The sequence below is a fragment of the Pelmatolapia mariae genome, linkage group LG14 (assembly GCF_036321145.2).
Source record: "Pelmatolapia mariae isolate MD_Pm_ZW linkage group LG14, Pm_UMD_F_2, whole genome shotgun sequence".
Classification (NCBI taxonomy): domain Eukaryota; kingdom Metazoa; phylum Chordata; class Actinopteri; order Cichliformes; family Cichlidae; genus Pelmatolapia; species Pelmatolapia mariae.
The window spans coordinates 11717660-11789748 of record NC_086239.1 but is presented as its reverse complement, the minus strand read 5'-3'; the positions used below and the strand labels follow the sequence as shown (position 1 = coordinate 11789748).

General features: G+C 40.4%; 1 protein-coding gene and 1 pseudogene across 3 annotated transcripts; both read right to left on the bottom strand.

Moving 5' to 3' along the window:
• LOC134641630 (von Willebrand factor A domain-containing protein 5A-like) overlaps positions 1-6715 on the bottom strand; it is an 11591-nt pseudogene extending 4876 nt beyond the window's left edge.
• A 36474-nt stretch (positions 6716-43189) lies between these two features.
• LOC134641796 (von Willebrand factor A domain-containing protein 5A-like) lies at positions 43190-69877 on the bottom strand. Of its 3 annotated transcripts, none has more exons than XM_063494374.1 (24): positions 69768-69877; positions 69208-69302; positions 68997-69044; positions 68632-68834; positions 68320-68542; positions 67827-67993; positions 67629-67743; positions 63832-63980; positions 63670-63758; positions 62564-62708; positions 61957-62036; positions 61768-61882; positions 61491-61649; positions 61302-61405; positions 59309-59550; positions 59100-59129; positions 54380-54427; positions 52965-52997; positions 52305-52334; positions 51511-51531; positions 49239-49265; positions 44516-44670; positions 44005-44128; positions 43190-43916 (listed from the first exon to the last, which is right to left on the bottom strand). In XM_063494374.1, exons 2-24 carry the CDS (start codon positions 69236-69238, stop codon positions 43837-43839), a joined length of 2418 nt encoding a protein of 805 aa, XP_063350444.1. In that variant the 5' UTR covers positions 69239-69302; positions 69768-69877; the 3' UTR covers positions 43190-43836. The 3 variants fall into 3 exon arrangements, with proteins under 3 accessions (XP_063350444.1, XP_063350443.1, XP_063350445.1); XM_063494373.1 differs by having other exon boundaries at positions 69208-69394; positions 69768-69863; XM_063494375.1 differs by lacking the exon at positions 69208-69302 and having other exon boundaries at positions 43191-43916; positions 69768-69875.
• Positions 69878-72089: the final 2212 nt, after the last annotated feature.

Below are 72089 nucleotides of genomic sequence, written 5' to 3'. Positions count from 1 at the left end.
GCCACCTGGTGGTCCGGTCAACAACTGTCAAAAGGTGCGTAAAACCTTGTGACGGCGGCAGAGGACCCACCAGATCGACATGCACATGATCGAAACGTTTGCCGGGTATAAAGAACTGCTCCAGAGGCGCCTTGATGTGTTTAAGGGGGGGTATGTGTGGCGGACCACCAGATGGCTCCACTCACACCCAAGTTGAAGGGAAGAGCTGGGTGGAGATTTTGGCGCTTACTGTATCTTAAGTTCTGAGAGACAGTGTGTGAATAAACAGTTGGAGTGAGACACAGGGACCTCTCGTGTCGTTATTTCTTACCTCCACAGTATAGCAAACACATCTATATCTGTTTTACTCTAAGTGCCTTTTGTTTAGATGAACTGCTGGACTTCCAGACCAGCAGGTTTAGGGAAGTCGTTTATAGGGTCACACACTGACACCCCCCCCCCCCCCCCCCCCCCCCACACGCACAGACAAGGTGCTCTTTGTGTGTGTGTATTCGTCATATGTTAATGAAACTGTATATTCATGTAACCTTAATAAAAGAGCAGTGTTATGGGGGAGCAGACAAGGGCAACTGGGGTCAAGCGAAGGAACGGCGTTTGTCCAGTTGGTCTTCCTCGTATACGAGAATCATAAAGAGCTCTGCTTGGTCTTCAATGCTTTTTGCTGTGTAGTTCAATTGTCTTGAACGTTCCAGCGAATAGGTTTAAGCTACAAACCTATCACTGGAAAAGTGTTGTGATTGGTGGACAGTGACAGACACTTTCTTTGGTAAATCCCATGTGACTGAAATGTCGACCACAGCTGGCTGCAGAGCAAATCGCAGCGACTGCATCACCTGAATATTAATGAAAAACTCTCCAAATATACACAAACAGCTGGAACAGACATTTTACTCACTGCAGGTCTGATCTCAAATATGTATCTGCTGCTGCTGTAATGTTTAACTTGACCTGTAATTGTATTCAATGTCTTACTTTTGGTTGCATCCTGTCAGTCCCTGTGATGAACTGAGCGTGACCTTCTCCTTCCTTGGCCATCCCATTGATGAGAGCAGAGCTGGCCCCTTCCCCAATCCCAAAAGAGAAACACCTGCAATACAACAGTTTTCACAGAGGACATGTTGGACATTCTAGAAACTGTGTAGATATAGTTGTGTTTTTCTGGTTTGTGAGAATACAACAGCTGTTTTTAAAATACACAGGTTTGGTACACAGCACAAGTCATCATCATTTACTTGTTTTTCCTGCGAGAACCTGAGTTCTTCTTCACCAGATCGATCACTTCTTTGGTGTTCCCCACCTCTGCTGGCTGTAAATATGTTTGAGGGGCTCCAGGATCTCTGTTCCTCCAAGATCAACCTCCATCTGCTCAGCTTTCTTCAGAGCCTCCTCCATGGTCTTCTCACCATACTCTACACTCTTACTGCCATGACAAACACACAAATTAGATCAAACATAACCTGGAGTTTTGCAGAATCATCCAAAGGCAACATGTTGTCTAACAGCGGAAAGATATCTTATCACAGCTGGACTGTCCATCGGGCATACCGAGCATTTGTTTTTTTTTTTTGTTTGTTTTTGTAACGGTATAAACAATTAAAGGTGGTGGATTGGCCAATTGGCCATGATCGACTCTGGGCTGGACCAATTACAGCCGAGGAAGTTGGATGCACCCTCCCTCTTGCTTGGGCAACAGCTCTGAAAGCAATCTCATCACAGACAAACAGAAACAAAATGGTATGAGGGGCCGTACAAGCCAAAATTCATTCTTTCACTCTCACATACATATATTCTTCTTTCACATACATATACTTTCACTCTCACATAGTTTTATATTTAGATATTTTTATTCTCATATTTACACATATTTAACACACACATTGCAATATTGTGCTCTCTTATACATGTATTTTAATGTACATATTTACAAATTTTCACTCTAACACACATGCATTTTCATTTATGCATTCCTACATTTTGCTCTCATTTACATGCATTCAATATGCATTTAATCTCACAAATAATATATGTATGTAAGAAGAGAATGCATGCATGTCTGAAGAAAATATATGTATGCAAGAGAATAATGTGTGTGAATGAAAGAGTATAGTGGAAACAGAAGGAGTTTAATGGAAACGGAAGGCTGGGTGTCTGTACTGCTGTGATTGGCTGAGAAGCACGCGCGGGTCATTTTCAAGTGTCTGACAGCATGGAGGGGGGAGAAGAAACTCGAGTTCTTCAGCAAGCTATCGGGGTGTTAAGAAATATTTTATCATCTCCTGAAACGGTCACATCGTTGTCCTCGTCACTTGATCGAGATGAGACGGGCTCAACTGCACCCAGTGTTACCCACAGCACGGTGGAAAGTGAGATGAGGGAACTTTTTAGACCAGCACACACCCGGGTAGCTTCAACGAGCCAAGTAGCAGATCACAGACTTGGATGCAAAAATATTTGATTGGCTGTTCTGGTCTCCAATCAGCTCAAAATGACGAAATCCAATATACCAGAATCCATTTCGTCCAAAACTCAAACGAGGCAGTGGTGGAGGAACACAGAGTGGCGGAGTTTGAAATATTACTCTTTCTGGGTCACAAAATAAACTTTTAAGTTATTTTTCATGCGAGAATGGTGCTGTGTAAACTTCAAATACCTGCTCGATTCATCAAGACATCACATATTTCCATAAGTGCTCTAATGTTTTCGGAGATGCCTGTTACCCACCAGCTGACCGCATGGCTGTACTGGCCATTGGGCATACCGGGCATTTGCCTGGTGGGCCGATGGTGATTTTTCATTTTTATGTTTGTTTGTTTTTGTAACAGTATAAACAATGAAAGGTGGTGGATTAGCCAACTGGTCATGATCAACTCTGGGCTGGACCAATTACAATACATCCGTATTGAGGGGAAAAGGAACGCGATTAGTCCCGGACTTCAGCTAGAATGAAAAAAAAAAGACAAAGCTGGAGTTATTCTGTCTTTACGTTGCACAGCTGCCTCTTCTCCCCTCATTCTCTCTCCCTCCCTCTCCTGTTGCTACTTCAATCATGTAACCGATCAATGATCAGCTGATCGTCTCTCTTGTTTGTTTATCTCCCACTTTGCGCCAGAAACAGGAAACCAGCGGATGTTGCGCTAAACAACAACAGCACGTTCAAGCTTGATCAGCTGTTGTTAGAATTTATTTAAAATTAATTTCTAGTATCAGTTGATGTTTGCTGGAGCCACAGCTGTAAAAGCTGCTGCTCATGGTATCGGTTTGGAAACATGAAGGTGATACAAATCATGCATATATACCAACAAGACAGTGTACATCACTGTCACAACAGCGTTTGTTTTAGTTCAAAGGCTTTATGGTTTTTCCTATAATACCTGGTGGTGTAGTTGGTGATTTTTTGTCAGTTGAGCTTTATATATTATGTTTAACCCGAGTGACCACCCGGTCAGCTGGTGGGTAACAGGCATCTCCGAAAACGTTAGAGCACTTATGGAAATATGTGATGTCTTGATGAATCAAGCAGATATTTAAAGTTTCACTTTCCACCGTGCTGTGGGTAACACTGGGTGCAGTTGGGCTCAACTGTCTCATCTCGATCAAGTGACGAGGACAACGATGTGACCGTTTCAGGAGATGATAAAATATTTCTTAACACCCCGATAGCTTGCTGAAGAACTCGAGTTTCTTCTCCCCCCTCCATGCTGTCAGACACTTGAAAATGACCCGCGCGTGCTTCTCAGCCAATCACAGCAGTACAGACACCCAGCCTTCCGTTTCCATTAAACTCCTTCCATTTCCACTATACTCTTTCATTCACACACATTATTCTCTTGCATACATATGTTTTCTTCAGACATGCATGCATTCTCTTCTTACATACATATATTATTTGTGAGATTAAATGCATATTGAATGCATGTAAATGAGAGCAAAATGTAGGAATGCATAAATGAAAATGCATGTGTGTTAGAGTGAAAATTTGTAAATATGTACATTAAAATACATGTATAAGAGAGCACAATATTGCAATGTGTGTGTTAAATATGTGTAAATATGAGAATAAAAATATCTAAATATAAAAACTAAAATAATACTATGTGAGAGTGAAAGTATATGTATGTGAAAGAAGAATATATGTATGTGAGAGTGACAATACGTGTGTCTGACAGAAGAATATATGTATGTGAGAGTGAAAGTATATGTGTGTGAAAGAAGAATGTATGTGTGTGAGAGTGAAAGAATGAATTTTGGCTTGTACGGCCCCTCATAAAATGGTATTGAGGTGAAAAGGAACGCAGTTTGTCCTGTACTTCAGCTAGAATTAAAAAAAGACATAAAGCTGGAGTTATTCTGTCTTTATGCTGCGCAGCTACGTGTTCTTCTCTCATTCTCTCCCCCTCCCTCTCCTGTTGCGACTCCAATCATGAAACTGATCAATGATCAGCTGATCGGCTTTTCTGTTGCAAGTCCCGTCTCTTTGTTTATCACCCACTTTGCACCAGAAATTGGAAATCAGCTGATGTCACACCAAACAACAGCAGCACGTTTAAGCTTGATAAGCTGTTGATAAAATAACACAAAATCCAGCCATATAATATTTTTTTTTTTTTAAAAAAGGTCCACAAATACTGTTGACTTTTATAACTTATGGATGGTATAATGAACCATATCGGTATAATGATGAAAACCTAAAATTCATTTTTAGTGCCTATTCCTTAATTTAAAAAAACAACAACAAAAAAACCCCGAAACCTTATAAGGGGATATAAAATTTAATGTCAGCGAGAGTTAGTGAGTGTTAAGTAATTATAATCCTCTTTATGATCTAACTTTTGGAAAAATAAGGCAAACTCCACATAACATTTTCTTACTTAGTTAAAAACCATTAAATGATATAAAATCATGACGAGAGGGAGAGTCTGTGTTTGCACACTGCATCAACTTTTTCACAAAAAGTTTATAATCTGACAAATACAGTCCTGTCAAAACTAAACACACCAGTCCCACCATTTAAGAGCTAAGTAAGCTTAGTAAGCCCAAATCCTCACCTTTTCTACATGACATTTTTATGAATGTGTTTGTGCTGATATGTTGGGGTTGTTTTTCTCCAAGTGTGATGCTATGCATTATGGTCAAATATCTCCAGTTTTGGGTTTGTTTGTTTGTCAGAAGGGCATCGTTCTAGAAGTCTTGCGATTGGTTCAGGTACAACTTTGAAAACATAAGCTATGCTGCCAATTTCTTTTTGAGACAGGAAGTTTTCTCCTGCAACCCCTACAAAAGAAGCCACACTTGTTCAGTTTTATTCTGATACCTTGAAATCTAACATTTGATATGCTAGCTGAGGCCTGTAGAGTCTGAGATACAGCTTTTGGGCTTTTTGCAATTTCTCTGAGGATGCACTACTTAAGTTTTTCACTGGACTGAAACATTTCTTTTTCACACCTTTTTATATTTGACAATCACAATGTGATGAGAAGTTTCCTCTTTTTCTTGCGGAAAATCAACTTGAAACTTGACCTAATTATCTTTTAGATTTTTCTCACTGTCTGTGTTTTCCTGTATGTGGTAACAGTTGCATATCTGGTTCTGCATTCAGGCCTTACAGCAACTGGCAAAAACAGGAAGATCATTATTTCTGGTCCAAGTATTCTGAAGTTGTCCTACCCTGAGGTTGGTATCGAGGGTTGAGCACAGCAGGCAGACAGAACCTCAGACCATCATCAGCCTGCACAGCCAGCTCAGTGACGTACTCCAACCTGATGGAGGCGCTCTCTCCTGGAGGCAGACTGCCCACACTCAGAGAGAATATATCTGGACTCTCATCACTCTCCTCCAATAGGAAGGCCTGCTGACCGGAGCTCAGAGCATCATCATACTCCTCACGAGCCTGAAGCACAGGTGACACATGTCAGTGACATTCACTGTGTTTATTTTGAATCTCACTTATAATCAGGTTATATTTACTGTCCAGCTCACCTTCTGTTTCTCCTTCAGCTCAGCTACAATCTGTGTCTGTCCAATCTGAGCACTGAAATGACAGACAGCAGCATCTCCAGGCAGAGGGAAGACAAAAACAGCCTCTAATGGTTTGTCCTCCTTGTTCTCATAGTTCAGAGTGGAGACCACTGTAGCCACGTGGTCCCTCACCTCCAGCTCCACCTCAATGCTCTTCAGAGGAACTGACAGAGAAATATTTGTATAATAAATACAGAAACCATATAGCAGGATACTACAGTAACTGAGATATTGAGACAGCCCATCACTTTTTATGTTTTGATGCTTTCTGTTGTCATGCCATAAAGTTAAAATACTTTGATTTAAAAACCAAATATTGTAGGATTAGATGTGTGAAAGTATAATATGGTTTAGTTTATCACAGTAAAATTGTAAATCTAATTTTGTAAAATAATTGTAAAAAATTTAAAGTCAACTCAATTTTTTTCCCCTTTAACCTGATTGTCCCCACTTTTTGGAGAAAAACGGAAGACATAGAAAAGATACAGAGAAAGACGGACACTCTTTCTCGAATTAAGGAAATTCTGAGACCAGTAGAAGCGTTTAAAAAACAGATCCGTGACCAGATTTTCAATGGTCACTCGGAATCCGGGTGCAGTGGACCAAGTGTGGCTGTTGACAGCCTTTAGAGAAACACTTTTAGAGGTGGAGCAGGTGCAGCAGCGACTCGTTACTTCACCTCAGGAATTCAACCCGGCATCTTCATTGAGCTCTGAAGGAAGTTCAATAACACCTCGAGACAGTCGCACTCCTGAGGAGCTCAGCCCTTAGTTAATAGCCCCTCTCCTCCTCCCCCCTTTGCTCCATGTCCTCCATCATCTTCTCCACCTCACAGGAGAAGTCAGATTCAGGTAAATGGTTAAGTAAGACTTATTATGATGAATTGAAAACTTGTATGTTAATTAAATAAACACACTTAGAGACATACATGGTTTGCTCTCCCCTTTAAAGTGTACTTTAGTCTTGTTCATTTTCAGCTGCAAACAACAGAAATGTGAGTGATAAATATTTCATGATCTAATCTGTGCAGACAAAGAAGTCGCCGCTGGTTTCAGCCTGGTGAGAGCCCAACATAATGGTTAGGGCATTGGAGCAAACATGTAAAAAATTTGTGGATACCTTCCTGCCCCAAACCTTTGCAGCTCGTCGGCGGTTTCTTCCTTCCCGAGCTCCAGCTCCAGAAAATAGGAAACCTCGAAGGGTTGTTAGACACCCTCCACAGGTGGACTTTAAAGGGCTTATCGTAGCGTACCTGCTGTCAATTGACGAAAAGTTAGGGGAGGAGCTTCAGCCAGTCTCTGATTTTTCAGAGACGCTCCGTCTGAGCCTCAGCCTGCTGAGTCAGGACGACTGGTAAAATGATTTTCTACTGTTAGCATTAATTATTTTCAATTTAATGTGAGGATATGAGTTTTAAAACTATTTGATGTTCCCACAGGAAGAAAAAGATAGAGGGGCTATGATACATCTTGGCGCTGCATCACCAAGAGGAGTTGGAGTTAAACCTCAGTACAGTTTGCTTGGGGGTGACACAAGAGGTATACCAGCTGTTTTTTTCTCTACATCTGTGTTTATGCCACCCTCTTCTGTCCATGTTTGCAAGCGTGCCCTGTCTCATGCATCTTTGTAACAAGTTTGATTTCTAACTGCTGAAATTTCCTCTGATTCTTTAGATTAAAAACAATCCTGTGCGGCACTGGACACCGTGGTATATTTGTGTGTACACCTCGAAGAGAGGATGGACAGAGAGGCTGAATGGATCTGTGAGAGTTTACTCCAGGTGTTTGCAAGGGCAAATGCCAATGTGTTCATTCAGCAGCATGCCGAGGAAGCTCTGACAGCACTGGTTCACGGTTGCAGCCCGAGTCGCTTTCTAAACAGCCTGGTGACTATGGGTTGAACTAAGTTCACACCTATGAAGAGTATCTGTGACCCCAGCATCACAATCAGATTAGCTGAAAATCAAACACATTGAGTGGATTTGTCTGTGTTTCCTTCCTCAGACATAAGAGCGTTCTCGTGAGAGCTGGTGCCGCACTGGGGCTTCTTATGATCAATGAATTCATGGGAGCGGAGAAAGTTCTGTCTGCAGGTCAGATTTTCACCAAATGCTTCCTGTTGGCTGTCAGTGAGCTGTGTCAGGATGCTTCCTCTGAAGTCAGGTCAGTGTGAACTTTTAACAATTATAGGCTGATATTTCTATTTTGACTTTCTTTTGATAAATTCTCTGCATTTACTTAGAAACTAAAGTGTTGATTTAAAACTGCATCTCTCTGCAGAGCCCATGGAAAGGCCATCCTAAAAGACCTGGTCAAACAGAGGAAATTCAGAAAGATGTGGGAAGAAAGCGTCTCAGATAAATCCCATTGTGAAGTGGAAAGAAGACTCAGAGACGTATTTCAGAAATGGCAGACACAGGTAAGCCACACAGCAAACATGAGCAGCCTTCAAATTTGGAAGAACACTTCTGCTGCTTTTGTTGGTAACCACCATGGTTGATTTCCTTCTACAAATGTCCAGAGTAAGGAGAGACTGAGATGGTGAGAGGAGATGGGACAGAGGCTCTCCATCCCTGATGAAACACCAGGACAGATTCAGCACTGTGTGAGGAAGAGGAGGAGAAAAAGGAGCCAGCAGCAGCTGAGAGATGGAGAGAACAGGGGGAGAATAGACACGTGTTCTCTGTAGTGGAGGGAGTGCTAAAAACATTTAAAACAGTTTCTAGAAATTTGGGTTTTTTGTGTGTGTGTATTTGCAGAAGTATCTCCAACACAAACTATAACAGCTGCATACAGGAAATCACTCACTTATGTTTACCATGCAGGACAGGATCTGACAGGGAAAGAAGGAAAAATCAAAGGAACCAAGGACAACTTTGATTTATCCAGAATATATTTAGTTAACATGTTTTCATCACAGTGGGATTGTGAAGGTTTGAGTATGCAGCTCATTTAAATAAAAGGTTCAAAGACCTGTGCAAAGTTGTACATTTATAAAGTGTGTCAGTATTTTATAAGAATGTCATGATTCTGCATCATCTCTCTCCTGTTAGAGCCTCTTACCCAAACATCAGCCTGTTTAATGCTCTCATATCTTCACATCATAAGTAAATTATATTGCCCAGTTTTCTGTCCAATAAAAGAATATTTACTGCATCAGTGTGACTTCCATTTTATGTGAAACGTACAAGGATCAAATCTTTTTAGTTTATTTTTGGGATATTGCCCCTTAAATATAACTAAAGCTTTCAGCCAGTGTTCATTGTATATTAATAATTGTCTGTTAGATAGTCACAAGTTATAAATGATATGAAATAGAAATATATATACCTTGAATTTTAACTGAAATATAATATTTGAGACAACTGAGTTACATTTCACAACTGAGGATTTTTTTTTCTTCAAATAATGGTGTGTATATGTAGTAAAATGTTAAACTGCTGTGACAAATGTTACTAATGCTAAACTTAGCATAAATGGCTAAGGGGACTCAGCGCAAGGCATTTATTAATAACTAAATTTCATTACCTATATCTTTACCACACATTTGCCACACAGATGTAGATACTGTAGGTGGAGTGAACGCCTAAATTGTACTGATTAGAATATACTGACCAGATTTTCAATGGTCACTCGGAATCCGGGTGCAGTGGACCAAGGGTGGCTGTTGAAAACTTGACAGCCTTTAGAGAAACACCTTTAGAGGTGGAGCAGGTGCAGCAGCGACTCGTTACTTCACCTCAGGAATTCAACCCGGCATCTTCATTGAGCTCTGAAGGAAGTTCAATAACACCTCGAGACAGTCGCACTCCTGAGGAGCTCAGCCCTTAGTTAATAGCCCCTCTCCTCCTCCCCCCTTTGCTCCATGTCCTCCATCATCTTCTCCACCTCACAGGAGAAGTCAGATTCAGGTAAATGGTTAAGTAAGACTTATTATGATGAATTGAAAACTTGTACTTTAGTTTAATAAACACACTTAGAGACATACATGGTTTGCTCTCCCCTTTAAAGTGTACTTTAGTCTTGTTCATTTTCAGCTGCAAACAACAGAAATGTGAGTGATAAATATTTCATGATCTAATCTGTGCAGACAAAGAAGTCGCCGCTGGTGTCAGGCTGGTGACAGCCCAACATAATGGTTAGGGCATTGGAGCAAACATGTAAAAAAATTGTGGATACCTTCCTGCCCCAAACCTTTGCAGCTTGTCGGCAGCTTCTTCCTTCCCGAGCTCCAGCTCCAGAAAATAGGAAACCTCGAAGGGTTGTTAGACACCCTCCACAGGTGGACTTCAAAGGGCTTATCGTAGCGTACCTGCTGTCAATTGACGAAAAGTTAGGGGAGGAGCTTCAGCCAGTCTCGAATCCTTCTGAGCCTCAGCCTGCTGAGTCAGGACGACTGGTAAAATGATTTTCTACTGTTAGCATTAATTATTTTCAATTTAATGTGAGGATATGAGTTTTAAAACTAATTGATGTTCCCACAGGAAGAAAAAGATAGAGGGGCTATGATACATCTTGGCGCGGCATCACCAAGAGGAGTTGGAGTTAAACCTCAGTACAGTTTGCTTGGGGGTGACACAAGAGGTATACCAGCTGTTTCTCTCTACATCTGTGTTTATGCCACCCTCTTCTGTCCATGTTTGCAAGCGTGCCCTGTCTCATGCATCTTTGTAACAGGTTTGATTTCTAACTGCTGAAATTTCCTCTGATTCTTTAGATTAAAAACAATCGCTCTTGTGTGTCCTGTGCGGCACTGGACACTGTGGTATATTTGTGTGTACACCTCGAAGAGAGGATGGACAGAGAGGCTGAATGGATCTGTGAGAGTTTACTCCAGGTGTTTGCAAGGGCAAATGCCAATGTGTTCATTCAGCAGCATGCCGAGGAAGCTCTGACAGCACTGGTTCACGGTTGCAGCCCGAGTCGCTTTCTAAACAGCCTGGTGACTATTGGTTTGAAGTAAGTTCACACCTGTGAAGAGTATCTGTGACCCCAGCATCACAATCAGATTAGCTGAAAATCAAACACATTGAGTGGATTTGTCTGTGTTTCCTTCCTCAGACATAAGAGCGTTCTCGTGAGAGCTGGTGCCGCACTGGGGCTTCTTATGATCAATGAATTCATGGGAGCGGAGAAAGTTCTGTCTGCAGGTCAGATTTTCACCAAATGCTTCCTGTTGGCTGTCAGTGAGCTGTGTCTGGATGCTTCCTCTGAAGTCAGGTCAGTGTGAACTTTTAACAATTATAGGCTGATATTTCTATTTTGACTTTCTTTTGATAAATTCTCTGCATTTACTTAGAAACTAAAGTGTTGATTTAAAACTGCATCTCTCTGCAGAGCCCATGGAAAGGCCATCCTAAAAGACCTGGTCAAACAGAGGAAATTCAGAAAGATGTGGGAAGAAAGCGTCTCAGATAAATCCCATTGTGAAGTGGAAAGAAGACTCAGAGACGTATTTCAGAAATGGCAGACACAGGTAAGCCACACAGCAAACATGAGCAGCCTTCAAATTTGGAAGAACACTTCTGCTGCTTTTGTTGGTAACCACCATGGTTGATTTCCTTCTACAAATGTCCAGAGTAAGGAGAGACTGAGATGGTGAGAGGAGATGGGACAGAGGCTCTCCATCCCTGATGAAACACCAGGACAGATTCAGCACTGTGTGAGGAAGAGGAGGAGAAAAAGGAGCCAGCAGCAGCTGAGAGATGGAGAGAACAGGGGGAGAATAGACACGTGTTCTCTGTAGTGGAGGGAGTGCTAAAAACATTTAAAACAGTTTCTAGAAATTTGGGGTTTTTGTGTGTGTGTATTTGCAGAAGTATCTCCAACACAAACTATAACAGCTGCATACAGGAAATCACTCACTTATGTTTACCATGCAGGACAGGATCTGACAGGGAAAGAAGGAAAAATCAAAGGAACCAAGGACAACTTTGATTTATCCAGAATATATTTAGTTAACATGTTTTCATCACAGTGGGATTGTGAAGGTTTGAGTATGCAGCTCATTTAAATAAAAGGTTCAAAGACCTGTGCAAAGTTGTACATTTATAAAGTGTGTCAGTATTTTATAAGAATGTCATGTTTCTGCATCATCTCTCTCCTGTTAGTGCCTCTTACCCAAACATCAGCCTGTTTAATGCTCTCATATCTTCACATCATAAGTAAATTATATTGCCCAGTTTTCTGTCCAATAAAAGAATATTTACTGCATCAGTGTGACTTCCATTTTATGTGAAACGTACAAGGATCAAATCTTTTTAGTTTATTTTTGGGATATTGCCCCTTAAATATAACTAAAGCTTTCAGCCAGTGTTCATTGTATATTAATAATTGTCTGTTAGATAGTCACAAGTTATAAATGATATGAAATAGAAATATATATACCTTGAATTTTAACTGAAATATAATATTTGAGACAACTGAGTTACATTTCACAACTGAGGATTTTTTTTTCTTCAAATAATGGTGTGTATATGTAGTAAAATGTTAAACTGCTGTGACAAATGTTACTAATGCTAAACTTAGCATAAATGGCTAAGGGGACTCAGCGCAAGGCATTTATTAATAACTAAATTTCATTACCTATATCTTTACCACACATTTGCCACACAGATGTAGATACTGTAGGTGGAGTGAACGCCTAAATTGTACTGATTAGAATATACTGACCAGATTTTCAATGGTCACTCGGAATCCGGGTGCAGTGGACCAAGGGTGGCTGTTGAAAACTTGACAGCCTTTAGAGAAACACCTTTAGAGGTGGAGCAGGTGCAGCAGCGACTCGTTACTTCACCTCAGGAATTCAACCCGGCATCTTCATTGAGCTCTGAAGGAAGTTCAATAACACCTCGAGACAGTCGCACTCCTGAGGAGCTCAGCCCTTAGTTAATAGCCCCTCTCCTCCTCCCCCCTTTGCTCCATGTCCTCCATCATCCTCTCCACCTCACAGGAGAAGTCAGATTCAGGTAAATGGTTAAGTAAGACTTATTATGATGAATTGAAAACTTGTACTTTAGTTTAATAAACACACTTAGAGACATACATGGTTTGCTCTCCCCTTTAAAGTGTACTTTAGTCTTGTTCATTTTCAGCTGCAAACAACAGAAATGTGAGTGATAAATATTTCATGATCTAATCTGTGCAGACAAAGAAGTCGCCGCTGGTGTCAGGCTGGTGACAGCCCAACATAATGGTTAGGGCATTGGAGCAAACATGTAAAAAAATTGTGGATACCTTCCTGCCCCAAACCTTTGCAGCTTGTCGGCAGCTTCTTCCTTCCCGAGCTCCAGCTCCAGAAAATAGGAAACCTCGAAGGGTTGTTAGACACCCTCCACAGGTGGACTTCAAAGGGCTTATCGTAGCGTACCTGCTGTCAATTGACGAAAAGTTAGGGGAGGAGCTTCAGCCAGTCTCGAATCCTTCTGAGCCTCAGCCTGCTGAGTCAGGACGACTGGTAAAATGATTTTCTACTGTTAGCATTAATTATTTTCAATTTAATGTGAGGATATGAGTTTTAAAACTAATTGATGTTCCCACAGGAAGAAAAAGATAGAGGGGCTATGATACATCTTGGCGCGGCATCACCAAGAGGAGTTGGAGTTAAACCTCAGTACAGTTTGCTTGGGGGTGACACAAGAGGTATACCAGCTGTTTCTCTCTACATCTGTGTTTATGCCACCCTCTTCTGTCCATGTTTGCAAGCGTGCCCTGTCTCATGCATCTTTGTAACAAGTTTGATTTCTAACTGCTGAAATTTCCTCTGATTCTTTAGATTAAAAACAATCGCTCTTGTGTGTCCTGTGCGGCACTGGACACTGTGGTATATTTGTGTGTACACCTCGAAGAGAGGATGGACAGAGAGGCTGAATGGATCTGTGAGAGTTTACTCCAGGTGTTTGCAAGGGCAAATGCCAATGTGTTCATTCAGCAGCATGCCGAGGAAGCTCTGACAGCACTGGTTCACGGTTGCAGCCCGAGTCGCTTTCTAAACAGCCTGGTGACTATTGGTTTGAAGTAAGTTCACACCTGTGAAGAGTATCTGTGACCCCAGCATCACAATCAGATTAGCTGAAAATCAAACACATTGAGTGGATTTGTCTGTGTTTCCTTCCTCAGACATAAGAGCGTTCTCGTGAGAGCTGGTGCCGCACTGGGGCTTCTTATGATCAATGAATTCATGGGAGCGGAGAAAGTTCTGTCTGCAGGTCAGATTTTCACCAAATGCTTCCTGTTGGCTGTCAGTGAGCTGTGTCTGGATGCTTCCTCTGAAGTCAGGTCAGTGTGAACTTTTAACAATTATAGGCTGATATTTCTATTTTGACTTTCTTTTGATAAATTCTCTGCATTTACTTAGAAACTAAAGTGTTGATTTAAAACTGCATCTCTCTGCAGAGCCCATGGAAAGGCCATCCTAAAAGACCTGGTCAAACAGAGGAAATTCAGAAAGATGTGGGAAGAAAGCGTCTCAGATAAATCCCATTGTGAAGTGGAAAGAAGACTCAGAGACGTATTTCAGAAATGGCAGACACAGGTAAGCCACACAGCAAACATGAGCAGCCTTCAAATTTGGAAGAACACTTCTGCTGCTTTTGTTGGTAACCACCATGGTTGATTTCCTTCTACAAATGTCCAGAGTAAGGAGAGACTGAGATGGTGAGAGGAGATGGGACAGAGGCTCTCCATCCCTGATGAAACACCAGGACAGATTCAGCACTGTGTGAGGAAGAGGAGGAGAAAAAGGAGCCAGCAGCAGCTGAGAGATGGAGAGAACAGGGGGAGAATAGACACGTGTTCTCTGTAGTGGAGGGAGTGCTAAAAACATTTAAAACAGTTTCTAGAAATTTGGGGTTTTTCTGTGTGTGTATTTGCAGAAGTATCTCCAACACAAACTATAACAGCTGCATACAGGAAATCACTCACTTATGTTTACCATGCAGGACAGGATCTGACAGGGAAAGAAGGAAAAATCAAAGGAACCAAGGACAACTTTGATTTATCCAGAATATATTTAGTTAACATGTTTTCATCACAGTGGGATTGTGAAGGTTTGAGTATGCAGCTCATTTAAATAAAAGGTTCAAAGACCTGTGCAAAGTTGTACATTTATAAAGTGTGTCAGTATTTTATAAGAATGTCATGTTTCTGCATCATCTCTCTCCTGTTAGTGCCTCTTACCCAAACATCAGCCTGTTTAATGCTCTCATATCTTCACATCATAAGTAAATTATATTGCCCAGTTTTCTGTCCAATAAAAGAATATTTACTGCATCAGTGTGACTTCCATTTTATGTGAAACGTACAAGGATCAAATCTTTTTAGTTTATTTTTGGGATATTGCCCCTTAAATATAACTAAAGCTTTCAGCCAGTGTTCATTGTATATTAATAATTGTCTGTTAGATAGTCACAAGTTATAAATGATATGAAATAGAAATATATATACCTTGAATTTTAACTGAAATATAATATTTGAGACAACTGAGTTACATTTCACAACTGAGGATTTTTTTTTCTTCAAATAATGGTGTGTATATGTAGTAAAATGTCAATAATGTAAATCCTATTATATCGGTACCATCAAAATGAACCGACTTATTTCAAGAGCTACACTAGCAAACTAGTTTACTAGCTAAACTTAGCATAATTTGCTAAGGGGACTCAGGACATAGCATTTATTAATAATTACATTTCATTACCTATATCTTTACCACACATTTGCGACACAGGTGTAGATACTGTAGGTGGAGTGAATGCCTAAATTGTACTGATTAGAATATCCTGGACATTCAATGCCAAGATTCAGCATACTGAATTAAATAGTGAAGCTGAAGGATGAACGCTAACCTTTTTCCACTCAATCAAAGTTAACGTGAGGGTTCCCGATATCCTGGTTAAGGACAAGTCACGTGCAATCACATGGCAGGATGCTGTAAAAGGGCCGAACTTCTGTCAGGAGAACAACTGAGATAATCCATCCATAATATAAGGGTTAGTCATTAATGCGTTGCCTGGGCTGTAGTTACATCGTAAGGTTTGGGCCATTCCCCAAAAAAACTGACTGAGTTTTAAAATGCGGTAATAAAAACCGAGGAGCCTGACAGTGATCACTGACTGTTTTTAGGGGCCTGTTGAGATTAAATAGAACAAAATATTAAGCATTAAAACATGTTAAAAACACAACAGCTTTATTAAATGCAGAGTAATTTGGGCCTGGAAGCAGGAGTGATCACGTCATCACTTAAAGACCGGATAGTTAAACCATGAGCTAATTAAAACTAAAATAAAAATTAAAACTGGATACGAATATTTTAGGCAGAAGTAGTTTTAAAAGACTGACTCATTTAAAGTGGAAAAAATATTAATATATAACATTTTTTTATATCACTTTTTGGGGCGGGACCATTTCTGGGCCTTAGGGACACGAGTGTGAGGTTTCTTTTTTTTAAATTGCCCCTGCAAAAAGAACAATGATGGATCAAAATGAATGTTGGTGCCAATCTTTGACCCATCTAAAGGCCTAATCATAATAACAATCAATTTTTTTTTTAAATGTATTTTATGGAAGAAATTTAAGTTTTTCGTTTTTTTCTGTTAAAAAAAAACTGTGCGGTTTAGTAAAGATACTGGGATTTAAAGGGTTAAAACCCACGAAATATAATTAAAACTTGATATGAATATTTTAGGCAGAAGTAGTTTTAAAAGACTGACTCATTTAAAGTGGAAAACATAATAATAATTAACATTTTTATAGCACTTTTTGGAGAGGGACCGTTTTGGAGCTTAGGGACACGAGTGTGAGTTGTTTTTTTTAAATTTGCCCCTGCAAAAAAAAAATAATGATGGATCAAAATGAATGTTGGTGCCAATCTTTGACCAATCTAAAGACCTAATTATAATAACAATCAAATATTTTTTGAAATGTATGTTATGGAAAATATTTAAGTTTTTCGGTTTTTTTCTATTAAAAAACCTGCGCAGTTATGTAAAGATACTGGGATTTAAAGGGTTAAACCCCACGAAATATAATTAAAACTTGATATGAATATTTTAGGCAGAAGTAGTTTTAAAAGACTGACTCATTTAAAGTAGAAAAATATCAATATATAACATTTTTATAGCACTTTTTGGGGACGGACCGTTTTGGGGCCTTAGGGACACGAATGTGAGGTTTTGTTTTGTTTTTTATTTGCCCATGCAAAAAAATAATGATGGATCAAAATGAATGTTGGTGCCAATCTTTGACCAATCTAAAGACCTAATTATAATAACAATCAAATATTTTTTGAAATGTATATTATGGAAAATATTTAAGTTTTTCGGTTTTTTTCTATTAAAAAACCTGCGCGGTTATGTAAAGATACTGGGATTTAAAGGGTTAAACCCCACGAAATATAATTAAAACTTGATATGAATATTTAAGGCAGAAATAGTTTTAAAAGACTGACTCATTTAAACTGAGTGATTTACCTTGCAATTTGTCCCCATAAAGTAGGCGAGACCTCACAATGTGAGTGTGGAAACAGATTTGTGTCCCCACAACAATAAGTAATACACGTCCACACACACACACAATTACTTTACCAACTGACCCCTGAGCTGCTAAGTGTCCCTCAAACCCGTTTCAAGGATCCACCAGTGTTGCCAACTCCTCAGTAAGGAAAATCACTATTGGGTGTCCTAAAAGTCGCTAGAAGTCGCTAAATGACGTCATCGCCTAATTTGCATAATTGGTCATGCTAATATAATTGTAACCTACGTTGTTGGAGAGAGAAATAACATCGTGGAAGAGACATAAAGTGAGTAAAAAACGTCCTAAATGCATTTAGAGTTTATTTAGAACTACAAATTAAATTTCTTTTAGCAATTATTGGTTTTTTTAATGTCACAATTCCAACCCTGCTCCTTTACCCGGGCTTCGACCGGCAAAAGTGACCCGAAATAGGCACTCTGGTGGAGTTACTTTGTGTGTGTGTGTTTATAAGTAGTTTTAAACCTTGAGATCCACAAAACAGCATAAGAGTAAAAGAGTAAAAGAAGAACTGACTGCGTTACAGCACCCGCTGCTTGTTGAGAGTAAAAGCGATACGTGCTTTCACGTTTTTTTTAGCGACTTTTTTTAGAAAAAAAGTCTTTTTTTAGAAAAAAAGTCGCTAGGGGGTCTGAAAACTCGCTAAATATAGCGACAAAGTTGCTAAGTTGGCAACACTGGGATCCACTCCTCCACCTCACTGTCACTCCCTGAAAGCTCACTGTCCTCACTTTCTGAAGGAATGTCCCCAACTGCACATTCCCTTGGGTTCCTTCCATAAAGGCTTTTTATGTCCATGTCATGTAATTATCAGCAGATTGTAAAGTAAAAAACATCGACTACGATCATGTTAATGCACACAAACATCTCTACACACATATGCTAATGCATTATATTGCAGGAAAAAATTAGGCTAACTGCACAGTGTTGCCTTGAGGCAACAGTTGAAAATTAACAGTTTTACTGTATAAATAAATTTTAAAAAGTAGAACAAACAATCAAATATACTTCTTAACATTTTTTATATACATTCATTTCACTATAAACATGTAAAATAGTGACAGTCCTAATGGAGATGTTTCTCATGTAGTGCAGCTTACAGAAAGAAGTCCCCCCTCCCCCAAATGAAAGTCACACCACCTTCAACTCATCATTTTATTGGACAGAGATGTGCCTGGTACCATTTTTTGTTTTTTTTGAAGGGCCAGTGTGTGAGGTATGAAAATGTGGTTTGTTGCCTCAGGGCAACGCTATGGAGTAGTGATGGTAAATTCGATTCTTTTTACTGAATCGAGTTTTAATGAGTCACTCACCAAAGTGAATCGGGTTTCTTGAGTCATTTGAGTCACTGAGTCAGTTGACCAGAGAGTGCAAAACTGTATATTTTCAGTCAAACTTAATTTGTTTCTCTTTGAATGTAAATCCTACTGCTAAGATGAATGATTGTAAAAGAAAACAACTATTTTCTTTAGAGCAAAAAAGAGCAAAAAAATTCTAAAGGGAACATTTATTTATTTTTATTTTATTTTATTGGTATTTTCCTTAAATGTGTCAAATATACATTTTCTCATCTAAATGTTCACTGAGCTGTGAGCCAGGGGGCGGTAAAGTGCCTTAACATTGGTTGCCAACCAAGAAGAAGAAGAAGCTGTGCGCCAGGAGGGAGAGGGTGAGTCAGTGGCCGTTCTCAATTCTCAAGTACGCGAGTACGTACTCGCGTTCTCGGCGAGTACGTACTGGCCGAGAATGCACGGGAGTACGGACTCGCCGAGAACGCGAGCACGGACTCGTGATTTGTACAATTGGAACACCAGCGTACGTGATGATGTCACAGGTCCGGAGTTTTTACTGCCGTCCCCTCTTAATTTAACTGTGAGTAACATGTTATGAAGCTTAACTTTAATCACAGCCAAACCGGTTTACTCAGGAACAAATAAAACACTGAAATAAACCAAACATTAACATTTAGAAGTGATCTAAGTGACTTATATATCATTTTTAACCTCAGTAGTGAAACCTCTATTAATAAAAATAGTGTACATGTACATGCGTGTACATACCTTAATAAAAACAAGCAGGTGAGATGTTAGAACGCTTTTATTTTTATTTTAGTGGACATTTAATACAATAGACAGCTGCTGGGGTTTGTTTAACCTGAGTAGTGAAAAGACCGCGGGCGGGGGGGGGGGTTGAAAACGATGTGTCGGGAGTCCGCTGTTCTGGACGAAATGCATTCTGGGATATTTAGCTGTACCAAGTCCACACCGATGCATGCTCGATAAAACGGGCGGAGCGAGAACACATCCGGGACTTTTTCGCGTTCTCGGCTTGATGCGTACTTCGAATTGGAACAGTACTTGGTCTCCGACTGATGACGTATCACGAGTACACGAGAACGCAAGTACGCACAAGTACGCATATTGAGAAACGCCCAGTGAGTCAGTGATTCGTTCAACTCGTTTGAGCTGTGAGCCAGGAGGGAGGGGGTGAGTCAGTGATTCAACTCGTTTGAGCTGTGAGCCAGGAGGGAGGGGGTGAGTCAGTGATTCAACTCGTTTGAGCTGTGAGCCAGGAGGGAGGGGGTGAGTCAGTGATTCAACTCGTTTGAGCTGTGAGCCAGGAGGGAGGGGGTGAGTCAGTGATTCAACTCGTTTGAGCTGTGAGCCAGGAGGGAGGGGGTTAGTGAGTCCTGAGTGATTCGCCTTACGCTATGATTCAGCACAGCAAGGGAGGGGGTGAGTACCTCAAATCTGCTGTTAGCATGCTAGCTGAGCGATGCTACTGTGAACCGAGGAGCTATTGTCTTGATGTGAGCTTCTACTCAGGGTTTTTTCTTCCAGTTCAGAGCAGGATTGTTTTTGTTAATAAACTGGCCGTTGTTTTTTCCCCCCACAATTTTAATTATAAGCTAGATATATTTCTACTAATGGAATTAGTTTGCTTACAGCAGGGGTCTCAAACTCAATTTAGCTGGGGGCCGCTGGAGGCAGAGTCTGGGTCAGGCTGGGCCGCATTAGGTTTTCCACAAGAAAGGCATGATTAAAAAATTCCAATCTTCTCAAATCTCTTTATTTTTATTTTTTTTAACACAAAATAAGATGAAAAATAAATAAACAAATTAAGAATTAATAAGAAAATAAATCAATCTGTAATACATAAATAAAATAATAATAAGATATTTTTAGTCAGTGAACTTATGTGTTTTTTTCAGTCTTCTATATCTGCTGTATTTTGATTCAAATGTCTGTATTAACAGTTCTATAACCTTCTTCTGAACATGAATGGAACACTGTAGAAAATGAACTGTTCTTCTGAACATGGCTTCTCTTGCCTACTCCTTGCTGCTAGAGACCTGGCAGCGTTTCCTCTCGCATAGCCGAGCCAGATTTGGCCTGAGGGAGGAAGCAGTTGAGACCCTCAGTATGTCTTGAAGATGATCATCCGTAAGTCTGGACCTGTACTTGGACTTATTGAAGTTCAAAGTGGAGAAGAGCTTTTCGCACAAGTATGTGCTACCAAAAAGGCACATGGTCCGCTTGAACATTTGGGAAAGCCGAGGGAAACTAGGGCTCAATTCTCTCAAAAATTGTCCAAGCTTGTCTGCTTTTCCATTCACCTCCCTGAACTTCGCTTTGAGTTCAGAGTTGCACTGCAACTCAATGAGCTCCATTTGAAGCACAGAAGGGGCATCTTGCACATCAAAGGAGAAGGGGTCCGCAAAAATTTGAAAGGTGGCTCTGTGTGTCTTGAAGTCAGCAAATCTGCGATCAAATTCCTCCTGTAGCCTCAAAATGACATCAACATACTTGTCAGCACTGAATGGTGTGCCTGCATCCACGAGTGCCTTGCATGCTGGGAAATGGCAAAGGTTTGTCTGAGAGAGCTGAGCTTTCCATAGCGCAAGTTTTGTGGAGAATGCTCTCACGTTGTCATAGGCAGCACTGACAAGTTGCCCCTGGCCTTGTAACTTCTTGTTTAGTACATTAAGCTCATGTGTTATATCAACAAGAAAAGCTAAGTCCATGAGCCATTTGGGATCACTTAGCACAGGAAGACTAACTCCATCCTTCTCCATGAAGGCTTTCACTTCTGCTCTCAACTCAAAAAATCTCTTTAATACATTTCCCCTGCTGAGCCAACGTACCTCAGTGAAGTAGAGCACATCCCCATATTCTGACTCCATTTCCTCTAAAAAAGCACGGAACCTTCGGTGCTTTAAGCCCCTGGATCTGATTTGGTTGATGCATTTCACAACAATAGACATCACATTGTCAAACTTCAGGCATTTGCTGCAAAGGACCTGCTGATGGATAATGCAGTGCAGAGCAATGGCCTCCTCCACGCCTTCCTCTTCCAGTTTTTTTTGAACAAGTGCCACCAGTCCATTTTTCCTCCCTGTCATTGATGGCGCTCCATCTGTTGTTATTCCAACAAACCTCTTCCATGGCAAACCAACATTCTCAATGGCATCACACAGCTTGTGAAATATCTCCTGAGCGGTGGTCTGGCCATGCATTGGAATTACTGTGAGCAGCTCCTCCATCACTTCAAAACTGTCATCAACACCACGGACATACATTGCGAGCTGGGCAGTGTCGGTGATGTCTGTTGTCTCATCAAGAGCGACTGAGTATACACTGAAATATTTGGCTTTCTCACACAGTTGGTCATAAATGTCATTTGACAGGTCAGAAATGCGATCTGCTACGGTGTTGGCAGAAAGGCTGATGTTGCTAAACTGACCTTTCTTTGCCGGACAGACTATATTTGCAGCCTGCAATATGCACTTTTTGACAAATTCACCTTCTGTGAATGGCTTTCCTGCTTTAGCAATCATCTCACTAACCACGTAGCTAGCTTCGACTGCTGCATTATTCTCTTTGGTTGCTTTCTTGAAGAAATCTTGCTGCCTCAGTAGATCTGTTTTAAGACTGGCAACCCGGTTCGCTCTCTCATCTCCCTGGTATTTTGCATACACCTCAGCATGTCTAGTTGTGTAATGACGTTTCAAATTGTATTCCTTGTGCACCGCAACTTTCTCTGTGCAAATAAGACACGTCGGGGTGCCCCTGTGCTCAACAAAGAAATATTGCATTTCCCACTTTTCCTGAAATTGTCGGTGCTCATCACCAACCTTTCTCTTCACTGCAGGCTTTAAAAAAGACATGTTTGGGGCTATGTAACATTTATAATTCTACTTGGTGTCACTGTCGCACTGAAGTTTCAATCAAGCATTTAGCCGACGGACGTCTCAACGCATAGAGAACGTCATTTCCCCTTCTTTTTCTTGCAACCGTAGCACGGCGATCGGCGGATAAAAAGCCGGTAGCAGTCTCCTTTGTTTTTACGCTCGATGTTCATGTCTTTCATGATGACACGAACACCGTGGCATTTGCAGATGGTAGAAAGTACAGGGATAGCGAGCGCAAAAAAGGCGACTGCTCACGGACTGTTAGCCGCCGGGCTGTTGTTACAGGAAAAAGAAGCGGAAATGACACCGTGACATATAACAAATAACATCACCTGTTTCTGATGTTAGTTGTTTTGACTGCTTTTACATTATATTGAAATATATGTAATGTTCATGTATGCTGCAATGCAAACGGAGTGATGCAAATAAAAAACATCGACCCACAAATTACGGTGCGACCCTATAATTAGTCCGGGTTACCGGGGACTGTTATTGCCGATGAACAGGTGTCGCTATGTGACTGCAGACTAAATTGGGCTGCATTGAGTTCATTACTTTTCTTTTACCCCGCCGCCTATGCATCACAGAGTTAATATACGGCCTCTCTCTGTGAAAAAATAACTAAAAATCCCACTGACATGTGTATAAATCTATATACGTGTAATGTCCCACTGTGCAGCAACTTAAAAAAACCCCAACTTTTTTTGAAGTGTTGTGAACGCAGCGCGCTGGGGCAAATGTCCGCGTTTGCCCAATAGAAAGGAGGCAGCCAGCCAGGCACAGAAAAGAAAGAAACACTCCAGGGCAATGCTGCTGTAACTTTTACTCATTGAGAAATGTTTCCCTGCTTGCATCAAGCCCGGCTGATAGTCACCTGAGATCCATATCCCACCCCGATTGGTAGGTTAGTTCAGCTCCGCACACAACACTGTAAAGTGTCATACATTATCAAACTCGCGGGCCGCACTAATATTAAATTTTCATATTAAGGTGGGGGCCAAAAACTATCATCCTGCGGGCCGCAATTGGCCCGCGGGCCGCGAGTTTGAGACCCCTGGCTAACAGCAACGGATGAGTCAGTGAGTCAGTTGCGCTTGTGAATCATGATTCACGAGTCAGTAAAGTGATTCTCGAGTATTGAACGATTCTTTCACGAATCGAACATCACTACTATGGAGTAGAGGGATAACATTTTTATAGCACTTTCTGGGGCGGGACCATTTTCATTTTATTTTGTTTCATGGTTTAAAAAAAAAACCCACTATGAAAAACACTGTTTTTGTAGATTTTCGGGAGGGCACTGGAATTCAGGATTCTCCTGGAAAAATCTGGAGGGTTGGCACGTATGTTTGGGTGCAGTGTATTTTTTGCATACAAGTACAATAGAATAACTTTTGTTTTTTGTTTTTTATTTTAGTATAAAAATGCAGCAAGATATTAAAAAAACAGTTTTATTGATTATAAAATAGACTAGATTCATATCAGTATTGGCAGATTTATTTATGATATATTTATGATATCAGTACCATAAAAAAGTGGAGTTGCACCATTTCTAATTTGTTATTCGAAAATAGGTTTGGAATTCAGGTTTTTATTGAGACTTGAATTCTTTCTTTTGTAAAATTCATTTTTAATTTGAAGTATTTATTGATGGGTTATTAATACACAAAATGTATTTGGTATATATGTATTATTTCTATACATTTTACATCAGATAACCACTTAGGTTGTAAGATTCAGATAATTAGTTATTAAAAGCTAAATATTTTAAATGAAAATGGAAATAATAAAAAAATATTTCTTTGTGCCCCATTTCCCAGTTAATGACTTAGACTCGCCTGTGTTACCAGCTGTCAGCTACGTAGAGAAGGATCGTGGTGTGATTTGTCTCTCAGAAACAGTTCATAACTTCGCTTCAACTCATTCATATCGCCTAAAAGGTAAACCTGTTTCTCCACCACCTGTTCAGCTCAGCTGGTTTCCTCTTTCAGGCGCAAAGTGGGCGATAAACAAACAAGAGAGACGGGACTTGCGTCAGAAAAGCAGATTATCTGATCATTTGTGCTTTATTGATCCCTTTGCAGAGGTTTGAACTTTCTTTCAATAAATCTCAGAAAATCGGTTTGGTTTCTATGCTAAAATTATTTTTCCAAAACAACAAAAAGGAGCAAGCCTGTGAGCATCAGTCCAAACAGAGACAATACAACGATATTATTAGTAGCTAACATATTGCACTTTAGGCTACTGACTAGATAGCCACTAATATCCTTATATTGCGTGAGGAAATACAAGAATAACTCTGAATGCAATTTGATTTATTGAATTTATTTATTGAAAATGACTTGAAGACAGACAAGAACATTTGTTGTCTTTTAAAGTTTTCTTTATTTTGTGCCAAATTAGTGCCAAATCAACAAATGAGCGGTAGAAGCTACCGTTCATAGATGGAAAATGTAAAACACTCACTTCCCACTCTATTAAGAACATGTTGCTTTTTGGTCAATGTGACGGACCAAAAAGCAACAAAGTTATTGTACCCAATTGATCCCTATGAGCGACCGTGGAGAGGAAAAACTCCCTTTTATCAGGAAGAAACCTCTGGCAGAACCAGGCTCAGGGAGGGCGGCCATCTGCCTCGACCGGTTGGTGGATAAGTGAATGTTTTTTTTGTGCATATTACATATTTACTTACTGTGCATATTATATCAAATATTTAAATGACATATATACTTACCTGAAGCAGATGTGATGTGGAAAATTTGTGAAAACGCCACACAATGAGCAGCCTTCAAAGTGGTTTCTTAATTTGAAGGCTGCTCATGTTTGCTGTGTGGCTTACCTGTGTCTGCTATTTCTGAAATACGTCTCTGAGTCTTCTTTCCACCTCACAACGGGATTTATCTGAGACGCTTTCTTCCCACATCTTTCTGAATTTTCTCTGTTTGACCAGGTCTTTTAGGATGGCCTTTACATGGGCTCTGTCAGCCTATAGTTGTTAAAAGTTCACACTGACCTGACTTCAGAGGAAGCATCCTGACACAGTTCACTGACAGCCAACAGGAAGCATTTGGTAAAAATCTGACCTGCAGACAGAACTTTTGTCATGGCCTGAGGCCAGTAGGAAAACTGACTCTAAGGCAGACAACACTGGGACTGAGTGTGACAAAGCTTTATTTACAGTGATGCAATTAGTGTAAACAGCGAACGACGGTGAGAGGTGCTTAAAGTGCTTACCATAACTTAGAATTGCTCAACGTAAACAAGGAATAACTCAAAAACATTCATGAGGACCGAGGGCTAGCGGCAACCTAAATAAACTTAAAACACGCTAGTAAACTCCACTCTGGAACATGAATTTAAATATAACATTAGCTTAGAGGCACACTATGATTCATAATACTCCGCTTGGAGACACACAGTTTTAACTCAGAAATTCATAACCCTTTACATTGAAACACACATGGCCGACTTGGCATTTCTATGAAACAAACTATAAGGAGCACTAGAAGTGTCCGTGGGGAGACTTCTAGTGAACCCGACACTGGGAAATCTGTCAGTGCAGGAACTCCCGAGGAGGGGGGGCAGAGGTAAGCGTTTAGTCATCATGCGCAGGCGGAGGCAAAGCTTAGAGGGGAGGTGGTCCGGGTGAGGGGAGATGATTATCCTGAGCGCTGGGCAGGGGGGCAGGCAGGTAGGCACCGAGAAACTGTGAACAGACCAGCGCTGAAATTCTAACAGGTTACGGCAGCGGCTTGACAATGTCCAGAGGTCCTAAAGGTTTGCAGACGATCTGGCGAGGTGTGAGTCTGACCGCTGGTCTTAAGAAACCGGCAATTCCAATAACGCTCAGGTGCAGCCTGTCACCATGATGTGGCGGCTCCGCCCAGGGGTGGAAATGCCGGCCCTGTGGGAAGGCCCAGCACTCACCCGGACCATGACAACTTTCTCTGCTTCCATGAATTTATTGATTATGAGGAGCCCCAGTGCAGCACCAGCTCTCACGAGAACGCTCTTATGTCTGAGGAGGGAAACACAGACAAATCCACTCAGTGTGTTTGATTTTCAGCTGATCTGATTGTGATGCTGGGGTCACAGATACTCTTCACAGGTGTGAACTTACTTCAAACCCATAGTCACCAGGCTGTTTAGAAAGCGATTCGGACTGCAACCGTGAACCAGTGCTGTCAGAGCTTCCTCGGCATGCTGCTGAATGAACACATTGGCATTTGCCCTTGCAAACACCTGGAGTAAACTCTCACAGGTCCATTCAGCTTCTTTGTCCATGCTCTCTTCGAGGTATACACACAAATATACCACGGTGTCCAGTGCCGCACAGGATTGTTTTTAATCTAAAGAATCAGAGGAAATTTCAGCAGTTAGAAATTAAACCTGTTACAAAGATGCATGAGACAGGGCACGCTTGCAAACATGGACAGAAGAGGGTGGCATAAACACAGATGTAGAGAGAAACAGCTGGTATACCTCTTGTGTCACCCCCAAGCAAACTGTACTGAGGTTTAACTCCAACTCGCCTCTTGGTGATGCCGTGCCAAGATGTATCGTAGCCCCTCTATCTTTTTCTTCCTGTAGGAACATGATATAGTTTTAAAACTCATATCCTCACATTAAATTGAAAATAATTAATGCTAACAGTAGAAAATCACTTTACCAATCGTAGCTGGTAACTAGTGGAGGGTGTCTAACAACCTCCACTTCCTATGTTCTGGAGCTGGAACTCGTGGAGGAGCTGGAGCTCCAGGAGGAGCTGGAGCTCGTGAAGGAAGAAGCCGCCGATGAGCTGCAAAGGTTTGGGGCAGAGAGGTTTCCGAAAATGTTTTACATGTTTGCTCCAATGCCTTAACCATATGTTGGGCTGTCACCAGCCTGACACCAGTGGCGACTTCTTTGTCTGCACAGATTAGATCATGAAATATTTATCACTCACATTTAGGGATGGGTATCGTTTAGGTTTTATCCGATACCGGTGCCAAACCGGTACTTTTGAAACGGTGCCGGTGCTTAAACGGTGCTCAAACCGGTGCTTAAAGAATGGAGAACACAAAATTGGTCCAAAAACCTCTCATGTTCAGCTGTTTTTTGTAAAAAGATAACAATGTTAGCCTTTTCTGCAGCTATAGGGCATATATGGTATCACTCTTGGCTGGAAGCAGTGCTTAAACAATGGAAAAAACACAAAATTGGTCCAAAAACCTCTCATGTTTAACTGTTTTCCACTTTTTCTTTTGGTCATTTTAGCCTTTTTGGCCAGGGTGAAGGGAGTATCTGCCATCAAACAAGAAGACAGTGTTTGCTAGTTCACCTTACATGCATTAATTTAATAACGTGGTTAGCCTACTCAACATAAATTACACACGAACAACATTAAGCTACTCACGCAGAGAAGAACGGCTGCTGCTGCCATCATCATCCGTCATCATTTCTGCTACACTGGCAGGGCTAGGGACCAGGACTCTACTCTTCGAGTTTTTGGGGGATGTTGCTAACTCCAGGTCCGATAACAGGCACCACACCCGCAGTAGATGTGCTCGGTGTGAGGTCTCGCAGCAAGCTATCAAACACGGCGCATTTCTCGGCTTTAAAAAAAACGCTATGCGTCGCCAGGTGTTTCATCGGATTCGAGGTGTTGCCTCCTTTGACAGTATCACAGTATCACCTTAAAGCACTTGTTGCAGGCTGCTGAGTTTGCATCTTTTGCTGCGAAGTACAGCCAGACTTTTGACCGCTTCGTCTTGGGCATTTTTAATCTGTAGCTCTGCTCTAAAAGAACGTACGTACCTGGACCCGCCTACTATCCTCGGAAACGTAAAATGATTGGCTAGAATTGGCTCAGGAAAAAAAAAAAAAAAGCACCGAAATGTGCGCTGCTTTTCGGTCTGGTTACTACCGTTTATGTCAGAACCGGTGCCATCATGGCACCGGACACCGGTACCCATCCCTACTCACATTTCTGTTGTTTGCAGCTGAGAATGAACAAAAGTAAAGTACACTTTAAAGGGGAGAGCAAACCATGTATGTCTATAAGTGTGTTTATTAAATTAAAGTACAAGTTTTCAATTCATCAAAATCAGTCTTATTTAATCCTTTACCAAACTTTGTATTCAAATAAAAGCAAATCACAGGCTGGATAAAAAGTGAAGCCAGTGTGCTGAAATGTCAAACTTTTGACCTCTATAGATATTTTACCATGGCAACACCATGACATTAAATGTGTTTTAGCAATGTGTAAAATATGGTTGGAGGGTTTATCTTTCACTCAACAGCTGATTAAAAGTCTGAAAAGTTTAAATGTCTGACATTCTGACTCATCATTACGTCGATTTAAAACTGACCTGTTTCTCTGCATTTTGGTAACCTCACTGGAATCTGACTTCTCCTGTGAGGACAAGAAGATGATGGAGGACACGGAGCAAAGGGGATAGGCCTGAGTTCCTCGTGAGTTTCACAGTGACCATTGAAAATCCGGTTTTCTAGGTCTTCCACAGGTCTAAGAATCTCGTCAATTCGAGAAAGAGTGTCCGTCTTTCTCTCCATCTTTTCTATGCCCTCCGTATATTTCTAAAAAATTGGAGACAATCAGATTAAAAGGGGAAAAAAAGCTGACTTGACCTGAAATGTTTAAAAATTATTTTACAAAATTAGATTTACAATTTTACTGTGATAAACTAAACCACATTACACCATCACACATCTAATCCTACAATGTTTATTTTTTAAATGACCAAAGTATTTTAACTTTATGCCATAACAACAGAAAGCATGAAAACATAAAAAGTGATGAGCTGTCTTCATATCTCAGTTATTGTTACAACAGTCTTTATCTGTTTTTACTTTTAGCATCTAAGTTTTCTCTTCATGAATTTGAAATGTGAAAAGTATGTTTAGAGAAGTAAAAAGAAGCTTGTACTTACATTCATTTCTTTAAAGTGATGATTTTCGTTGAGCTATCCTGTAAAGTTATAATTTTTGCCTTTTTAAGCAGACAAAACTGCAGTTAATGTACCGAAAGGTGTAATCTCCAAAAGTGTCGTGTCAAAAACGAACGCGTCTAACAGCTGTAGGGTGTTTGTGACATTACACAGATTTTCACGTGCAATGTCTTGCAGTTGTAAAGCTGCATCCATGGTAATAAAACAGCCAGTGCGGGGGGAGATTCCAAGATGGCTGCCGACTAGAAGCATCTCAAACAAAATAAATCTTAAACTGGTTTAAAAAAGGAAACCTGTTCTCCATCTTTTAAAAAACCGATCTTGTTTTAGAAGAGACAAAAACTGAGATATATAAATGTTGAATCATGAGAGAATGAGAATATAGCAGGCCAGAGCAAGTTTGACTGAAGTTTCATCAGGTAATATCTTTATATCTTCATGTCATGAGTAAGCTAGCACCTTGATTCCGGTTACGTTCAATGCATTGTGAGTTTCCTCATTTGCCGGTGTCCCAGCAAGTCCCCAGCTGTGAAAAAGTCTCTTTATGAAATGGAGAGTAGCTCTTCACAGCAAGACTGATATTTTAGATAAGAACTCACCTGAAACTTTTAGCGGCCAACCCAGGCCTCACTTATACTTTTGAGATTTGCTATTTAAAATATATTTTTGTTATTTCACAGAAAATGTTCCACATCTTATCTAGCTCTTCTCCTAGCCCTTGGTACTTCTGCAGCTTCTCATGTTGCTTCTTCCTGATGTTGCTGTCATTTGGTATTGCTGTGTCGATCACTACGGCTGTCTTCTTCCGCTTGTCTAACACTACTATGTCTGGTTGGTTAGCCGTGTATCTGGAAGTCCCACGGGATCTTAGCTCAGCCATTCTCCACCACCCTCAGGATTGTCTCCCATTTTGGCCTCGGGACTTCCAGGCCATATTCGGCCTGGATGTTTTTATTTTTTTATGTTATGTTTTTTTTTATTTTGTAAGAGCTCAGCAGAGATATATCTGAGGTTCCGTAGGGGACATTATTACTGAAGTTTTCTCAAACATGCTACTGAAAACCAAGAAGATTTCAACTGAACAGGAAGGCATTTTAGCTGCACAGGAAGATGAGGAAAACAAACAGCACATTAATGCACGGCTAACAGCACGGTTACGTCTATGCAACAGTCTATTAAAGGTATAATTGAAAATGTTTTGCCTTCAGCAGTGAATATCCAAACATTGTTGTAGGGTAGCAGCCTATTGCAACAAGTCTGGGCATCCTGGCTATGCTAGTTGCCCCTATAATCTGGAAAGACTGTGTCTGACAGTACCCCATCTACAATGAAATTACATCTGATACTTGCCATTTTTTACATACAGTCTTTGTTGTTTGAGGATGAATGAAGAAGATGTTGAAAGATTTTTTACTTGTGCTCTGCAATGTATTGAGGTGCTGCAAAATCTAAATTCAGACAATATCAGACAAGAGCGGCTTTATAGAGAGATAGATGATCATACACAAACTCTATCAGAATTTCTTGCTGCTGTATGTCGATGTGATCCTAATAATAGGGTTGTCACAAACCTACTAGGATCCTTGTACAGATGCTTTTGTAGCTTGCTACATGAACATGATGCTAGACAGAGATCTGCTTATGTGACCCACAGTTTGTTACCCTCAACAACCATGAGTGGTCATTCAGGTTGGCCACGATACACTATATCTGCTGAAACAGATTTCTCACTTTCTTCCCATTGGTGTGACATAGTAGAGAATTGCATCATGCTTTGGAATAAGTCGAAGAACCCTGCACAGACACAGACAAACTTTGGGAATTGAGCCATTAAGCTATGTGGATATGTCAAATCAGGAACTGAATGGCCTTGTGATGGATATCCTACAGAACACCTTAGCTGCAGGGGAAGTATATATTCTTGGAAGTCTGAGATCTCGTGGCATAAGAGTTCAACGTTGGACGGTCAGACACCGGAGAAGGAAAAACATGTTATAAGATCATTTGGCCCTGATAAATTGTCAGTGAGTATTAATCTAAAGCAACAACCTTAATGACTGTTATTGCAATGACTATAGAGCATGCTTTTTTTATCTTTCAACAGTCTCAAAGAACTATGTAAAAATGTTACTACAACCAAGAGGATAATTAAGGAGCAGCAGAAGCTGTGGTGTTATTGTTATAGAAGTATGTTATGTAAAATAAATAGTAAATAGTTACATCTGTTTATTGTACACTATTGTACACTGCCACTTACCTTCTGCATCTTGGAGATAGTCTCTCCAGAAGTTAACAACCATCTCCTCAGCAGCTCTTCTGTTGCTTCCTTCTGGAGATAAATGAATGCTGAAAAGATCATCCACCTGGTCAGCAGTCAGCAAATGTGGCTCAAAGCACAACAGGGCAAAAGCTGTCTGGATGCCTTCTCATTTTCTCTAGAACCCCAAGAGTTTTAAGACCTTCACAAAATGTGGAACAACAACACAAAGAAATTTCATTTAACAATTCTGCAATTTCAGGTTTTTAAGTTAATTGTATATATCAATTTGGCGCAATCAATTGTACTAGGTTATTAACTGGCCATGTTGATTCATAGGTAAGATTTTTATCACTATTTTAATTAATCTGAAAAACACAGAATACCTGAATGCCTTTGAAATGGACCTTGAGCCCTGTGGATGACCTGAAACATGTCAATGTCATGTACCAGCACATCCCTGTCTCTTAGTGAACGCAGAGACCTGAGACATCCTGCATCTGCCAAGTAGTCAAGCAGAGGTTCTTTTGACTTCTCAAGGTCTTCAAGGGTTGTACTTTGAGATATCTAGCATCACAAAGAGCAGAGGAAGGGCTTGTTATGGAAATTACTTTGTAGTCTTATAACCTATTAGAAGGAACCCAGCCACTAGAGGTCTGCACAATCACAATGTGCCCAAGTGTACATTGGAAGTCAAAGGACTGCACATTTTTTTAAACATGTTTACAATGTGCTTAAAATACATAGGAAAATATACTCTTTTGTCTACCCTTATCTGCTGAGTCTTAGTTTAATACAGCAGCAACAAAAAGTGGGCATTCAGCAATGGCCAGACTGATCGGGATAAACATTCCCTGGAAAAGAAAACTAACTATTTCCAATGCAACATAAGATTTATAAAATAAACATATGGTGACCTTTTTGACTTCCGAAGGTGAGGGAAGGTCCAGGGCAGGCACACACAAGCTCCTCTTCTATTCAGTCCGTGACTCACTCAGATAGTCCAGTCCAGAATGCTCATGCTCACTCACACACATCCACAGGAATCCAGACAGCAGGGGAGACGGGCAGGGAATCCAAAAGGCCCGCTTGAAGCTGACGCTCCGGTGTGTGTGTGTCAAAAAACCTCAACACACTGCTTCAGAAGCACTGTGTCGAGGCTTGATTCGTTTGGCCAGAGTCACGTGATCAGTGACGTCCGAAGCTTCATTTAGAACTTACTGTTTTGTTACCTGATTCAATAGTTTATAACGAAGTGAATCATTCGCAGGATTTGTGGAGTGTTTTCATGGTGAGAGATAGCGAACCACTGATTATTCTATTGAGAGATACGGAGCCAGCGAGGAAGAGAGGAGATTCTGTTGTGTGGGAGTATTTTGAGTTGATTTTGGTCAATCGTTTGGGTTTGCCAGGTTTCTGTTCTTGTTGTTTGCTTTTGTTTTGTGTGTGTTTATTTTATCTGAAAACATCAAGAACTTAAAATGTCTTGACAAAACAAAAATCTGCTTTCTATAATATAAATGTCATTAAATAACTTTAGAAAGACTTCCCATTTGATTTTTTAAATTTAATATAATTAAAAATATATAAAAAAATCATCTTAAAATGTTATTCAACAAAATGTGCAGCAATTTAATTTGTGTATTCTTTTTAGCTGATAGTCTGTAGGACCCAGGAAGACCGTAAACCTGCTTCTCTACCAGTTTCTGTGCACTCCAGCCTCTTCTGTTCCATGTGAGAGGATTTTCTCTAAGGCAGGAGAAATTATCTCCAAGAAAAGAAAGACTCGGCCATCGCACAGTGGAACAAATTCTCTTCTTATCGAACAGGATAATCTTAAATGCATCATTTTTTACTTTACACATTCGTAAACATTCTCCCTTTCCAGTTCACAATCAATTCTACCCCCAGGTCAAAAATATGTATAAGAAAATTGGCCTAATATAATATTATTTATAAACATACCCATCCAGCTGACCAGTGATTTAAGTCCCTGGAGTCAGGACCTCACAGCAGAAGCATACTCCATGATGTGTTGTACATTATTATATGTATATTAAATCTATTTTTCATCTATTGTATTTACCAACATTAAGAAGTCACAAGCAAAGAAAGGCCAAACGATGGCAGATGTTTAAATAAGGAAAGTTTATTGATCAAATGTATTTATTAAACAAATAGACATAATTTTTTTCAACCAAATTTTTTTTTCAATTCTTCAAAACAACACAACGGTGGCCCTGTATCAGCCAGAAATGTTAACTCTACTCTGTGGAGTAGGCAGTGATAATGAAGCAGTTCATTTTATTTTGTAGATTCCAGCCGCGCTTCATATTTTTGGCCACCAGATGTCACCAGAGAGGACTATGTTCAAAAGCTTCAATGCTTCAGAAAGCTTCATTTGGCCATCATTACCAAAAGGCCTGTACACAGAGGGAAAACAACGTTAGGAGGAAGCTCTAGGAAATCACAAAAGATACTCAAAGGGCTAGACTACACTGACGCTAGGTAGTGTGACGATCCAGCGAGGAAGCAGCATCTCCTGCCGTCTTAAGTAGTTTGCCAGGAATTTGCGTGTGAGGAGAAGCCAGAGCAGCATCAGTGTGAATGAGCCACAGATGTGTGTTGAGGGCGGGCTCAAAGGCGGGGAAGCAAAGTCCATTTCCGCCCTGGTGGGAGAGGCGAAGACAAAAAACACACCACACCCTCTCCAGATCCTGAGAACGGCTTTGCTTTTTAAAAAACTTTGGGATCAGCATCCCATTCAGCTCCTGACTGTCTTGGAGCTTTGGAGACACCAGCTTATTGCCACAAGCCATTAGAAACTCGAAGCTACAAAAAATAAATAGGGACAACAAAAATGTCTAATTGGTTAAATATTTTATTGTATACTGTTCTGCTTGTGTGTGTATGTAAGACTGTTTTTTATTTTAATTTTATTGTTTCTGTTTAGTGAATCACAGACTTTGAAATTCCACTGGTATAGTCCATATGTTTTAATAATAATGAATAATATTTTAAACTTCTTTACTTTGGTAAATTATCTTGAAGTAACAGTCATTACATGAATACACACAGTAACAATCAGTGTTGGTCAAGTTACTTAAAAAGTAATCAGTAACTAATTACTGATTACTTCCCCCAAAAAGTAATCCCATTACTTTACTGATTACTTATTTTCAAAAGCAATTACTTAGTTACTTTTTTAAAACACGATTTACAACCTGAATAGGTGATAAAGCGATAGATCTTTCAGCCCAATTCTACTTTTTCTGCATAATCCATCATACAAAATGTAATCAAATGAAAAAGTCTCTTTTTAAAACTTGTTTTATTAGTTTTAATCTTTTAACTTTATGCATCAAGCAAAAATTAAATTATATGCAACATTCTTCTCTGACTGGAAGAAATTTGTTTAAGATTTAAACCTATTTTCTGCACATTCCAGCTCATAAAATAAAATTTTTCTTTGTGTTTACACTCAGTATTTCAAATAAATGCAAGTGAAACACAGCAGAAAAAAAAATCAAAGACTCAGCGGTCCTGTTGCTCTATTTTCACCTGTATAGCAGGCGGATGTTTGCCCTGGTGCAGGTGTGCCACAGCGGTCAGTGGAAGAACCCGCGAGTTTTTCTGTGAATTTCCCATTACGTCGTAGCGTACTCGGTGCTTTGGGAAGTGAAGGGTTTTTTCGCTGTAAAAAGAAGTTTTCTTCCCATGCAGTGAACAGAGGACGCTGTTTTTGTCACTTTTTACGGAATCAAACTCAAAGTAAAGTCAGTACTTCCACGCTTTAAACGCTGCACGCTCATACTCCCTCCCGCACTCGATATATTATCCATTGTTGATCTGCACACAGCTGTTGCCACGAACGTCCCACTCGCTTACGTCATTGTCATGAGACACTCTCGCAAAAAAATCATGGTTTTAGTAACGCAGTAACGCAGCGTGCTTACGGGAAAGTAACAGTAATCTAATTATCTGTTTTGCAATAGTAATCCCTTACATTACTCATTACTTGAAAAAAGTAATCGGATTACAGTAACGCGTTACTGGTAACAATAAACAATAGTATTTTACCTGGCATCCTCTGCATTGTGTTCACCAAAGCTTTCCTTGATGTGTTTCACGACAGTTTGGTTGTCCCAGGTCTTCTGGAATTCAGAAACACTGAGGATGTGCCATGTTTGTGTAACCATAATTTTGAACCTTGTTTGCACACTACTCCCCATGATGGAGTTGGAAGTAGTATTACATCTTTGTTGAAATGGTCATGCTGCTGTGCCATAGCTCTGAAATATAAATATAACTATTAGATACCATAAACAACATCAAGTGATGACTAATAATACTGAGACGCAGACAGCAGAACACTATCCAACCCCCTGCACAGAATGCTTTCATAGACAAAATTGTTGTAGTTAGGCAAACATAAGTGGTTATTTTCATACTGTGTTGTGTTGTATTATATAAAATTATATAGTATCTCCCTTGGTGGGGTGATAATGAGTCTGTTATTAAATAAGATTGGAAACTTTGCCATTATAGAAATATAATACACTAAGGTATTGCAGTATATAGGAGCCAGACTTACTAAGGCTTTGCGACAGCGCGTAAAAAAAAGAATAAAATAAAAATACTGTTGTTAGTTAAAAAGACAACGCAGTGACAAAATTGCGTGCAAGAGATGAGGACGTAGAAATTTTTGCAAGTGACCCTGTGACATGTGCATTTCTGGGAGTTCGTTTCTTAATGTACAAAATATGGAATGGATAGATGGTGTAAATCTGCTACGCTGACGTGAGGGAAAGATATGGGCAGAAATCTGTGCCATCAGAAACTGAATTTGAATAAGTTAAATTTGAATTTATGGTTTGAAAATGATCATCACTAAATTGAAATTGAATTTTATATTTTGAAAATGAATTGATTTGCTTTGAAACTGCATTTTATCCTTTAAAAATTCAACTCTCGAATAATTTCAGTTTCACTCTCACCATTCAGTTTCAGTTCTACAATTCAATTTCAGTTCCAAAATTCAGTTTTTTGGAACTTACATCCGGTTCCGGTTCAAGCGCAGATTAATAGAACTACGTTTTACTAGCGGACCGAAAGTGTTACTGACGGGATTCTACAGCATCTTGAGCTGAATTAAGACTTCAGAAGTCATTCGTCATGTCGAATGACCAGCGGATAAACTCTCAGGTTGGTAATAAATGTATTACATGTATAAGAACAAGCGTCATGTTAACAAATGATAGCCGTACGGTAACTTTTATGCTTATTGTAGCTGTTAGCTAAAAACGCTAATTTAGCGTAGTTTGCCCTGAATTCAGCTTTGACAAACAAATATGATCGACTGTTTCTAGTAGAATTCCAAAGTTGTCATCTTGTACCCTCTCAGAGCCCTGTATGCTTGCAGAGACCCCTACAGTAGGGAAACAGGCAAAACGGTGTCCAAACCTTTGTATTTGAGCTTTATTTATGTCTTACACAGCATCCCAACTCTTTAGCTAACTTAATAACTTTAGCTAAAGTGAATAGTTAGTCTAATTTATTAGTGCAGCGTTACTGGATCACCTGTTTAAAGTGATATAATATGATATACAACTATCACTGAAGCAGCAAACTTTGTAAATAAACAAACAACACTTCTCATTCTCTAAACGTTTGGCCACAGCTGTAGATTACACTATCAGTGCTTGTTCACTCTTATTTATTTATTTAGGACAGTGCATGCTAATGAACATAAATGTAAAAACAAATTACATGAATGTAAACATGCCAGATTATAGCCAAAGGCTAATTTCCATCTGTTGTCCTTAAACATAAAAAATAGACATAATAATTCATAAAAATTCATCATTCATTCATAATAAAAACTCCATCACCAAACTTACACATACACACCATTCTGTTCCCAAATAAAACATTAATTACATTTCCAAATTCTCTTTGTGCATTTACAGGTAAACAATATCTAATATTTTATCTAAATGACTGCTTTGTCTTTGAAAAGGTGAAGAGCCTGAGGCCGGTGACAGTCCAGTTCTACTCTAAGTACATCCTTACGGTGGCTCACAGGACAAGGCCACATTCCTGTCCTGCCAGAAGAGAAGAGAAACTTCAGAGTCTTCATGCAGTTCAACCACACCTGTTATATTCCATATGACAGGGGTCTCAAACTCCAGTCCTCAAGGGCCGGTGTCATGCAACTTTTCCATGCCCTCGAGGACTGGAGTTTGAGACCCCTGCCGTATGGTGTTCATGCTGTTTTCTACCCCACAGTTACAGCATGTCTGACTGCCTGTTCAGCATATGCAAAAATATATGATGAGTTTAAGCATGTGATGACTAAGGCCTTCCATTATGGTGTTTGTCATCACGTCACAGACATCTGGATGATCATTTGGAATAAACAAAAAACTAAAAACTTGTTACTTCATCTTTTATCTTTATTATTATTATTGTTCTTATTTTACATTTTTCATTGTTAGGCATTATTTTCCAACTTCTTTCCCTCTTCCATGTTACTGTGTTACATGTTACATGTTACTGTGTCAGCTTGTCAGCATCTATTTGTGTTTGGAAGTGGAACAGAAAGTAAGGAAATCCAAAGTGCCATTAAAACCAGGAGAGGTTCTTATATTTCAGAAGAAGGGATTAATTCAAAAGAAATGACCTCAATGCCATATTTTATTTAGGAACCCTAGAGAGCACTTTGCAAAATAACACATTCTTATAATTTCACCCTCAGATGAGCCAAGTTACGACTGTCAGGGAAGGTGATGTAGGTACAGAGCATGTGAGAGTGGTTAAGTTAATGTCTCTTGTCTAGATGAAGGCACAAGAGGGATCAATGGCAAGGCGTAGAGATTCAGTATCTTCAGTCTTCAGTGGACACTCCATTTCTGGCACAAAACACCTGTAAAAGATGGTCGATTTAGGAGGTGACCCGACAACTTCAGCCTGTCAAACATAGCAATGGAGCAGTATGTTTTAAAAAAAAATATCTAATTAAGCATGCACTCAGTACCCTAAGAATTATTATGGTAGTTAAACACAGTGATAGTTGTATATCATATTATATCACTTCAAACAGAGGTGATCCAGTAACGCTGCACTAATAAATTAGACTAACTATTCACTTTAGCTAAAGTTATTAAGTTAGCTAAAGAGTTGGGATGCTGTGTAAGACATAAATAAAGCTCAAATACAAAGGTTTGGACACCGCTTTGCATGTTTCCCTACTGTAGGGGTCTCTGCAAGCATACAGGGCTCTGAGAGGGTACAAGATGACAACTTTGGAATTCTACTAGAAACAGTCGATCATATTTGTTTGTCAAAGCTGAATTCAGGGCAAACTACGCTAAATTAGCGTTTTTAGCTAACAGCTACAATAAGCATAAAAGTTACCGTACGGCTATCATTTGTTAACATGACGCTTGTTCTTATAAAAAAAAACTGAATTTTGGAACTGAAATTGAATTGTAGAACTGAAACTGAATGGTGAGAGTGAAACTGAAATTATTCGAGAGTTGAATTTTTAAAGGATAAAAAGTTTCAAAGCAAATCAATTCATTTTCAAAATATAAAATTCAATTTCAATTTAATGATGATCATTTTCAAACCATAAATTCAATTTCAAATTAGACTAATTCAAATTAAGTTTTCAAAAGCATTTATTCAAGTTACAATTCAGATTCAATCTGAGCAATTCAAATTCAAATTTAACTTATTCAAATTCAGTTTCTGATGGCACAGATTTCTGCCCATAGAAAGAGGGATGTTAAGTGACTATCGAATCCGTCCACGCTGGTACCGGTAGGTTAATACCTTGCTCAAGGATATTTGGCATGCAGACTGGAGCAAAAAAATTTGTAGGTAACCTGCTCTACCTCCTGAGCTACAGCCGTCCCCCCCATCTCCATGAAATTGTATTTATTAAGTGTTTACTGGTGATGTTTTACCTGGTTCTATCTGAAACTGAGTAGACCACAGGACGTTATCTTTGTACCTATGCACACCTAAATCAGTACTGAGATGTAACTTTCATTAAAATACAGCCAGACTAACACCAGAATAAAAACAATAAAATGGAAAAGACCCACCTTGTGGAGACACTACGATCTATGAAGAAGGCTAATTTCGATCAAAGATTCTGATGCGTCATCTTAACCTTCATAAAACACATTGAATAAATGCCTACCTGTTACGACACTGACGTTGGGCCAGCAAATACTTTCCTCCTGCTGTTTGTGACGTAAACGCCCTTGTTTCTAAAACAGTCGCAGTAAATGGTCCAGTCGAAGACAGAGGTGTCCACTTGTGCTCCGCAGACAGCTGTGAAAAAAACACAGTGCTGAGGGCTGAGACAGTAAGGTGGGCAAAACTTCAGCAGCCAGCTGAAGCAAACAAGTGCATCTACCAGCTGCTGTTCACCACTATGTCTTTAAGAGCCTCTCGTTTATCAGTGCAGTTAATATCAATTAAAGTCAGTGAGCAGAGAGGAAGCAACAGCCACATAACAGCCACATAACAGCAACACAGTGCGGTGTTAGAAAAAGTGACTGTGCCTTACATGAAGTTTTTCATGTACAAGAAAGGTAAATTTAAGGATGCAAATCCTGAAAGAGGAGCCACTTCATCAAAATCCTCAGAGGCCCACACTTCCTTCCATTTGTCTAACTGATCAAATTAAAGACATGCAGACGCTGAGGCCACAACTGGATCTAGCAGCCAGCATCCAGAAGCTGCAGGGGGCAGAACCTTTGCTATTGTTGAGCATAGAGCAGGGCGATATGACCAAAAATATTTATCACGATGTACATTTGAAAATTTGCGATAACGATATAACTGACGATATAATTGACACTAGACAAGATACTTTACAACTCCACAACTTTATTCGTGCAAAAAAAAAAAAAAAATCAAGGTATTTTCACTTAAACGAGCAGCTGTTTTTTATGTGCATTAAAGTTATATTAAAAAATAATTTAACAGTGCAAATGCAAATTCCTTGCTGACAGTTTAACCAAAAGGCATTTCCAGTGGAAATTGCCCGACATATCCTCAGCATAACCATGTATAATATCCACAGAACTTAAAAAGAGGTTATACACACACAATACCGTAATACTATCTTGAAGCACAGTACGTATCACTCCGTGAGGCTCCTGCCTATGATAGCCGCAACGCTCTGACAATCCGTCAAGCGGTGTGGGTTCGTAGCTTAGCAAAGTCGTACTAAAACATTTGACAGATTTTTGAGCGCCGTGTACCACATAAAATTGTTTCGAGGTCAGTAAACACAACCAGAATTCATACATAAGGCACACGGGATTATAAGGGACACTGTCGATTTTCACAAAAATCGAAGGATTGATTTTAAGTGTGCCGTATTTTCCAAAAAACACGGTAATAACGACGGCCAGCTAGCATGCGCTACCAAAAATAGTGCTTTGTTGTGTATCTGATGGACGAAAGCTAAACCAGTTCCACACCACTGAGGTTGCAGCATTTTTACAAACCAATTCTGGTTCATCCGTTTCATTCAACAATCCGCTTTCGCCTTTCTCATTCTCTTGCCGGACATTACACCGGTATTACCGTGAATGGTATGATATGGCCAGTGTTGGGGAGTAACGGAATACATGTACCGCCGTTACGTATTTAGAATACAAAATATGAGTAACTGTATTCCGTTACAGTTACCGTTTAAAAAGGTGGTATTCAGAATACAGTTACTTTGTTGAAATAAATGGATTACACGGCGGTACTTTCCTTTTTCATATTGTCGCGGGTCAGGACTGTTTGGGTTTGTTTGACAGCTACGCTCTGTTGTTCCAGGCGGCAGCGTTACGGTTGCCATGGTTACAGAGCGCTCTCTCTCTCTGCGTGTTTCCTGGGTGAGAGAGCGCCTTTTTTGTTGTTGTTGTTGTGCTATGCTAAAAGGCAGAATGCTACAGGCATGGCCCTAAAGAATGTAGCCTCATGGGCAGTGTAGTCCGTGCTGCAGCGAGAATGGACTACCATACACGTTATGTGTCTGTGAGCGAGGGAGGGAGAGAAAGGAAAAGTCCGAGCTGTCACGGAGCAAAAACGGGAGCTGGAAGCATGTAAATATAATAATAACCACTGCAGCCAAGAAGAGTGCCTGGAGAGCCCAGTTGTAAGTAAGCTATTAAGACTCAACTGTACACTGTGTTCGTGTTTTCCTCCGGAAAAAATAAGTTCCGTTGGAGCAGCCTTTCAACGCCTCTCTCTGTCTCTCGCTAGCAAAGTTGACCCAGACAACAAAGTAAAGCTAGTTTTCAGCTACGAGCCCAACACGGAACCCACCGTATTAGCCAGATGTCCCTTTACTACGGTTCGGAGCCGCGGACCTTCAGTAACAGTAATAAATCACAGCAATAGTACATTCACGTAGTTGTAAAAAGCATGATAATATATTAAGTAATCCAAAGTATTCAGAATACGTTACCCTCATTGAGTAACGTAACGGAATACGTTACAGAATACATTTTGGGGCATGTATTCGGTATTCTGTAATGGAATACATTTTAAAAGTAACCTTCCCAACACTGGATATGGCCCAGCCCTAGTTGAGCACTTGGTAGTGTTGCCCTACAAAGAGACCACATCCTCACTTCATCATGTATGTGCTGTTTTTGGTGTTCACATTGTTTGAAAATGTACATTTGAAAGACACAATTTAAAAAATGTATATTTATTTTAAAACTAAATGCTTAGTTTTCTATTGAAGTGTTTGTGTTACGTTTTCCACTGTGCAGAGTGGAGGAAATTGATGAACACAAATCAATATGACATTTCATCCTTCCCTTTGTATTAATTTTCATGGTCAACCCCCTTATTTCCATGAAAAAAAGGAAATCGAAGCGTTAACACCCCCCCCCCAACTAAAATCCATCTTCCTTTACTTTTTACTGCCTGCTGAGAAACTCATTTCAGATTAGCACCCATGGTCTCAGCTGTTTTCAGAGCAGGTTGCTATGATTTCTGGCTGTATGGAATATGCAGCATAACTTCTGGTGTCCTATACCAAACTGTCTGTATACAGGCACTAGGATGATGCAAAGAGTAAAACAGATTATGTAGTAAATCTGCATCTGTGTATTAATCATAAAGAAGTTGTTAGTTTAATAAAAACCTCAAAGTCCAAGGGTGTTTTTTGCACACTGTAACCCAACAGTTTATTTCTTGGCTTACACACACACACACACACACACACAATCAAATTGGCATTAATCTTAACTGACCAAGTGTAGCAACTCAGTATAACCACTCACTCAGCCTTACAACCAGATATACAGATTTTTATCTATCACCCTCGATGAATCACTACTGTATCGTGGTGGGGGACTTTGCAGGGGCAAATAAGTCCTAGGTGAGAGACCAGACAAAGCAATTCACAAGTAACTGGCTACAAGACCAAGTGAAGAGTTCACCTCTAAATGCCACCATTTAAAGAGAAAATGAAGTGTTCATTCAGAAAAACACATGAACACAAAAACTTTAATGCAGAGAAACAAGTCTGTGTGACCAAATCATGTGTTTTATTAGTGTTGAGTCAGCAACATTTGACAGGAGGTTGTGTTAGTGAGAATGAAACAAGTCAACTAGTGGAAGAGAAAGAATGAACACACCTTCTGACTGAGCTTCTACAGTAGATGTCAGAAAGTGTGTTTGGAGTATTCAGATAATTCTGCAGACACGTGTTACAGTGTTAAATCCAATGTTAAATACCAATTTGGATTCAAGGAAAATAATGATTTTATAACAATTAAAGGGTCAGACTAAAGACAGCAACACAGTATAGTGTAAGTCAGTATCCTTCTGCTCAACAGTGCTGAAGGTGAAGTCACTTTAAGAAAACCCTCAGAGTCCCAGAGCTTCTTTCTTCACGCTGCAACCCAGCAGGACATTTCCAGCATCCACACATTCTGACACACACAATGCTAAAAACACAAAACACAATGATTATAGAAATTGATATGGGGGAAAAAGCTGACTATATCATTTTATTTTCATTGTGATGATTACTACCTTTGTGAGCTTGGAGCCATGAGGCAGCCTTCACAGCCAGAAGCTCCCACTCGTCCTTTGCATCCATCTTGAAACCATGAAGCCAGATCAGAGCCAGGATGGTGGCCCACACTTCACTGCTGGCCTAATTCATCAAGTGAAAGACAATCAGATAAAACAGGAAACAGGAAAATCATCATCTTAATTTCTGCAAATAATAGAATAATATAAATGTAAAATAAGACAGTGATAGACTTTAAGAACTTTTGATGATGAAAATGATTTCTGCTGCTTTGTGGTTCCTGGACAATATCAGACTTTAGTGCAGCTCAGTGGTTGCTCATGAGTGTGAGTGTCTGATATACAGATGCTTATTTTCATGCAGCAAGAAGGCCTACAGTTAGTCTGACTTTATTTCCATTTGTTTTATGTTGTGTTGTAATTCTAGTTTTCATTCAGATCATGCTATGGAATCTGTTATACAGTATCTTACATTTGTGTTACTATTTCAACAGCCAAAGCAACAGCCCACCTTTTCAGGCTTTGACTTTTCCACCTCCTCGTCGGTCTGTCCCAGTGCAGCAGCCAGAGCTGGATCAAGCAGCCAGCAGCCAGACGCCTCCTGCAGGGAGACTAACTGCAGCAAAGGGTCTCTGGGTGGCTGTTCGGTCACAGCAGCTGGAAAATCTAAGATGAAATAAAAACAAAACCTGATTATGGTGCTAGATGAGACAACATAAAGTGTATATGATAGTGATGTGACGTTCTGTATCGAGGCTTCAAAGCTTGTGTCGAGTAGTGGAGGGGGCGTTTCCGCGATGCGCGTAACGAGGCTTGCTTCATTTATGGGAGGAGCTGAAAATGATGACGTCCGAAGCCTCGCTGCCCGGCTGTACCACGTGACTGGTTCAGGAAGTGGTTTGAACTTTGCCGCGAGCTATGACAGCGATATAAACCCCTCAGACTTCATTCAAAATGTGGGTGTTTGATGGAGAGTTGCGGTTAGTGAGAGTTTGGAGGTTTAGGAGAGTGAGGAGAGAAAGTCAGGAGAGAATGGAGCCAGCTAAGAAGAGGAGGATGTCCTCCCCTGTGTGGGAACATTTTGATCTTATTCCTCCCAACAAGGTATGTAAATTTCTACAGAAGATGTATTTTCATAATACTGATGGTACAATACAATTTATGTTAAGCTGCTTTTACTTTTGTACAAGGTGAAGTGTTTGCTATGTGCCAGGGAGCTGGGATATAACAACAACAACACCTCATCCATGCTTAGGCACTACAGAGCTTTGCATGAGAATAAGGGGAATACCGATTGTGGAGCAAGACCAGGTGAGCCATCAAATGCCATGATAATATAGCATGCCATAATGTTACTAAATGATATAACAATATTATACAACTGTAATAAGTTACGTGTGTGATATTTATATTTGTGCTTTGTTTTTATTGTCTTTCCTCAGGAGAACAATCTCAAATAGATGAAGACCTGGTTAGCATGGTGATTGAGGACTCCCAGCCATTTAGCATTGTGGAGGACAAAGGATTTAAAAGATTTGTTAAATCATTAAATCCTAGCTATGTTCTCCCCACTAAAAAGGTCATAAAAGCAGTGAAAATGTAGTTTTTACAGAATAAAATGTGGGCAGGACTGAGGCTCAAAGCCTCAGTGTGTAGCTGTCCATACCTCAACGTTACAAAAGCACAACCACTGTCCATACCCCAACCACACCTCACCTCACAGTAAATGATCATTTCCATTTTAAGCATTTCCAAATAATCATGTTCCATACTGCCAGTATAAATATACACAGTATACTGCCATCACCACACTATACATGTTTTACACACTCCTTTTGTTGTTGACATTTACAGGCTGTGTGCAAAATGCCACACTCTTCAAATTCATGCCAACTAATATTTTTATGTCCAGTAGATGTCCTACTAGAGCAAATGAAGCTTCAAGACGCTTTGCGCTGGGGTGAACCAATTGGATGAAAAGCTTCAGTGCTTCATGAAGCTTCATCTGCCCATCACTAGTATATGACTAACCAATGCACAAACCATTACACCTTAAACTGTTATAAATAAAGCCTTATTTGATTTATTTGAATGTCTGTCAAAAATGTAACTGTCACACCCAACTCACTGGACCCTCTACAGTTCGCATACCGCCACAACAGGTCCACTGATGATGCCATAGCCCTGACACTACATACTGCCCTGTCACACCTGGAGAAGAGAGACACGTATGTGAGAATGCTGTTTGTAGATTACAGCTCAGCATTCAATACCATCGTTCCCTCGAAGCTGGACAGGAAACAGCAGGATCTAGGACTGAGCAGCTCCCTCTGCAGCTGGATCCTTAGCTTCCTGACTGACAGACGCCAAGTGGTCAGACTGGGCAGCATCACCTCATCCCCCATCACACTGAACACTGGTGCTCCACAGGGGTGTGTACTGAGCCCTCTCCTGTACTCACTCTACACCTACGACTGCACGGACACTAACAACTCCAACATCATTGTGAAGTTTGCGGACGACACTACAGTGGTGGGTCTCATCACCAACGGTGATGAGACGGCTTACAGGGAGGAGGTCAGTGCCCTGACCCACTGGTGTCAAGACAACCATCTCACCCTCAACGTCGCAAAGACAAAGGAGTTGATAGTGGACTTCTGGAGGTGCAGAGAAGTACACACCCCCATCACCATCAATGGCGCTGCTGTGGAGAGAGTGAGCAGCTTCCGCTTCCTTGGTGTACATCTGGCTGAGGATCTTACGTGGTCAGTACACATTAACAAAACAGTGAAGAAGGCGCAGCAGCGCCTCTTCTTTCTCAGGAGACTGAAAAGATTTGGCATGAGTCCCTGCATCCTCAGGACCTTCTATCGCTGTGCCATTGAGAGCATCCTCACTGGATGCATCACCACCTGGTACGGCAACAGCACCGCTTACAACCGCAAAGCTCTCCAGAGAGTAGTGCGGTGTGCTGAACGGATAATTGGAGGTGAGCTTCCCTCCCTCCAAGACATCTACAGGAAGCGGTGCCTGAGGAAAGCGGGGAGGATCATCAAGGACTCCAGTCACCCTAGCCATAAACTGTTCAGACTACTTCCATCAGGAAGGAGGTTCTGCAGCATCCGGTCCCGTACCAGCAGACTGAGAGACAGCTTTTTCCATCAGGCCATCAGACTGCTGAACACGTCATAGACACCTCACCTTCACTACTGGAACTTCAACATTATGCACTCCATTCTGTACATTAATGCCACTGTTTAGCACATGTCCAACTACCAACCTCTGTATATTTTATATATTTTATTTTATTGTTTGCTCTATTTAATTTGTAAAATATGTACACACACACACACACACATAGAAAAACATATTTAGTATACACATCCAGTAATGCATATACTCTTATATATTGTACATATATTTATTACTCTCAGTTTTAGCCATGCTTATATTTTGCTTGTTTTACGTTATTATATTTTTGCACAACTCTGTTGCTTGTGAAGCTCGCACACAAGAATTTCACTCGCATGTACTGTACCAGTGTACCTGCACATGTGTTGTGACAATAAAAGTGATTTGTCTGGCTGAGGCAGACTAGCACGGACACTCGGAGACACAATGTGGATTAGCAGACGACCTGAGAAGGAAAGACTGAAAACACACAGACTAAATACACACAGGAGGACAATGAGGGAAGTGACACATGGGGGAAACAGCTGACACACAGGAACATCTCAGGGGAAGAGCAAAACTAAACACATTGACCATAGAAACACAAGACCTCTTCAAAATAAAACAGGAAACATAATGGGACGCAGACATGTGAACATGAACTTGACAACAAAAGACGCAGCATGAAACACATCAATAGTGAGGGAAGTTTAAATACAGGGGTAGAAAACACAAAGGGAATCTAATAAACAAATGAATTTAGAAAACCCAGTGAATTTAAACATAAACATCAAAATAAACTGAAACTCAAAACGCTGGGTCAAAGGACGCAGGATCATGAAAATAACGTTAAATATAATTACCAAAGCCATTCATGTGACAAATTGTGTATTTACAACAGCCTAAAAACTGACAACACCACACATTAGACTTTGTGAACTGAACAGGCGGAAGTTAGTTGGATTTTAATGAATAACCTTTGAATGTAATCAACCTGATCAGATGAATATCAGTGAAATGATGTTATATAAGGTCTGTTCTCATGCTTTATAATAAAAATATGTGGCCAATGTGCTAAACCCAAGAGGTCAGAAGACACTAAAGCAAAGAAAACTTAATAACAGAAAATCCTCGCTTTTATCTGTTTTATTAGAATATTAGACTAATAAATTATTCAGCAGGAGAAAAGTGGATCTTCTGTCAAAAAAAGGCATAAAGTAGAAGCAACTGCTACCACCAGCAGCAGCTTAACAGCTCAACATTGCTCATTTGCTGTTGTAGTTTACTGTATTTGTCACGTATTCTCAAGATTGCTGTAACAATTTCTACATGCAGTAGCTAGAATATAGAATAATAATTTGCTCAACTCCAAAAATGTATTGATATATAGGGTGCCTTGTCCTTGAATTTATATATTGTGACTGTCGTCTGTCTTAATCTACACTAATAACAGCTTATTACTAAAATCACATCCATCATTTTGCACTTTAATAAATATAGTGAGGTATTTTTCCCCAGAGGCACTGCATAATCACTCTGTGATTAAATCTGTCTCAGTTAAGGTAAATGACTGCAGAGACAGGATGGGGTTATTTCTGTAGACTCAACACTCTTTTGTTAAATGGACTCTGCCGTATGTGTCCATGCAAGATGACTGCAGCATGGAAATACAAAAGATGTTTTGCTCTGAAATTCTCAGTCTTACACAAGACACTCCTGTGGCTGGTTATTTAGGGGTTAAAATGACCATAGCTTACCCTGGCATTCCTCACAATATCTTCAAGGTAAAGTATGTTGACCAATATCAGTTAAGGTAAAGTATGTTGACCGCGCCACAGTCGTGCATCTGGAGTGACAGTGGGCTGGGGAACAGCTAAAACCCATCCACTCAAAAATCAAAACGATTGTGATGTTCTCAGTGCAGTCATCCAGGCGTGAGTTGCAGCACTTTTTGGGGATGGAAGGTTAGTGCAGAGGTTTCTGTAAAAATGTTTCCACTGTCGCTTACTGTATTTACACAAAACACACATCTTTGTTTCTTTTCTGTTTAGTGTTTCACTTACCTTGTGAAGCTTCTGAGGAAAAACGTTCTAGATAAACAAAGAGAAGAAATAAAGACATTACAACAAATCTTTATTATTATGAACTTGTTAAAATGTAAAGTTTTTAAAAATGCAACTTTTTACACACTGACTTAGAGCCCATTACAAGTGTTTAAAACGAGTGAGTCATTTATATATATATGTATATATATATATATATATATATATATATATATACATATATATATATACATATATATATATATATACACATATATATATACATATATATATATATATATATATATTATAAATTATTTATTTATTTTTAATCAAACCATAAGTTTTCATTTCTGGGCGAGGATAGCTTGCATCCACGATCTCGTTCTTTCGGTCACTACCCACAGCTTGTCACCATAGGTGAGGGTGTAGATTCTGTCTGTTGATCTCCCGCTCCTTTCACCCATCACTTGTAAACTAGACCCCGAGATACTTAAACTCCTCCACTTGGGGCACTTAGGCCTCTGACCCAGAGTGAGCACTCCAGCCTTTTCCGGCTGAGGACCATGGCCTCAGATTTGGAGGTGCTAATCCTCATTCCCACCGCTTCACACTCGGCTGCGAACTGTTCCAGTGCGATCTGGAGGCCATCACCCAAGTGAAAGCCTTTCGCCACTTGGCTATGTCTAGAAATTCTGTCCATAAAATTTACGAACAGAATCGGTGAAGAAGGAGCCCTCGTGGAGCCCATCATCCACCAGGAACGAGTCCGACTTAGCTTTTCCAGCAGTTTAATAAGGACTGAATGGCCCGTAATAATGGGCCAGGCACCCTGTACTCCCAAATAGGGATGGGTACCGGTGTCCGGTGCCATGATGGCACCGGTTCTGACATAAACGGTAGTAACCAGACCGAAAAGCAGTGCACATTTCGGTGCTTTATTTCGGTGCTTTTTTTTTTTTTCCTGAGCCAATTCTAGCCAATCATTTTACGTTTCCGAGGATAGTAGGCGGGCCCAGGTACGTACGTTCTTTTAGAGCAGAGCTACAGATTAAAAATGCCCAAGACGAAGCGGCCAAAAGTCTGGCTGTACTTCACAGCAAAAGATGCAAACTCAGCAGCCTGCAACAAGTGCTTTAAGCTGATACTGTGATACTGTCAAAGGAGGTAACACCTCGAATCCGATGAAACACCTGGCGACGCATAGCGTTTTTTTAAAAGCCGAGAAATGCGCCGTGTTTGATAGCTTGCTGTGAGACCTCACACCGAGCACATCTACTGCGGGTGTGGTGCCTGTTATCGGACCTGGAGTTAGCAACATCCCCCAAAAACCCGAAGAGGAGAGTCCTGGTCCCTAGCCCTGCCAGTGTAGCAGAAATGATGACGGATGATAATGGCAGCAGCAGCCGTTCTTCTCTGCGTGAGTAGCTTAATGTTGTTCGTGTGTAATTTACGTTGAGTAGGCTAACCACGTTATTACATTAATGCACGTAAGGTGAACTAGCAAACACCGTCGTAGTTACATGCGGCTGTCTTCTTGTTTGATGGCAGATGCTCCCTTCACCCTGGCCAAAAAGGCTAAAATGACCAAAGAAAAAGTGGAAAACAGTTAAACATGAGAGGTTTTTGGACCAATTTTGTGTTTTTTCCATTGTTTAAGCACTGCTTCCAGCCAAGAGTGATACCATATATGCCCTATAGCTGCAGAAAAGGCTTACATTGTTATCTTTTTACAAAAAACAGCTGAACATGAGAGGTTTTTGGACCAATTTTGTGTTTTTTCCATTGTTTAAGCACTGCTTCCAGCCAAGAGTGATACCATATATGCCCTATAGCTGCAGAAAAGGCTTACATTGTTATCTTTTTACAAAAAAACAGCTAAACATGAGAGGTTTTTGGACCAATTTTGTGTTCTCCATTCTTTAAGCACCGGTTTGAGCACCGTTTAAGCACCAGCACCGTTTTAAAAGTACCGGTTTGGCACCGGTATCGGATAAAACCTAAACGATACCCATCCCTACTCCCAAAGCACCCCCCACAGGCACACGACACTTAGAGGGACACGGTCGAATGCCTTCTCCAAGTCCACAAAACACATGTAGATTGGTTAGGCAAACTCCCATGCACACTCAAGTATTCCTGAGAGGATAAAGAGCACTGGTCCAGTGTTCTACAACCAGGATGAAAACTGCATTGTTCCATTGTTAAAACAGAAATGTGTTTGTTTGCGTCTGTGCTTTTGAAAATGCATGAAGATAAAGATATGTTGTTCTGCCATTTAATTTTTACTTACTTTTATGCAGACGATCACCAACTGTGAAGTAAAAACAAAAAAGAAAGAAAGAAAAGGGAGTCAAGATATTTCATAAGAATTTGTTAAAGAGAACAATTAATGGACTGACTGTTTCTAATTTATTTGGATGAAATACAAATACTGCAAATAGTATTTAAAATGTCTGATATCTTCCTCCATTCAGTCTGGTTGTTCTGTTTTCATGTCCTAACTCTTCAGTCATTACACAACTTGTTACTCTCACCTCCCTGACTTGTCTGCCAGTAGTTTCCTCACCACTCCTTGCCGGCATCCTGTTCTCTGATTGGTTGCTGAAGTATTTCTACCAGTTGCTCACCATCCTCGATTTGCACAACTGACTATTTCCATTGTTTTCTAGTCTTAAGCTTTTTCCTGTTAGTTCTTTTCCTATTACTTGTCCATCCTGCGTCAAGCACTGTCTGCCACATGTTTGATTCAGCAGTTAAGACGAGATGATTTGAAAACAAAATATAAATGAAGCTACTGGATTCTGATTTTACTGCTGAACCTTACAGCTCATTATAAGTAGTCTTTTATGTCTATGTGGTGTTCAATAATATTCTGAATATATCAAAATGTTGTAAAAGTTCAACCTTCTTCAGTCACCACTTTAAGATACTCTCTGTTAATATGTTAATGTGGCAAACAAAAAAATACAGACGAAGCATTTTACTTTCAACATTTCAAATGTTCAAAGAGAAATGAGTTGGTTTGTTTACATTTATTTTTAAACATATGTGCTGTTCTGCCATCCAGCTTTTACTTATACTTACCCCACCGACTAAACTTCTGGAAGGTACCAACTGTGAAGTCAAGAGTTAAAAAAAAAAAATTAGGTTTCAAACATTTAAGAAGAATTTGCTAAAATAGCAACAAAAGTACAGATTTTTAATATTACTGTGGTGATATATAAATACAACACAAATATTACAAACAGTATTTTAGGTTTATCTTAGCAGTCTAGTTTTTACATCCTGCGAGGACCTGTAACTCATTCAGAAATTACATTCCTAAATACATTAAGAAGGCAAGTGGAGATAATGTCCCCAACTAATAAAAGCAAAATAGTTTACTTAAAATGTAAAACACAATTTCATTTATTTGGACTTTTGACGTATCATAATCTTATTTGTGTTATTTTATAGCTCTGAAGTCCTGAATGTTGTAAACTGTAGGAAATAGTAAACACAGTCAAATCCTTCTATGAATAAGTGTAATCAAACTTTTGACACATACTGAAAATTTTTCTTCTACTCTCACTTATTGTTGCACACTCGTAGTATACAATAAATAATCTAAAATACTGGATTCTGATATTATGTGGTGCCTCAGTTTTATATATAAAACTTCAAGTTAAAACAGAAATATGTTGGTTTCTGTGCCTTTATTTGCATGGCTGTGTGTGTATCTGTTGTTGTTCAAATTTTACTTACTTATGGGCAATGGAGCACTCTTCATCATTTTGCCTACAATGAAGTCAAGCCAAAAAAAAAAAAAAAAAAGAAAGAGTCAGATTTTTCTGGTATTTGAAGTATAACAGCAATAAGTTGATGTTATTTTGGTGATATAACACAAAGACAAATATTACAATTGGGTTTTAGAGCTTCCTCTTTTCAGTCTAATTGTTCTGTTTTCATCTCCTAACTCTTGTGTCATTTCAAGACTTTCCCTTTCACAGTTCTCTCATCTCTAATTGGTCACTGCAGTATTTATACGACTTGCTCACTACACTCTTTTTTTTGATCAGATTACTGTCACGGAGCAGTCGTAGTGTGCTGTGATGCAGGTAGGATGGAGGGCCCACACGCAGGACTCAAAACCAAGAGGTTAACTTAAAGTGCAGTTTATTCACTGGGAAGACTCATCAGAGAAATAAACATTACTCAAACACGACCAATAAATGGTGAACACGAAACTAGACAGGACACTGGAACCTAAAACAAGATAACAAACAGGAACAGAACCAATGAATTTCAAACACAGCACAGAGAGGAAGTGGACGTCAACGACCCGACAGCAGGGAAAACGCAGGGCTTAAATACACACTGGGAAGTAATCAGGGAATGGGCAACAGGAGGGAGACACAGCTGGAAGAAATTAGGCTAACGAGACAGGGGAGAGGTAAAACTGAACACACTGACATGACACATGAACACGACCCTTCAAAGTAAAACAGGAAACAAGACGCACTTTACTAAGACACGGACTAGACAGAGAGACGGACTTGACACTGAACAAAACCTACTAATATAATAATAAACACAGTATCACAAAGTAATCAGCATATAAATAATAATCCCGAGAAATACCAAAAACATAAGAACTAATCCCTTAACAAGAATAACCGAAACATAGCTTATCATAATAATCAATAAAGCACCAGAGAAAGAAGACAGTCCATCATTCAAAAATAAACCAAAACATAAGAACTCAAAATGCTGGGTCGAACCGACCCAGAATCGTGACAATTACCAAGTTTTATTGTTCAACAGTATTTCGTTTTTTTCCCCAGTTTATCTTGATTTCTTGAATCATAGCAGTACATATCATGTTTTGTTTAACTGCCATCCCTTTTAAGGAGTCATACTTTAGGACCCACTGAGCTGACTCTAGTATATTCTGCTCTTCAATATGTCAAAAAAAATTGGTATTCAAAATAAAACAAAAACCTGCTGACTGTTATAATATAACACAGTACACTCTTATGCTTTTCTGCTCTTAACATTTTCATTGTGCTGATTTCACTCACACTCAGGTAGATGTTTAAATCTGTTGAATCTCAGGGACACAAGCACACCTCCATGCACACACACAGTTTCCATCACCTTTCATTCAGCTTTTTACTTACATGCTTTATATGTAGCAGCATCACATTCTGGACTTAAATGATATGAAACTGTAAGATGAAAAAAGGAGATATGAATTCAGGACAGGTTACTAATCATAGACATGCATAGATGTATCTTGTGCTTCCATTAATCTTATTTACTTTCTAATGCTAGTGACATGTGCTTTGGGCTCCCTGAACTACCTCTGATATTGTCCTCATCCTTTTAATATTTCATTTATTTATGATCAGTGATCTTTATCCTCAGAGCTGTGGGGGACACTTTTAGTGTTTGCTTTAAAAAAAACTCACAGGGTGTTGGAAGATTTCTCTGCACAAGAGGTCCAAGAGGAGCATTGCTTTCAGCTTAATGAAGCTTTCATTTGCTGCATCGGTTCATTCTAGTTTGTTCGAATAAGCTCTCACAGTGGATCAACTACTGTTGCGCAGTTCGGTAGAAATTTGCTGAACCACGTCATTAAGTCTAGGAAGGAACAAAGTGCAGCCATGTCCTTTGGTGCAGGAGCTTCAGAGATGGCAGTCAGGTGGACTGGGTGAAGACACAAGCCCTTCTTTGAAATGACGTCCCAGGAATGGAATATGCGTCTGCCCGAATTAACTTTTACTAGAATAGATCTGCGGACCAGCATCCTTCAGAGGCTGGAGAACAGCCTGTAGGCATTCATTGTGTTCTTCATTCATGTGTCCATTATTACGCTTTTATTAGGTTCACGCAAAGTCTCAAGTCACCTTTTCTTGCCACCACTAGAGGACTCAGCCATTCAGATGCATCCACTGGTTCAATGATGCCTGCGTGTAGTAAACCTTTCAGTTCGGCTGACACCTCTTTGCATATGCTGAGTGGTAGATGTCTCAGTTCATGTTTTACTACATTGTTAACTTTGTGAATGAACCTTTTAACACATCCAAGATGGCAGAAGCAGAATCAATGTTGTTCACCATGCATGTTTGTTAATTTGCTCTTTTGCCAGGTCCTCTTTTTGGAGTGTAATTTTCCATCTATAATGTTAAAGTTGAGCACTTTAATCAGGTCAAGCCCCAACAAAGGTGAACCATCTTTAACTATGTAGAATAATCCTGGCACGTTTTTGTCATCATTTGTCATCATTTGTCAGCACTCTCTTCTTCAATCCACCAAACATGAAGTCAAGACAAAGACATGAAGTCAAAGACTAAGAATTCGTCAACTACATTTACAGTACTGACTTTTTGATTTCATGACTATTTTTTAAAAATACAACTACAGTAGCATTTTAAATATTCATCTGTTCAGTCTAATTGTTCTGTTTTGACGAATCAACTCTTCAGGTATTTCAGAACTTGTTAATCTCACCTCCATGACATGTTTCCCAGTAAAGTCATCTAACCTGCGCCTCCTCTTCACCCACTATCATCTCTTATTGATCGCTGCAGTATTTCATACCACCTGCTCAATATCTTCCATTTGTCAGATTTTAATTACTGTTTTTTCTCTGTGTATTTGTATTTTGATTCCTTCGAATGTGGTTAATGGTAAATGTTGTGTTTTACTTTAACAGATCCTCTGAACTGACCCTAATATTCTGCTCTGAGAGTTATGTATTCCTTTTGTTCATGAACAGCTGATTTTATTTTCAGAGCAGTGTATATCACTTTTTGCTTTTGAAAAGAAATGATTACAAGTAATGTCTAATTGTGTGAATTATTATTAACATTCATGTTTATTGCATTTTTTAAACCTCTGAACTGTTGACTAAAAGTACTGATGCAAAAGTACTAAAACAGATGCAAAAGTACTAAAACAGTACTTTTGCATCTTATGCAATGTATCATTGTGCTGATGTCACTGACACTCAGCTATGGTCATTGATCAATGGTCATAAGTGCCATTCACAGAGAGTTGGGGAATGTCGGCAATCACAGCATTGTAAGATGGTGAAAGATGAAAGATTCAGAGATGGTCTTTCCCTTTTCACGTGAATGGCCTCCTTGACTCCCCGCTCTAACCAGCGTTCCTCCCAGGAATGTGTACCTGTAGGTGTGAACAGACTGTGGAGTCCTGGCTTGCTGAGTTAGCTCTTCTGTGTTGTACAATCCACTAAGCCAAACGTTGTTTGGTTTTCCCAATGTATAAATCCTCCTGGCACTTAACCATGTACCGTGTATTACTCTGTGCAAGGGGACCCAATACTTGGGGTGGACCACTTTTTGGCGCAACTTGTTTTGGGGTTTAACGCTGTGTTTAGACAAAACCTCAAAAAAAGGTCTCAGCTCCTGACACATAAGGAACCACTAAAGGTTATATCCTACGCAGCAGTTGTCCTTCTCTCCTGGCTCACCTGGAGCATCCTTTAGGTGCCTTTCCAGCTTTTACAAATGACCAGCTGGGATAACCACATTTAGTCAGGGTCTTCTTTATGTGATGTTCTTCTGCTTCCCTGACCGCTGTATCTGTGGGGATGGTGTCCGCCGTGTGTTGTAGCATCCTGATGACACCCAGGTTATCCTCCAGTGGATGATGAGAGACAAAGCTTAAATACTGATCTATGTGTTGGTTTATGGTACACATCCATTTTTAAAAGTCCCCCATTACTGTTGGTGTGGCAGAGGTGTGGTCCCTGGCTCAGCTGCAGCTGCAGGGGAGGGGTGGGGCAGTGAGCTCAAGGGAGCAGTGCCAGGGAGGCTGGAGGGACAGGTGGTGATGATTGTCCTATGGAGGCTTTTCCTTTTTATAGTGAAGCTGGAGACCAGAGAAGGAGGAGTATGTGCAGGAAGCCAACTGGAAAGTTGGTGGATGGGGTGCCGAACGGTAAAAACCATGTGTGCAACTTCAATAAACACTCCTGAAAGTGGTCCCAGTAACAGTGTGTTTGGTCCCAGTCTTTACAGATGTAAATCTCAGTCTAAGACTAGCTGCCCTAAGATTTGATTTTCAGCCAGGTGTCATCCGCATAGCTGAACAAATGGCCCAGAGGTGTTCCAGTACGGTGGCCCCTAAACACAAAGCACGTACAAACTCCAAAACACAAAAGAAGTGCTCCAGGACGCTAGGGGCAGTGTTGAGCTTGATTTTCAAAATAAACGGCAAGTTTGTTGCAAACACATGGAGTTGGATACCGATGGAAAACACCTGCAAGGATAAAACAATCACACTCATATATATTCAAATAATTAAAAAAAATGTTAATTTACCTGTTACTGCCACACACCAAATACGGTCGTTGGTACTTCCTGGCTTCTGTAGCCACTAGGTAATATTGAGATTTAAATTTATAATCTGAATACGTACTTCCTGGCCACATTATTTTATAGAAGAAAAGGTCTAACTTTGGGCCTAAAAGGTCTTGACAGGAAACACAGGCTGGTGCAGAGTATGCTTTGCAAAAGTGAAACCGAAAGCAGAGTCGGAGTGTAAGTATTTTGAGTAGGTTATGAACAATCAGGTTATTCTTTAGTATCTTTTATGTATCTATATCTTTGGATTAAGCTTTTAGTAGAGGTTCTCGATTAAAACATTTACTCAACATATTACATATAAAGTTCCAATTAGGTTTTTGGTGAGAGGTCAGAAGTGCAACAGGTGAGATGAGAGAGCATTTAAGGACGAGACACACATACACACACAGTTTCAGTTGTGTACGTGCTGGCCTTCTGTTTGGTGGAAAGGTTACAAGGTCTAGCTGGGGAGCTGAGAGGTGAAACAAAGTGCAAGCAGAAGCTGACACACGCATACACACACATGCACTCACATATTAGATAGACTCATTTATATAGGTAAAAGTTAATCATGTTTTTCTTGCAACTGCAAAATTGTGCGTGCATATGTGATAGTTTGTGTAGAACGTGTGCCTGATGTTCCAGACAGATAAGCGAGCGTCCGGGGACAACAGGAAGACACCTGGATGGAGACGAGACGATGTTCTTTTTAAACTATGTTAAAAGTCATTGTGGTTTTGGATTGACGTATGCTGTACTGGATCTGCCTGGCAACAGAAGAGGGGCTGTACTATTTCACCCCTATAAAGTCTTTGTTCTGACTATTGTAAGAGAGTTCAACACTGAATCTGTACAGTGTTGGCTCCACGCTGCGTGTATTCATTAAAATGTCATCTAACTTTACCCGGCCGGATCAGTGGTCGTTATTTTGAAATCCCCCTCAATTTATGAATCTTAACAGTAACAAAAGCTCAACACTGCCCCTAGCATCCTGGAGCACTTCCGTTGTGTTTTGGAGTTTGTACGTGCTTTGTCTCTAGAGGCCACCGTATTCCAAGGTAGGATAACAGAGAGTTCTTTTACACTTCCTCAATATAAAAATGGGGCGCAGTGGGTGAAAGTGGGGAACCCATGTTTCTTCCTGTAGTACTGACCCTTGTATGTGCCTCCATAATGACAGCTTTCACCTTAAACAAAATCCAAGGAGTTCTGGATGCGGTGTGGCTGTGGTGTTTAGAGCTGTCTACCAACGGGTTGAAGACCAAAGCCAGAAACTATGAGATGTTAAAGGTGGCTGAGGTGATCATACAGATAGTGGGTCTTAAAGGTACACCTGTTTATCTATCTTCTTTGAACCCTACAGACTTTGCGTAGCTTCTGCTGGGTATCACCTGTGGTCTGAGGTTGATGAGCTTTCTGGGATTTCTTTATCTGGATGATAAAGCATGCATCAAGATGTTTTTTAATAAAATTAAAAAAAAAAAAAACTAATTAAAAAAACCTCTCTTGTGTCTCTCACACTCACCTTCTTGGAAACAGAAATCCCTGTCCATTACTGAATGAAAAAGAGAAGATATCATAGACAGGCACAGATGTGTGTTAGTTATACTTCCATTCAGCTTTTTACTTTCTAATGCTCTGTGGAGAACACAGTAGCACGTAGGCATCTACTTCCTCATAAAAATAAATTGGACGGGGTTCCTCATTGTTATTTTACACTTGGAAAAAACTCACCTAGGTATGGAATCATATGTTGGAATATTGGAATATTTCTCTGGACAAGAGGTCCTTGCATCGCCTCTCCGTTGTCTTTGTTGACAGCAATGAAGGCAGTGAAAGAACTGCTCACTCCTGATTGGACACTGAGCTGCACCACCTTCTCCTTCACTCCTCCATCTTGCTGTCCTCTGTGCTCTCTCTCCTCCATCTCCAGAGAACGAATCAGAGTCTGAGCACCCAACCTGTGGACTGTTAGTCTGCAAATGAGAAGGAAAACACACAGAATGCTTGTCATTGTTAACACTGTGTTATTATAGGATATTAGGCTACCAGTCATTTTACTGTTTTTAACACCACTGTGTCCTCTTCAGGGTCACACAGTGATGAACATGTAAAAAGGCAGCATCTGATGCAGTCAAAGCAGTCCCTCAGTTGCAGTTTAGAGTCCAGACTGGAACAACTCAGTTTATCTTTCTGTATGGACAAGTGGGGACCAGGTGAATCGTACAGTGATCTGACAAAAGAACCGATTAGCTCCTCTAATAGTGCCGTATGTTTACATTTCTTCTCATCTTGTTGGATACTGGAAGTTATTCACTCAGTCAAAGGGCGTTTACTAAAATCTCCCAAAATAATACTGGTTCCATTGGAGCATATGTTAAAACATCTATAAGCATAAAGACATCCTGAAAAAGTTCAGAGTAAATATTTCAAGCCCTTTTTGATTTAGCTTTGTTGATTTTAGCTCATGAAAATCAGAAAACCGGTACTCCAATAGGTTGTGACACACTGATCTCTCGCCTCCAGCCGCACATCGACTACATGAGGAGAGAGGTTAATCAGCAGATTACAAACAGCTGTGCTCTTCACAGGTGGCACTGCACCTGAAACCATTCTGCTCCACCTCTCCATCCTACCAACCACACACCCCTGCTGCATTTAATTTCAATTAGGGATGGCACCGGTTCTGACATAAACGGTAGTAACCAGACCGAAAAGCAGCGCACATTTCGGTGCTTTATTTCGGTGCTTTTTTTTTTTTTTTTCCTGAGCCAATTCTAGCCAATCATTTTACGTTTCCGAGGATAGTAGGCGGGTCCAGGTACGTACGTTCTTTTAGAGCAGAGCTACAGATTAAAAATGCCCAAGACGAAGCGGTCAAAAGTCTGGCTGTACTTCGCAGCAAAAGATGCAAACTCAGCAGCCTGCAACAAGTGCTTTAAGGTGATACTGTGATACTGTCAAAGGAGGTAACACCTCAAATCCGATGAAACACCTGGCGACGCATAGCGTTTTTTTTAAAGCCGAGAAATGCGCCGTGTTTGATAGCTTGCTGCGAGACCTCACACCGAGCACATCTACTGCGGGTGTGGTGCCTGTTATCGGACCCGGAGTTAGCAACATCCCCCAAAAACTCGAAGAGTAGAGTCCTGGCCCCTAGCCCTGTCAGCGTAGCAGAAATGATGACGGATGATGATGGCAGCAGCAGCCGTTCTTCTCTGCGTGAGTAGCTTAATGTTGTTCGTGTGTAATTTACGTTGAGTAGGCTAACCACGTTATTAAATTAATGCATGTAAGGTGAACTAGCAAACACTGTCTTCTTGTTTGATGGCAGATACTCCCTTCACCCTGGCCAAAAAGGCTAAAATGACCAAAAGAAAAAGTGGAAAACAGTTAAACATGAGAGGTTTTTGGACCAATTTTGTGTTTTTTCCATTGTTTAGGCACTGCTTCCAGCCAAGAGTGATACCATATATGCCCTATAGCTGCAGAAAAGGCTAACATTGTTATCTTTTTACAAAAAACAGCTGAACATGAGAGGTTTTTGGACCAATTTTGTGTTCTCCATTCTTTAAGCACCGGTTTGAGCACCGTTTAAGCACCGGCACCATTTCAAAAGTACCGGTTTGGCACCGGTATCGGATAAAACCTAAACGATACCCATCCCTAGTTTCAATTCATGATCATGACCCACAGAGCACTGTGCTCTACATTAAACATGTTTTACCCAGTGTCCTCTGCAGGTCTGAGACTGAAGTGCAGCTGGTTCTCAGAGGGATGACCTGCCAGGCTGTACTTCAGCGTCACACAGCCCTCTGCTGCCTCTGAGCTCTGACACAGAATTACAGTGTTAGAAGTCCCGTTAATTACTGTCATCAAATACCTAAACAACAACATGAGAGGCTGCTGCTCCTACCTGTCCAGTGAGCTGGGCATAAATCAGTGACCTCTGACCCTGGAAAAGCGTTGTGATTGGTGGAGAGAGGACAGTGACAGACACTTCCTTTGGTAAATCCCATGTGACTGAGATGTCGACCACAGCTGGCTGCAGAGCAAATCGCAGTGACTGCATCACCTGACAACAACAAGAATTTGAAAAATTATACATTTATGTTTTTTTGAAATTATGTCTTCTGTCCAAATATTAACACCATGTTGCCTTTTATGATAATTTTGATGACTTATTGTCTTACTTTTGGTTGCATCCTGTCAGTCCCTGTGATGAACTGAGCGTGACCTCCTCCTTCCTTGGCCATCCCATTGATGAGAGCAGAGCTGGCCCCTTCCCCAATCCCAAAAGAGAAACACCTGCAGTACAACAGCTGTTTTTAAAACACCAGGCTTGGTATGCAGCACATGTCATCATCATTTTGCTGTTTTACCTGTGTGAACCTGAGTTCTTCTTCACCAGATCTATCACTTCTTTGGTGTTCCCCACCTCTCCATCAGTAAACACAAACAGCTAGAGGGCAGAGTTTACATACAAGGCCAAATTACACAAGCTAAAAGTAACACATATACACCAGTCAGACATGACATTATGACCACCTGCCTAATATTATGCTGATCCCTCTTTTTCTACCATAATAGCCCTGACCCATCAAGGCATTGAGTCCACTAGATCCATGAAGGTGACGTGATATCTGGCACCAGATCTTTTAAATGCTGTGAGTTGGGAATGGGATCGGACTTGTTTGTCCGGTAAATGCCACAGATGCTCAACTGGATTCAGATCTGTTGAATTTGGAGACCATATTTGAATCATATTTGCTTTCTGGTAGAACAAGAACACCCCACAAGGTCTGCAGATATCGTGATGAATAGATAATCAGTGTTCTTTAATTTACCTGTCAGTTTATTTATATAACCTCTGTCTCTCTCTCTCTCTCTGTGTGTGTGTGTGTGTGTGTGTGTGTGTGTGTGTGTGTGTGTGTGTGTGTGTGTGTGTGTGTGTGCGTGCGTGTGTGCGTGCGTGCGTGTGTGTGTTACCTGTCTAGGCTGATTTTGAATGCAGGATTGGCTGTAAATATGTTTGAGGGGCTCCAGGATCTCCGTTCCTCCAAGATCAGCCTCCATCTCCTCAACTTTCTTCAGAGCCTCCTTCATGGTCTTCTGGCTGTACTCCACACTCTTACTGCCATGAGATACACATAAGTGTCACGGTACTGGCTCTCTGACCCAGTGTTTGTGTTTCAGTTCTTGGTTTAATATTCTTTGATTGTTATTCCTGGTTTTGGTGATCTTTCGTTTGTGCTTAGTGATCTTAGTTCTTCCTCCCTTTGTATGTTTCTTGGTCTGTGTTTAGTCTCTGCCCCCATGTTTTCTCTGTGCCTGTCCTAGTCCCCAGTCGCATGTCTAATCACCCTTGTCTCCATGTTCCCTCTGTTACCGAGTCAGTCATCTCTGTGTGAAGCCCGTGTCTCTGAGTCTGTGTCTTTGCGTATGTGTCATGTTTCCTGTTTTACTTTGATAGTCTGTGTCCTATGTCAGTGTATCCTGCTTTGCTTCCTGTGTCTTGTTATGTCGGATTAGCCCCAGCTGTGCTTCCCTCCTGTTTTCCATTCCTTCGTTACTCCCTGGTGTATTTAAGCCGTGTTTTTCTCTGTTAGTTGTCATGTCCTCTGCATTAGCTGTGTTCCTCCCTTGTCATGTTTTGTCAGGTTAAGTTATGTCATGCACTCCCAGTTTAGGTCATTCTTCCTAGTCTGAGTTTTTGTTTTATTTCTAGTGCTCATATGTTGTGTTTCTCAGTTTGCGTTTGCCAGCGAATAAAAGCTGCTGCCTTCAAGTTAAATACTCCATCTCAGAGTCCTGTGTTTGGGTCCAACCACTACCTGCCACACAGCAAACCTTGACAATAAGTGATTGATGGCTGTTTAGCACTGCCAAATTCTACACTGTAATTTAATGAGTTTCACTCATGCACTTTCAAAACTGCCTTTTAGAACCATAACATAACAGCAGCTTACCTAAATGAGCCGTAAGTATTCTAGAAATGCATTATCTGGTCTAACTAGGGCAGATATCTTATGACACACTTTACACACAAGTGACATCATTGACTGAAGCACAGATTTTTGGACTGAGTCACTCACGAGAAGATGTGTTCATAACTAGACCCAAAACTGTAAATGTTGAAATAGCAGCCCATTGGTAAACTCTTCAACAGGAGCAGCAGAGTATCCTTCAGGGAAGAGGGAGAAGATGATGAGGCCACTGTGTGAGAGGAACACTATGAAACACCACATTATGAATACCTTGGCACTGCTGATGCGAGTATTACTCATGCTTCCAGATCGATCCATTAAGAACACAAACTCTCCACATGAAGCCATTGAAGACATCACAGACTGGGGGAACTCAGGGTACAGACTCACCATCACCACTGGATCACCCATCAGAGAGCCTGAAACACATGAAAAGGACAGAAAAATGTCAAGTTTAAATTTTTAATATTTTCCAACATGTTTATAATTGTGGTTTATATTCACTTATCATGGTAATAAATGTCATGGTAATTCTGGGCTTTTATTGATTCTCTGAATTGTTTTTTTGAGCGTGAAATAAAACTATGTTTTTTTTAATGTTTGATTTTCTCTCATTCACACAGGGTCAAAATTATGCAAACAGGCTCAGATATGACCAGTTTAAGCATGATGTTACCACCACCATGCTTGACAGCTGGTACAATGTTCTTAAGTTTGAAAGCCTCTCCTTTACTTCTCCAATACCTCTTATCATTATGGCCAAATAGCTCAATCCTTCTCTCATCTGACCGTAACTCTCTGGAAGGTATTTGCTTTGGCCACGTGGCCAGCTGCAAATTTCAGTCAAGTGTAAGGGGCTTCTTTTTTGGTCGGCACCCTCTCAGTCCACAGCGATGAAAAAGTCACTTCACCGTGGACACTGACGCCCAGTGTGGACACTGATGCCCAGTGTGGACACTGACGCGCAGTACAGTAACACTGGTGTTCCAGCAGTTTAAAGTTCATGTCATGCTTGAGAATTACTGATACTTGGGTTGTTCCTGAAGATCCTAACCAATTTCTTAACATTGAGAGTTTGGGTCTTCTTTACAAACTTATTAAAGTGATGACACATCCAAAAAAAAAAAAAAAAAGTTTACATACATACAGTCAGGTCCATAAATATTGGGACATCGACACAATTCTAACATTTTTGGCTCTATACACAACCACAATGGATTCCAAATGAAACGAACAAGACATGCTTTAACTGCAGACTGTCAGCTTTTATTTGAGGGTATTTACATCCAAATCAGGTGAACAGTATAGGAATTATGACAGTTTGTATATGTGCCTCCCACTTCTTAAGGGACCAAAAGTAATGGGACAATTGGCTTCTCAGCTGTTCCATGGCCAGGTGTGTGTTATTCCCTCATTACCCCAATTACAATGAACAAATAAAAGGTCCAGAGTTCATTTCAAGTGTGCTGTTTGCTTTTTGAACCTGTTGCTGTCAACTGCCAGGATGAGATCCAAAGAGCTGTCACTACCAGTGAAGCAAGCCATCATTAGGCTGAAAAAACAAAACAAACCCATCAGAGAGATTGCAAAAACATCAGGCGTGGCCAAAACAACTGTTTAGAACATTCCCAAAAAGAAGGAACGCACTGGTGAGCTCAGCAACACCAAAAAACTAGGAAGACCACGTGACACAACTGTGGTGGATGACCAAAGAATCCTTTCCCTGGTGAAGAAAACACCCTTCACAACAGTTGGCCAGATCAAGAACACTCTCTAGGAGGCAGGTGTATGTGCGTCAGAGTCAACAATCAAGAGAAGACTCCACCAGTGTGAATACAGAGGGTTCACCACAAGATGTAAACCTTTGGTGAGCCCCAAAAACAGGCAGGCCAGATTAGAGTTTGCCAAACGACATCTGAAAAAGCCGTCGCAGTTCTGGAACAACATCCTATGGACAGATGAGACCAACATCAACTTGTACCAGAGTGATGGGAAGAGAAGAGTATGGAGAAGGAAAGGAACTGCTCATGATCCTAAGCATACCACCTCATCAGTGAAGCATTGTGGTGGAAGTGTCATGGCGTGGGCATGTATGGCTGCCAGTGGAACTGGTTCTCTTGTATTTATTGATGATGTGACTGCTGACAAAAGCAGCACAATGAATTCTGAAGTGTTTCGGGCAATATTATCTGCTCATATTCAGACAAATGCTTCAAAACTCATTGGACGGCGCTTCACAGTGCAGGTGGACAACAACCCAAAGCATACTGCAAAAGCAACCAAAGAGTTTTTGAAGGGAAAGAAGTGGACTGTTTTGCAATGGCCAAGTCAATCACCTGACCTGAATCCGATTGAGCATGTATTTCACTTGCTGAAGACAAAACTGAAGGGAAAATGCCCCAAGAACAAGCAGGAACTGAAGACTGTTGCAGTAGAGGCCTGGCAGAGCATTACCAGGGATGAAACCCGGCGTCTGGTGATGTCTATGTGTTCCAGACTTCAGGCTGTGATTGACTGCAAAGGATTTGCAACCAAGTATTAAAAAATGAATGTTTGATTTATGGTTCTTATTCTGTCCCATTACTTTTGGTCCCTCAAGAAGTGGGAGGCACATTTGCAAACTGTTGTAATTCCTACACTGTTCACCTGATTTGGATGTAAATACCCTCAAATAAAAGCTGACACTCTGCAGTTAAAGCACGTCTTGTTCGTTTCATTTGGAATCCATTGTGGTGGTGTATAGAGCCAAAAATGTTAGAATTGTGTCGATGTCCCAATATTTATGGACCTGACTGTACATGCTCACGTGCAGTTGTTTGAGCTTGATAATCTTTGTAGCTGTTTAGCTTATGTAAATCTAAAATTCTCCTCCTTAGATTTTCACTGACTTTCTTTGATTTTTCCCATTGTCATGAGTATTGGTCAGTCCACCCATGTGGAAAAGAAATAGTAAAAACTTATAAAAGACTTGCATAAGATGTGGCCTACTTCATATAGTGAATCATATAAGGCTTATATGAGTTACTCATGAAATTGGCCACTTTCTCTTTACTTTCATATATTGTTTTAGTAAAGTATCCAAAACATACAAGTTTCATTTATATAATTTTTCAAGGGATCTTATATCTGTTTTCACTCTTGTATGCTTTTCATACAAGTTTCACACAAGACAAATACAAACTTTATATCTTTTCCATATGGGCAGTGAGTGCTGTCACAGTCTGTCAGTCTATCAGTTGTAATCAATCATGATCACTTAATCGCAATTCGAGTTATAATTTTCTGTACTTTTGTCACATTGGAAAATCACATATAAAGCTGTCAAAAAAAAAATGGCATTCACAGGAAGGTTCAAGGAGAAAACCACTGCTGACAAAAAACAACACAAAGGCTCACTGTGGTAAATGGAACCATGAATTCTGCTGTCTACTAAAACATCCTGAAGAAGAACGTCTGGACATCTGTTCATGATCCAAAACACAACAGCAAGTCCACCTCTGAAGAAATGGTAAATGAAGACTTTGGAGTGGCTTAGTCAAAGTCCTGACCTAAATCTGATTGAGATGCTGTGGCATGACCTTAAAAAGACAGTCAATCACTTTATCACACAGGGCGAGGTAGGTTTGGATTTTTTCATATAAAACACGTTCGTTTAGAAACTGAATTTTGTGTTTACTTGTGTTATCTTTGTCTAATATTTAAATTAGTTTGATGAGCTGAAAGTGTGACAAACATCTAAAAACAACTGTGAAATCAGGAAGAGGGCAAACACTTTTTTAGACCACTGTAAACTTTGAACCATGTATGGATTAGAGAAAATACAAAATACATTCAAACTTATGCAAGCTTAACAATTCTTATTTTTCAAATTCATTAAAGATCTATGCTGGACAATAAATCCACTCTGGAAAAAAACAGTTCAAAGATCATTAAAAGTCCAAGATTACCATGACAGTCATGCCCACAACCAGTGTATGTTTCTGATTACAACTATAAGTCTTGAGCTGAAGAATATGGATAATGATATTTTTTACTAAAAAGCTAATAACAACACTAATGTTACTCACCCGGCTCAGCAGAGGCCTGTCCTGCCTCCACCACAGCAGTGGGCTGGTGGGCGTCTTTGTAATAAATCAGCAGTTCAACATCTCTGTCAAACTTGTGTCCTGCAGCCAGCTTGACCTGCACACCACAAACACATTCATATTTAGTCCTTAGTAATAAGTAATAACCACACACAGCAGACACATCAGCAATCTACCTACCGTGGCCTGGGTTTGATCAGTGTTGAGGTACTGCAGAGGGTCCAGGGAACAGTTGGACTCTACTTTAGAGACTGGACGAGGAGAGGACACTCGGGCAGAAAAAGACAGACTGTAGGGCACCAGAGAGGCTGGAACAGAAGTCACCTGGACACCTGCACCTTCACTACCTGTACACAACATCAGGTTTAGAAATGCTGTAATTAATGAGGCTGCTTACACTGAAATCCTTTAAGTTACTAAGAACCTCAAACAATTACCTCAAAGTGCTTTATACTCTAAATGCTGCAATAATACAGAGAAACCCCAACATGACCCAATATGAGCAATAATTTGGCAACAGTGAGAATGAAAAACGGACTTTCAACAGAAAACCTCCAACAGAACCAGTTTCAGGAAGGGCAGCCATCTACCATGACTCGTTGGTGTTGTGGTTTTTCATTTTCAAAAGTGTCATTGAAGCATTTCTGGTCCAAGTGTTCTGAAGTTGTCCTACCCTGAGGTTGGTATCGAGGGTTGAGCACAGCAGGCAGACAGAACCTCAGACCATCATCAGCCTGCACAGCCAGCTCAGTGACGTACTCCAACCTGATGGAGGCGCTCTCTCCTGGAGGCAGACTGCCCACACTCAGAGAGAATATATCTGGACTCTCATCACTCTCCTCCAATAGGAAGGCCTGCTGACCGGAGCTCAGAGCATCATCATACTCCTCACGAGCCTGAAGCACAGGTGACACATGTCAGTGACATTCACTGTGTTTATTTTGAATCTCACTTATAATCAGCTTATATTTACTGTCCAGCTCACCTTCTGTTTCTCCTTCACCTCAGCTACAATCTGTGTCTGTCCAATCTGAGCACTGAAATGACAGACAGCAGCATCTCCAGGCACAGGGAAGACAAAAACAGCCTCTAATGGTTTGTCCTCCTTGTTCTCATAGTTCAGAGTGGAGACCACTGTAGCCACATGGTCCCTCACCTGCAGCTCCACCTCAATGCTCTTCAGAGGAACTGACAGACAAACAGAATTGTGATACAAACACAGCCCATATATTCTTGTGAAAAATGTTACATTTTAGCCACATGAAACTGTTATAAGAAATAAGTATACATGAAGATTTTATAATGAAGTGAGGTTCTAGTGAATACAGTCTCTTTATTTTCTATCAGTACCTGGTTCCTTCTGGAGTGTTAGCAGACCACAACAGTTCATCATCGCACCTGTGAAACAAAAACATTTAAGGAAATGGTGATGCAAACACTTTTATAGCTGCTGTACAATCTTCCCCATGAAACTCATCAGATAATGTAATCACATCAATGAATGTGGTTATCTTTACTATTCATATAATAATATTATTACTATTATTACTACTATCCTCACAGGAAGAATATCCTAGGTTTGAATCCACCATCTGGCCAGGGCCCTTGTGATTGTGTTTGCATTCTCTCCTGTCTGCGTGGGTTCTCAACAGCGTCCTTCCACAAGAAGACAACCAGTTAGTGGGGTTAGGTTAGTCAGTGTCAATGATTATCTGCAGCCCTGCGACAAACCTGCGAGGTGTCATAACCTGAATTGGATAAGCGGAAGAGAAGAGATGGACGGATCGATGGATTAGTATCATTAGTAGTACTAGATTGGACATAGTGGTGGTGATGATGGTGATGATGATGATGATCGCTATTATTCTTATGGATACGGCTGACAGTGCGACCAGTGCCACGCCCCTCCAACCATGACTTTCACTTTCCTGTGGTCTGCGGCACGGAGTTTAAAAACAGCACAAATGTCTCATCACCACATGGATCTATTTCATTTTATAACAGAAACACAGCTCGTAGAGAACTTCACTGTGACAGCACCCAGATTGTTGTCATACATGTTAAAGTTGTCATGTCAGTGAGCTGTTGAGCTGCTTAAACAAACGCACACTGGGAACTTACCTCTAAGAACAGACTGTAAGAACTGTGTCGCTTCACTGGAGTCCTGTCTTGTAAATACGTGGAGAATATTCTGCAAACACGAAGCGCTTCAGCCCACACAGCGACTTTCCCGAAACAGGATGACTTGCGGGTGTGCTCGATTCTCTAAAAAGAGAGCACCGGGTGGGTGGAGCTTTACGCTGCGGTTTGAGATCGGTCCAAACTTTGTGTTTTCTTTTACAAATTAGGATGTCATTTTTTTAAAAAAATATATCTGAAACGCCAGAAACTCTCGCGCTTGTAAAATTATACTGTATTTGTATTTTGCTGTTCTCAAAAAAAAAGCTGCATCTACCAGAATGGAACAAGCAACACAGTTTTCATTCAAGTCACATCCAATCTAATCACAGTCATTTCCTTTTTGTGATGAGTGTATTATGATGGGTAGATGTATTATGTATTATGTATTATGTTGAAGCTGAAGCTTTGGACTGTATCGCTTTCATCTGACACTAAAACTATCCCCATCAATACATATTTTTTCCTTCATAGTGCACCCGTCTTGGATCTGATAGAACAGGCAATATCAAGATATGAGGCTGTGTTTTTTTTTTCTTTCTATTTTATGTTATGGTATAATTTTGTAGATGGCATAGGTTCCTGTGGGTTAACTTTTCAGAAATATCTGTCCATATGAGGTATGAGTGCTTCAGATTATCGACTCGTGCAGAAAAATGATCAAATTGAGCTATTCTTGGAAAGTGGATAGTTTGTTCAAGAGCGAGTCAACACAGCACTATTCCCTAAATGTCTTCTCTTAAAGACAAAAATGCAGTGAACCAAGTCTTGCTGTTTGAAAGCGTTAGAAAGCAGCTGAGACAGTAAACATAGTTCCATTTTTAGATTGTGTTTTACTTATTCTTTAGAAACTGAAGGATCGTGTGCAGTTGTGGGACCTTTAAGGAACGATCAGCAAACATTAGCAGAATACAAGCATTTTATTGACAAAACTGCCTAGAAGCTGGAATGAACCTGTTATATTAGCTGTTTAGTTCATGTCACTGTCTCATGAGCATCCTGAACTGAAGAAAGTGGAATGACTCCTGAAATTGGCTTTGGTTTGTGAAACAAGTCAAAAGTCACAAAGTATGAACATCATCACCATCTAGTGGCAGAGAAAAAGAATGGACACACACACACACACACACACACACACACACACACACACACACACACACACACACACACACACACACACACTAGCTGTCCAATGTTTACTGTGTATTATGAGTATTCAGATAATTCTGAAACACCTTTACAGCATTAAAGCCAAATTGGGCTCAAATTTAAAACAACAGTTTAAACAACTGTCTTGTCTGGACTTGTCAGATTGTGTTTTCTTTTAATTTGGGTTTTATCCTTTTTTTTCAGCCTCACTCTGGACTGTTGCTTGGACCCGCGCCTCTGTAGCAGGGCTGGAGTGATCCTCCGCCCCTGTATTGTGCTGGTGCTGGGAATTCTTTATCGCCTCAGCTGGCTGGTCCCAGTTTGTGGGCAGCTGCACCAGACTGTGATCGAGGCTTTGGACGATTATAAGCAGCACAAGCCGTGGTTTGACTCGTGGGGTGCAAGTCTTCCAGTCTGCGCTCTGTGTTTGCGCGTGTGTGTTGTTTCTGTTTTATCAAAGATTGAAAATACTGTTTTGATTTTCCTCCCCATATGACCTTGGGCTCAGTGTCCTTTTTTAAATTCTTTTAACGTGCTGTGTCTTGTGCTTTTATTTTCAGTGAACAGAGGACGTGCCAGTGGCCTGAGACTCCTGACACACAGCCCAGGATGGTGACATATCTCTCCATGACACTGTAGCTAGTTATCATGATGAACCTACTGACTATACACAGACCCACAGTGCTGTGGTGAACCCTGTTAATATCAATCAGTCTTCTTAACCCACCTCAGATTCAGAAGCTTGTTGTTGAGCATGTTATCAGAGATGAGACAACAACTTCGTGGTCTACACAAACCAGACTGCGCACCTTCTCTGGCTGCACTCCTAGGCCCACTAGAGAGGTAGACTATGAAACATGGCGCACACAAGTGGATCTTCTCCTCTGATTCCTCCTTTAATGATGTGCAAAAGGTTAGGAACATTACTGAAACTTTGCTCAGTGCAGCAGCAGATATCGTTAAGTGTTTTGATGTGAGCTCACCTCTCAGAGCTTATTTTAGCTTACATCTGTGGATCTGTGTGAAGCTGATGGAGTTAAATTTGTCTCAAAACCCCACGTGGGCACGCAGTTTCATCTGTGTGTATCAGCTGATTCGTCCACACATATTTAAGGT

Coding starts and splice junctions, on each gene's coding strand:
- LOC134641796 (XM_063494374.1), bottom strand. CDS start 69,238: ATGGTGGATTCAAACCTAGGATATTCTTCCT. Junction 63,759..63,831: donor CTCGCATCAGCAGTGCCAAG/GTATTCATAATG, acceptor TCTTCCCTGAAG/GATACTCTGCTGCTCCTGTT. Junction 52,998..54,379: donor TGCTGCTACATATAAAGCAT/GTAAGTAAAAAG, acceptor ACTTCATTGTAG/GCAAAATGATGAAGAGTGCT.